The sequence below is a fragment of the Anolis sagrei genome, chromosome 1 (assembly GCF_037176765.1).
Source record: "Anolis sagrei isolate rAnoSag1 chromosome 1, rAnoSag1.mat, whole genome shotgun sequence".
Lineage (NCBI taxonomy): Eukaryota > Metazoa > Chordata > Lepidosauria > Squamata > Dactyloidae > Anolis > Anolis sagrei.
Genome location: NC_090021.1, coordinates 145,170,877 through 145,242,965, shown reverse-complemented (window position 1 = coordinate 145,242,965; position 72,089 = coordinate 145,170,877). Strand labels below are relative to the sequence as shown.

The following is a 72,089-nucleotide window of genomic DNA, read 5'->3' as shown; positions in this document are numbered from 1 at the left end:
TTATTTCACCCTGGTAGAAAGGCAAGATATAAATAAAATAATATATAAAATAAAGAAATAGATCTGCAACCCATGTGTACACAAATTGCCTCTTTTTTGCAGGCTTCCAGTGCTTCGGGGTTATAGCAATCAGGGGTGGGAGATAAATTAAAGCATCACACAATAAGAATTCTACCCCCTTGGCCTTTCCCCCCCCCCTTTCAATCTCCAGGTATTTAGCACAGTAGCAATCAAGATACTGAAAAGTGTTCACACTTTGCTGTATTTGATTCCCTTGGGAGCATTGCTTGTACCTTTTCTTTGAATGTCTAAACTGTATTTGAAAACGCACAACTGAAATTTTGAGTTTCTGCCATGCTACAAATGTGGAGGCTGAAGGAAACATTCATGGAAAGGGGGGAGAATTATTATTAGAGCTCAAATTCAGCATTTTGCCCTTGCATAGCTCTCTCCTTGTCCCCTGCAGGCATGTAGCCGGGGGGGGGGGGGGGGGCTTGGGGAGCTTCAGCTCCCCCCCCCCCCCCAAATTCTCATGGTGGTCCGTGAGAAGGCCTTACTGGTACATTATTTAAACTGTTATGTTTATTCATATCATGATCTGATCACCATGCTCAATATATCCCATATGCATGGGGGTATTGGGGTAACAATACAAAAGGTTTGCTAGGGTAGACCCTCTTTCACTCAGACTCAGCCCCCCCCCCCGAAACAAAGTCACCCCCCCCCCCCAAATCGAAATCCTGGCTACGGGCCTGTCCCTTGCTGTTTTTTGTCATAACAGTTTCCTGTTGAAATTCAGTGACAAATCATGAAATACACTAGAATCAGTATCAATGTCAAGTATGGTTCTATTAGCTTAATGTCAGTAGTTAATATCCCAGTCCACATCATATTAATTAGCCAATTTAAGTGCCTTTTAGATTGATTGTAAGTAAATGCATGCGGGGAACTTTATTTTTGAAAATCAATGAAGCTTGTGAACGAGTTCAGGAATGCTGATTCAAAATGGATTTTTATTTAATTTCAGGTAGTAGTAATCTATTTTAGATATTATCTAATTTTAATATACGATTAATGTGAAACAGTTTTAAAATGTTTAAAACTGGTATTTGAAAAGTCAGGAAAAATATTGAAAATTGTTTTTCCTAAAGTATGATTTGTTGATGCCTTATATAGTGTATTTCTGGTACATGTTGTCACACAATACCTTTTTTAATCCATTATATCAAAGCAAGAAACTGGGGCCTTGACCAATATCTCATCCAGAGGCAGAGTGGATATCTGAGTGCATTTGCACTGCAGAATTGAATGTAGTTTGATCCATGACTTTAAAAAAACAAAAAAGTGCCCCACAGTTTCCAATGCCTCAGCCTCATAGGGACGTTTGTTCATTTTTGGTGCTGATCATCAACCTTTGTGTGTGTGTGTGCGCGCGCATGCGTGTGTATTCATGGCTTAGTGCTATGGCAATATGGAATTTGGAGTTGCAACATTAGCTGCAATGAATTGGCACCGGGATTGTGGCGCAGCTGGCTGAGTGTCAGCTGCATTAAGATCACTCTGACCAATAGGTCATGAGTTCGAAGCCAGCCCGGGTTGGAATGGGTTTCCAACCAATTGTGTAGCCTGTTGTCAACCTTTGCAACCTGAAAGACAGTTGCATCTGTCAAGTAGGAAAATTAGGTACCACCTTAAAGTGTGGGGAGGCTAAATTAACTAATTTATGAGGCCATAAAAAAGACTCCAGCAAGCACTCCAGCAAAAAGCATGCGGAAAATGCGGAAGTACTTCATCAGTGTTGCAGATGGACGATAAAAGTGACAGCTCCCCTGGTGGCCAGAAAAAGTTAAATATGTCTATGTCTGTATATGTTGTATGTCAAAATTGGCATTGAATGTTTGCCATATATGTGTACACTGTAATCCACCCTGAGTCCCCTGCGGGGTGAGAAGGGCAGAATATAAAAGCTGTAAAATAAATATAAATTGTAGTGGTGGAGGAAAAGGTTTTGAAATGAGTTATGCAATGAATTACTCTGACAAGAACTTTCTAAGACTTTTTGGAACCAGAAATGTGGCATACAAATAGAAAAATGTCAAGATGCCTGGATAGAAAAATCTGTGTTTCTGCAGGAGAGCCCTAGTTTCCACATCCCACTGCTGACCTATGTGTTGCATCCTACACACTCAGAAACACTAGTAACTGGGGGCTTTCATAATAGTGAGCTAGTAAAACTATTTGTGGGTTCATTTAAACTTAAAAAAAAGTTTGTCAACAGTGCTAAAATCTGCCCTGAGTCTACTTGTGGGAAGAAATGAAGGAAATAAATACCCCAAATAAGTTAGATTTTTAAAAAATGAGACTAAAACCCTGAGGTGAATCACCATCCCACTTAAATGGAAACTGCCAACTGCCAATGAGAAGAAATAAGCTAGCCATTATTTGGTAGAGGGAGCTTCTCTTGTGAGGAGCAATCACACAAATCCTAATGAGGCTCCTATTGTGCCCATTTGGTTCCATAGGGTTTATCATCTTGGATTAATCATCTAAGGATTTTATTAGACAGAGCTGGGGAAAATGGGGTAAATCATCTTCTTTGTGAATGGAATAATCTTCTATGTGATGATATTTTATGTTTAATAACGTATAATGTTTTATCAGAGGAGGGTCAATTTTGATGTTTTATACTGTTTTTTTATCAATGATATTGAATTGTTGTCAACACTGTGAACCGCTCTGAGTTCCCTTTGGGGTTCAGCACTATACAAATACCGCAAATAAATAATAAATAAATTCTTTGCATTAAGTTCTGTCTTTAAAGGAGACAGAGAATTTACTTATCTCCATCTCATGGAATCGCCTCCTCCCAGCTCAACCATCCATCTAGAGCAGTGGTTCTCAACCTGTGGGTTCCCAGGTGTTTTGGCCTAAAACTCTCAGAAATTCCAACCAGCTGTTAGGATTTCTGGGAGTTGAAGTCCTCCCTTATGTCCTTCCGTAAGAGCCTGAAGACATGGCTATTCGAGAAGGCATTTAACTGAGTGCTACAGTAACTGGAAATGACAACTGGAACGGAATATGGACTACGAGATTGGTTATGATTCTACGATAAGACGGAGCGGATTTTTTAGTGTAATTAGATGATTGTGTATTAGTGATATGTTGGTTTTTGTCGTCGTGGCTTATTGTAAATTGTCTTTTATATGTTGTACACCGCCGTGAGTCGCCCTAGGGCTGAGAACGGTGGTTAACAAATGCAGCAAATAAATAAATAAATAAATAAATAAATAAGTCCAAAATATCTGGAGACTCACAGGCTGAGAACCACTGACTTAGAGGAGACTAAAGGCATTGTTCTTAAGACAAAACCAATTCTCTCCATCGGTTCTTTTGTTTTTCCTCCCAATTCCCATACTCTCAAAGAGACAGGAGACATTATTCTTAAGATGGGCACCATTTCTCTCCATGGGCTCCTCTGCTTTCCACCCCAATCCCCTTTTTTCTCAAAGTGACAGGAGATACCATTTCTTTCCATGGACTCTTTTGCTTTTCCCTCTCAATCCCCTTACTCTCAAGGAGACAAGAGGCATTGTTCTTAAACATACACCATTTCTCTCCATGGGCTTTTTGGCTTTTTTTACCTCCCAAAAATGCAATGAGAAGTTGCTATGATGTCAGTTACAGAATTAAACCATTAAATTGCATGGACTAAATTGCATCATTCACTTGCCCTAAATTCCTGGATCAAAGGTCTTGTTTTGTAAGGTATTCTTCAGTAAAGTAAATAAATAACTATTGATCTTAAGCTTGCTTTGCAAGCTGATTTTATAATTTTAGAACAGCTCAGTATAATTTATTTAGCAGAGGTCTTTACTAAAAACCCTTTGAAAGCTTCTGAACAGCTTGTTGTCTGATAGGCTCTTAAGTGAACACTTAGGGCTGCAATCACATGAGAACATACCTGGACGTAAGCCCTAACAAACACAATAGGTTTTTGTATTGAGTTCATACATCCATACCGATAGTCTAGCAGTAAGTCGCTATGAGGGTTTTTTTCCATCCAGCCTTAAACAGAAGCATAGTGAATAATCACCTGAACTACAAACAAAATGAATAATAAAAAACAAACATTGCTAATCCTGTTCAATTGTTGTGTCTCTTCCATAAGTAAACATGAGTGCTTGTAGATACAGATGAGCATGAAATTCACTTTCCTGTAAGAGATAAAAGATTTCCTTTTATTTCCATTTCATTGTGGCTTTTGATGGGGTTCACATAAGTATTCCTTCATGTATGGAGAGAAGGAAAGTACTATACTTAGAACTGTTGTTGTTGTTGTTGTTGTTTGTCTTCAAGCCATTTCCAACTTAGACCAACTCTGAGGTGAATCTATCAGAGGGTTTTCTGAGGATGAGGCTGTCTGACTTGCCTAAAGTCACCTAATTGGTTTCTATAGCTGAGCAGGGATTTGTTTCCTGGTCTTCAGTCATACCCCAAGACTAACATCAGCAAAGACACCTGAGTGGCCAGGGAGAAGTGGGAATCACAGCAGCAAACTAGTTTCAGTTCAGCTGGGCTATGAGAACTCTACCCAATTACCATTGTGGAGTTAACATGGAATATGTAGCTGCTTCTGTCACCAGTACAGAGAATTGCTACTCTGACCCGGTAGGTGTAGATGAATCCCTGTACTGGGCTTCACCACTGAAGCATAAGTCTAACACCTTGTTGAAGGGCATCTTCACTAAGAGCTCTTGCATGTGTAAGAACATGTTTTAATGCTAAAGTGTAATATGGCTGGCATTTTCTGTTTGAATTAACACCGAAGCCAAGATCCTGAAGTGGGAGATATATCTCTAGCATTTATCGTGATACTTCTCCTGGTGCAACCCCTCCTCCTAACCCAATCTGGCTACTCAAGGTGTGCATTTCTTTAGTTAGTCCTTGTAAGTCAGATCAAATTTGTTAAATCCATACTAATGAGGCAATATCCAATATGTGGGTGTAGCCTGCACCAAAAACTTAAGAATAGAAAATACCCAATGCTTTTTCTTTTGGATTTTGTAAATCTCAGAATGCTCCCAAAGTCAGTTTCATTTTCAGCGCAAGGAAGCAAAGCTAAAAAGGCTGCTTTTTCACTTTAAATTAATGGCCTCTCACCATTAGGAGAGGGAAGCAGCAGGGAGAAAGCAGCGTTTGCTGGGAAAGAAAGCACAGGCTTTCTGATGCTGTGCAGAATTCTGGGAAATGTAGTTTGGGAAGGCAAAGAGCACTATGCTACATAATTCAAAAGGCCCTAAACTACATTTCCCAGAATTCTGCTCAGCATCAGAAAGCCTCAATCAGAAGTGGGGGAAAGATTTTTCCCTCTGTAGCAGCAGCTAGCTAGAGTTCCTGTAAATTGTTGAATCTACAAAGAGAAGGACTGACTGATACTGACAGATACTTCTAGTAAGTAAATCTCTGTGCTGGGCTAGGAAGAAATCCCTAATTGAAGTTCTATTGGTTAATATGAGAGATATTTAATGAGATGGCTGTTGTGGCTTTTTTTAAAAAAAGAACTTTAAAAATTCCTAAAATCAGTAGATGTATGGATATTTATGAAACTTGTGGGGAATGATCCCCTTTTATCATGTGTCATTCTATACATGATACAATATAAGGAGATAGTTCTTGTAGTTTTTTAAACTACAAACTGAAAATTCCCCCAAAATATGTAGATAAGTCAAACATCCTGAAAACTGATGGGCTAACAGTGGTAAATGTGTTCTACCATTGTAGCAAGTTTCAACCCAATAGCTGTAAAGATGAGGGAGAAAGGAGCGTGTGAAGTTTCCCCACTTGCACAATTACTATAACTAAAAAGTAACTGAATATCATTACTCTCATTATAGCAATGATGTTTTCACTAACTATACTTTAGAAATGAAATGCCAGCACCCTCTAATTTTGTAAAAAAAATGAAGCATTTTAATTGATTACACGTGCCTGCTGGCAACCTTGTACGTGTGCCTACCATGCTGTAAAACTAGAGGGAGCATTTTGATGGTTGCCTAGTCAATACAGAATTTAGATCTCTGTCAACTAGAGTCTGTCTTGAATTTGTGAGTAAAAATGCTTTTGAGTATTTCCATGTTTGATGAATGTATTGCTTTGCAAAGAAAACTTTCACAGTTCCAAAACTGATGGATAAAGGCATATATTATGTGCTGTTTGTGGAATATATGTGGCATAAATTCAGTTTCAAACTAATATTTGAAGCATGTGTTCAGAAACAATGGAAGCTAATATTGCTATAAATTAAGTGCTCCCTAATTAATAACATTGTCAATTTGATAGGAGTCTCTGACCTGACGAAGAAACCTTCAGTCATCATAACGGAAAAGGAGACAAAGACTCCAAATGAATATGAAACAAAATATATGACTCATAAACAGAAGAATGGCTTCCGGTTTCTGAGTAGGTAAAAGTGAAATGCTAATATTTAGTCATTCATATGACAACATGTAGTGGAATATGAAGGCCTCTTTTTAGTATTGCACTTGTAAAGCTATATTTCAAAATAAATAGAGTTTGAGTAGAGATCCCCCAAGCAGTTAGCTATTTTTATAGTTACAACTGTAAATCCAAGATGTACAATAGGAGGGTCTGGTGGTCAGGAGATGAACTGAAATTTGCTTTCTTTCTGTCACCAGGCAGGGAAGCATTTGGTTCTTTTTAAAGACACTTAGCTCATCCCATGCCCACATGCCTGACAGTATTTAGTATTTGGCAACTACCTGGATTCCCAGTAATTAACATGGATTGCTGAGAGCAAGACTTTAGAACAGTCACTATTTTTTTTAAAAAAAAATAATCCACAATTATTTTACAGCGCTCTTCATGGCCCTTCTCTGGGCTCCAGTTGAAATAATGTGCCCATGTCTGAAGAAGAGAATGTATCGTTTTCTGGCTACTCTGCAGAAATCTGAAGATTGACAGGTGAGAAGGTTCAGAAGTATGTCTAATGCTAATTCACTAGGTCTTTTCTGTGTCCAAAGAGTAATGCTGACAGATGGAGCATAGAGGAACATGTAAAAAATTGCTCACAAGAACACCCATATGTTCCCATCCCACCTTAAAATTCTCAGTTTTAGCCATTTATATAGAATCATAGAATCATAGAATCAAAGAGTTGGAAGAGACCTCATGGGCCATCCAGTCCAACCCCCTGCCAAGAAGCAGGAATATTGCATTCAAATCACCCCTTACAGATGGCCATCCAGCCTCTGCTTAAAAGCTTCCAAAGAAGGAGCCTCCACCACACTCCGGGGCAGAGAGTTCCACTGCTGAACGGCTCTCACAGTCAGGAAGTTCTTCCTCATGTTCAGATGGAATCGCCTCTCTTGTAGTTTGAAGCCATTGTTCCGCGTCCTAGTCTCCAAGGAAGCAGAAAACAAGCTTGCTCCCTCCTCCCTGTGGCTTCCTCTCACATATTTATACATGGCTATCATATCTCCTCTCAGCCTTCTCTTCTTCAGGCTAAACATGCCCAGTTCCCTAAGCCGCACCTCATAGGGCTTGTTCTCCAGACCCTTGATCATTTTAGTCGCCCTCCTCTGGACACATTCCAGCTTGTCAATATCTGTGCCGGTGGAGTAGAGAAATACTACAGGCAACCCATGGAACAACTCTTGTGTCATTCATTGGGCTCTGTGGGACTCAGTGTATAGAAAAGGAGGGAAATCTGGGTCTGATGAGGTCCTAAGATTGTGCTCAAGAAAAATTGGTGTAAATAAGAGTTAAATTAAAATATACTACATTTTAGAAACATTACAAACTTTTTTGAACAAGTAAGGGATTAGCAATTAAATAATTAATAAAATATTAACCAGTTGGTAAATTAAAAACAAAAGAGGACCAGAAATAGGGTTGTAGGATCAATGCTATCTGAAGCCTTGAGATTTCGGTGCTAAAACCTGGGACATAAAAGATACTCCCTTGTAGGAAGCAAGACCTGGTAATGTCATTATGCATGAAGCATTAAGACTCAATAACAGCAGCATAGAAAACACAATTGAAATAAAAACACTGACCAAGAAATGAGGAAAATACCGCATTTCATCGCAAAATAGTCACTACTGCATAATAGTCACACTTGGCTTTTGGGGAAGGCAAAATGGGTCTTTTGGCTTCCCTATATAATAATTGCACCCTAAGTTCACTTGCCTGGGTGATTGAACTAAGGGTGTGACTACCCTATTTGATGTGGGACTTCAGCTCCCAGTTGAATCAATCCCCACAACACCTGAGAAAGAGTTCACAACACCTGAGTAAAGCGTCACTCACCTGCATGGGTACTTCCTTTGAGAGCTCAGCCATGCGGGTTGGTGAACTATCCACCCACATGACTGCGCCCTCACAGAAACTTTTATGCAGTGAAAGAAGCCCCTGAAATGGGGGGCTTTTTTCACTGTGTAATAGTCACTATCACATAGTAGTCACACAGTGTAGCTATTATGCTGTGAAATATGGTATATACATATACATTTTTGTCAAATGAGTGCATATCTCTTGTCCTGCAATCTGGGAAAAAGAATGTAATCCCTAAAATTTGGCTATCCTAGCTACAAATATGGGAGAAAAATATACTGATCCCCATTTTATAAATTACAGGTTTAGGCCTCTGCCTAAGATGGTAAGATGATCCCCTGATTGCACAAAGAGCCTATAATGCAGTTTTCCACTCGAGTTGATATGAAGAGATGTCAAAATGTTGTCTGCAGGTATAGGTGATCTAAGATGAAAGGAAGTCATGAAGAAAAGCCTTCTGAAAGGTAACTAGAGATTAATCTTTCAGCACCCATGGAGCTTTGGATGAACTGAAGAATGGTTTCTCTGCTCTCACACCAAAATGTAGAATTTCTCAATGACTTCTTCTCCCAGTGAAGATGCAGATCAATTCACCAGAGCATCCATTCCTTGAGAAGGAAGGCCTTCTCAGAAGTAATTCCTTTCTGCCCCTACAGGCAGACAACACCTGATTATATGCAGGATGTAAGTAATGCTAGTGATCATGGAAACTTCTTGTCACATGATTTGCCCATGGAATCCATGATGACATGGCTACAAGCAGAAGAAAACTGAAAAAGAAACCCAACTCAGTTCCTAAGGACAAGTTCCTATTAGACTTTTGCCTATGGACATTCTGTGTTCAGAACGGAACACTTTGAAAAATCATCTCAGCAGGTTTTTGTAAAAATCTGAATAGCTTTAAATGGAATGCACAATTGTATCCTTGTGGTTTTATGTTTGTATTTATACTAACAAATGCCTCATTGTATTCTGACATATTTGCAATGTCCTATGGATGAAAGCAATAAAACAATTTCAGGTATAAATTTTCTGTTTGTAGTGTTCAGGAACATCAACAGAATGGATTTACTAGGGATTATGAACACTTTGTACAATATCATGTTATGTCTTGCATGGCTTTTTAAAAGTTCACACACAAATACAACTTCTTCCTACAAGTATTCTGATTTCCATAGGGAAATTGAAGTATTTTCAGATGTCTAAATGCAAAACTGTTATTGTTTCCTCCTGCTCCTCCACCACCTCCTCCTCCTCCTCCTCCTCCTCTTCTTCCTCTTCAATCCTATAACAATTAGGAAAACATTGTGTTCAATTGGACTTTTTCTTTTCTAAGCGGGTTGCTTAGACTATTCTTAGAAACACTGTAACAAATGCACAAAATTATTCTCAAGGATGTGTAAAAACAATGAAGATGTTATCTATGTTTCCTTTACACCGTCTCTCACAAGTGTTAAAAATATTAAGTTGAGTTTGACTTTTTTTTTTTAAAAAAAAGGTTACTTCTTTTGAATTCTTAAAAGCTTCAATTTCTTGCACATACTACAGTTGTGCCAGCAAAGTCTGAATAGAGCTTAACTAAGAGAAGACAGAAGGCAGTTCTATATAGCCATTTAAATCATGTCATGATGTGGATTAAAGTGATTTGGTTCCCTGCAGAGCACCTACACAGGCACCCCAGGAACCAGCTGGAGACTGGGACAGTGGACACAAGGACCTGCTGATTGTGAATCCACGTGAAAGCAGGAAAAAAAATTACCTTGTCCCACAGGATGAACTTATGGGCAACAGCACATGGGTGACACATGTTCCTCTGATCAGTCATTCACTCATTCCCTTGTTGTAAAAAAAACCCCAGACCCCCAATATGAAGCTCATATTCCTTGGCTCCATAGAGATGAATTACAGAGCCTGCATGGACTTCAATACTAGTTTCTGAGTTATTTTCATTAAGCCCCTGGAATAATACACATGCATACCTTGCACACCTCAGACCTTAGGGAATGATGACATCTTAGTTTGCATAATCCCTTAACAATGCCCAAGGAGGACACTGGAGATACACAATTGGCTTTTGCAAGAGCCTCTGGGTTGTTTTCTGTTTTTTTTTTTGTTTTTTTTTTTACTGATATGAACTTATTTATTCCTGAAAAGGTTTCCTCATCCCTACCACCAAATCAGACCCCTCTCAAAGATGGCCCAAACACTGAGGATTCTTTTGTTTACTGTACTGGTACCTATTGTATTAACTGGAGCTGAGATATCAAAACCCATTTCAACCCATTTTCACTTGCCCCACCACATTCCTTTTCAATCTCGGCCCTCTCCTAGGTGGATCAATAAATGGACTCAGATCTTCAAAATAATCAATTGACAGTTTATTAAAGTTTCCCAGTACAGCTGGAACCAACCAGCGATGACATCGGATGGAGACCCAGACATACAGATTTATTTATTGTACTTTTGACAGTTATTCAAAACTACCAAGTTGGTTTCTGATTAGTTTGAAAAGGGGCTGGCTAGGATCTGCTCCCTGGTTATCCGATGTCATTGCTGTCTTTGAACTCTGTCTCTACTGACACTCATTTTAGCCACTGAGAATAAAGTCTTTGATTTTGGCTTCAACCCATGTGTGTCTCATCTGGCCTTCTGGAGGCTTGCCATGCCAAGCTCTGAACCCACAGTTCCTGCAGAAGCTGGAATAGCACAATATCTTCATACACTTGGATTGGAGATGGTAAGGGATTTGAACTGGGGGAGGGGAGGGGGTCAGCTGGTATATATAGCCACAATTAGTCACTCACACAGACTGGAGATGGGGAAAATTAGGAAAGTGCTGACAAACCCCTTCTTCCTGCCCTGCACACTACATACTCTCCATCTCAGGTGTCTATGCAAATGAGAAAAAGGTGCTATCTTTTTCCAGTGATTCTCAATCTGGGGTCTCCAGATGTTTTTGGCATTCAATTCCCAGAAATCCTAACAACTGGTAAACTGGCTGGGATTTCTGGGAGTTGTAGGCCAAAAACATCTGGGGACCCCAGGTTGAGAACCACTGCTTTAGACAATCACTCAACCACTCCAGAAGGAGAGAGAGAAGGAAGTGAGACAGGGCAGACATTAAATGCAAATGCAGGAGGGTGGTACGTTTGACAGGAAGACATATGAATATGCCAGAAATGCCCCCCCCCCCCTTTTACAGAGGTAACTTCAGGGAGTGAGACTCTGGTTTTCAAGACAAATTTGACTTTGGATAAAAAAAACAGGTGAGTGTGACCTTAACTGGGGTAGGATACTATGGAATGGAGCTAGGATATGACCCTTATGTGGATTCAGCTATCAGTAGAAAGCAGCCATATAGTAGATGACTTTGTACTAGTCACTATACTTCAGCAGAATTTCAGTCACTTGTTAAGCCGTAGTAGAAAAAAGTGCGACACCCACCGTATTCCTTTTGCCAAAAAAATATATGCATGTATGTCCTGCTAATGTTGAGGAAAAGTAGTTTACTTCCTTTGTTTGGAAAGCTAAAAGACAAAATGTCGATAGAGTGGACATGTGCTGGGGAAGTGCTAATTATAGCTTTTCAGTTAGATATATTATGCATGCAAAGTGGAAAGTTCAAATGCTACAATATTGTTCATGCTGAGCAATAAACAATCTTGTAGCACTCTCTGAGAGAAAATAAGTAAAGTGATTGAAACATTTTAGTGCTACGTACATTTGCTAAGTGGAAAAATTTATTGCCATTACTTTTGCTGCGTGCCATGTAGCTAAGATAACAGCAATAGCACAAATCAAACCTACTCATCTTACTGTTCAGAGATCACAAATTGGACATTCTACTTCAATCTCTCTCTTTTTCTCTCTTTCATGCACACAAATATGCCTTACCTTCTGGTTCTGGGCATTCAAGGTCATGTGATACAAAATCACATTGGTTTTGCATCTGTAGAGGTAAGCCCTTCACTTTATATGGGAATATCAGAAGTTCTCACTTTTCATTCATGTCTGAAATAAGTGTGGTTATCAAAGTCTAAATATCCAAAAAATACAAGATTTTATCAGATCTTTGAAGTTAAACAGGCTCATCTCTGGTTAGTATTAGGACTAAGAAATAGCAAGTGGTGTGGCCTATATTTCAGAGGTAGGAACCAACAAAGCTATCTCTACGCATTCCTTGCCTAAGAAAACCCTATGAAATGTATGGTCTTGCCATAAGTCAGTATGTGACAAGGCAGGCACACATACATGCACAGTCGTGATGGTCTGTTAATGTTCCCCATAGATTAATTCAATTCATTTACCTATCTGAAACCAAACATAAGTATGTATGTTGCATGGGATCTAGGATTCTTATTTATAGCCCACACAGGCACCTAATTTTTTCTTACAAATATTTTGGCTCTCAAATGTGGCCATGGAGTGGGACCACATGGCCATTGTGTCATGTTTTTGACCCCTCCATTCCTGGCTTTTGGCTTCCTACCAAACCAGTTTGAGGCTTGGCCAAGGATTAGTTTAATCCTTACATGAATGTTTGGGGCTGGACCAGAGCTTGAGACCCAACCAAGCTTTAAAAATATGTTATAAATTTATAGTTATTATTATTAGAGGAAGGGGGTCATTTTTTTTTTGATAACAGGTGTTGGTTCCTATATTTTCATATAGAAAAATGAAATAAGTTGCAAGGTTTTCTGATAATCCTCCGCTGGTTCTTTACAAATCTTGTTTATTGGGAATATAAAATACATAAAATACATATACCATACCCAAATCATTTTCATATACCTTTCTTCAATAATCAGCAATGCAGCTGGCATTACTGTTGTGTATTTATAAAGAAAAAAACCAAACAAAACAGAAAACATACCATGGTTCATTTGTTCCCTCCATCCATTCTCCCTCTTTCAGGTTTTCCATGAACATACTGATATTTTTCCTGCTCCATTTTGATTTTCAGCCACATTTTGATCATAATTCTATTAGCACTCACAAATCGAGATCATTGTCAGTGAGTTTAAATTGCATCATAGGAAATCTCTGGATAAAGGGATTAAAAAACAATTTCATAGCTGACTTCCAATTCTGTGACTGCCTGTGTTTGGCCAGTATTGCTTGAATTCAGTTCCATATAGATGTTGCTCCTATAACTGAGGCCCCATCTACATTGACCATATAAGGGAATTTCAAAGTGGTATTGAAGAAAGTGGTTTCACTGTGCAGATGATTCCGTAGGAAATCCTGGAACCAGTTTGAGGCCCAAATGAAGATTGCTAGGCCTGTGTGATTAATGAAAAAATTGTTTAAAAACTCATAACTAAATTAGGGGGGCATGGAGAATAATTTTTAAATTGTTTCTAAAATATTGTTAGGGGTCTGTATTGTAACTATAATGATATAATTAATTCTTTGTTACTTTTCATTAAGGAGGGGGGGTCTCACCCCCTTTATTCTGCCAGGCAGGAAAAGCACAAAGGGACAGCCCTCCTCACCACCACCTTTGGGGAAAAAGCAGAGCTTCTTCTTCCACTCCAGCCTCACCATCCTCATCAGGGCCCTTTGGGGGAACCAAACCCAGCCCTTTTAGGGGAGAATTGGTGCCTATGATGGAGACATGGAGCCATTTATGAGACTTACATAACTCATTCAAAAGTCATCAGACAGTGTTTTCAATCTTAAGTTTTTTGTGTCACTACCCCTTGTGTGTTTTATTATCACTTTGTACATACAAATCTAATGAATTATATTTGAAAAATGAATTAAAAATGAGGTATTGCACACCCCTAATGATTACACAAACCACAGAGTACCACTGCTGACCTTGCTTAGCTTTCATGATCAGGCAGAGTCTGATGCCTTTAAGGTATTTTAGGTTTCACATAAATCAATTTCAGTCCATATCAATTGTGTGGAGAGTGCAAATTTCTGATATCCACTTTTAAAGTCAAAATCTTATCTGCATGGTTGCAAAACCACTGTTGACAATGTGATTTTGTGTCATGTGACATTATAGTCTGAGAATCAGAAAGTAAAGCAAGTGTGGGCGGGGGGGGGGGTCTTGAAGTAAAATTTGTGATTTCTGAAATGTGGGGTGGATAGGTTTGGTAATCTGAATCATCACAACCACCTTAGGTGTGAGGGATGCAATAGAGAGTAGAAACAATAAAGTGTTTTATTTAGCAACTTTATAGAACACTATAAAAATTCTAATAACATTGCATATTTTCAATCTCTGCATAGGACTGAAGGTCTTCTGAAATTGTTATCAAGAAATCTGATGCCCAAATGATGAACCATACAAAAATATGAAATGGTAGCTAATGTTCCTCAAGGTCCGGAGAGGACTGGGTCTTTTCTTTTCCTTAATCTTTGCTACGAAATCCCCCTTGGAATGTTGTCCAGTCACACCAAGGACCCCTGCTTCTATTTTCATAATCCCCTTACAATGGACCAGGAAATAGAGAGGAAATCACCCAATGAATGTACATCTGAGTGTTTCCTGCTTCCATTGATATATCTTTTGCTTTCATTGATAAACCCCTCGTCTCTGTTGACAGGTTTCCTACTTTCATTGATAGAATCGGAATTATTTCTGGTTTTTTTTAAACCTGAAACATTTTGGGGGGTCGAACCCTTAACATCTCTTCCCCCCCCCCCCCACCCAGCTACCGGCCTGCTCCCACAAGTATCCATTGTGTACACTGGACTCACCCTATTGTGCTCACTAGAACTAAACCATTAATCCCATCACAAACTCTTTTACATATTGCCACACCACATTCCTTTCTCAAAGCATGTCTCCCATCCACAACTGACAATTTATTGAATTTCCCACCACCATTAGGAGCCAATCCACAGAGCCACTCCATAGAACCCTTAACTAACCAGAAAGTGGATCCAAGAAGAAGAAGGAGAAGGAGAAGAGGAGAAAGAAGAATTTTATTTTTCTACCCCGCCTTCATCTCCCCGAAGGGACTCAGGGCAGAATACAATTAAAACAAAGCAATAACAATTAAGACAGCATAAAACAACATAGCAATAATAGCTAGCAACAACAATAACAGCAGATTAATTTTGGAGGGGGGAGGAAAATCACTACATGAACTAGTTAAGGATAAGGTGGTTTAGTAAGGTGGATAACAATGGGCCATTGTGGGCATGGGTCTTCTGCATAGCTGTCAAATGAAATAAAAATGCTGTATCTTTTCCATTCCGTTATGTCAGTGCTCAGGAGTGTTTTTCCTCTGCTGACATCCTTTCTGGTCAGGAAGAATAAGAACTTCTGTTTTTGTCTTCTACCCATCTGTATCCTGATTTGGTCTTCTGGAATAGAAAGATATGACAGGAATTTCACAATTACTGAATCCACATAACAAAATTAAGGTGTTGGTTCAGGTATTCAAATATGCAAAAATCTTGATACATGCACACACTGAAGAGAAAGAAAAGCTGGATGCTAAGGTAAACGCATTTGGAATTCTTCCTGTCATGAATTTAATCCATCTTTCTCCCCAGATCTTGCATACATTGAATGTTTCAGGTATCCTGCTAGCCTTCAGTTATTCGATTATAAACTGGACATTAAAAAAAGGACCTACACACACATCACTCCCCAATTCCACTCTTATTCAATTTGAGGCACAGGACACACACTAAAGAAAAAAAGAACAGGTTTAAAACAGTGTCTTGAAAACTGCATTGAAACCTAAATAAATGCTTTCATGTGAAAAATGGAGGAAAATCATGTGTTTCAACAGCATAGAAATAGAGATAAGGATAAATTATTTTGCAGGAGTCAGGCATGTAGCCGGGGGGGGGGGGCTCGGGGGGCTTCAGCCCCCCCCCCCCCCCGAAATTCTCATGGTGGTTCGCGAAAAGGCCTTACTGGTGCATTATTTAAACTGTTATGTTTATTCATATCATGATCCCCGGATTTGAACTGCCAACCTTTTGGTCAACAAGTTCAGCAGCTCAGTGGTTTAATCTGCTGTGCCACCAGGGGGTCCTTTGCAGGAGTAGAGTCAACCAATGTCTCATCTTGTCAGTTGAGTTGGGTTCAAGCTTTATGTTAGCATAGCTTTTTATTTTGTTTTGTTTCCAAGGATTGGGCACTTCCTCTTCTCACCCCTTCCCTTTATCTATCTGTTTACATAGTACAATATGTGCAAAATAATGAAGTTTGCAAGAGTTCAGAAGTATCTTTAAAAAAAAGCAGCATAAGGCAAGCTCCCCTTAATCTTGTTGCGTTAGCACATCAGTGGCATTGCAAAACAAATAAGTAAATGGCAACTCCTTTGCTTCTACACAGCCATGAAGAACTTTGCACATTTTTCATTTCAACAATAATTTTGAGCATTGGAGCATATCTCAGGAAACTCAACCTGCAAGGACCTACGGGACTTTTTTACTTTCTCCTAGAGTTTGCAGGTCTGTTAGCGCTCTGACATCCTTATTCCCAATACTAAAAACAACCAAATATATATTTAAAATAAAACAATGAAATCCTCTCAATCTAGCTTGTTTCAAACCATAAAATAGATTTTTTTTAAAAAAGAAAAAACAAGAAATAGGTTGAGGCAACTTACATATGACTCGTGGGAAAGCGAGTCCTCATTTCGACGAAACAACAACTCATTAAAGGAAGAAACCTTTCTGCTTCAGATGAGAAATGGTGAGAAAGAAAAAGAGGTCCACCGATTGAATCAATGGGAGAAAAAAGGAATTTAAGGAACCCTCTTTAAAAATACTTTACAAAGAAAAAGGCCCACTTGACACAATGTTTACTTAATTCTGAGTAAACGTGGATAAGGTTGGACACAAAAAAACAAACAAACATATTTTTTGCATTTAGCCTTATGAAAAGGTTTGTATTTTGTAAGGTATTGGTAAAATAAAATAAAAATTCCAGAGCAGAACCTCCCTATGGAAGTCAAAGTATTTGTAGGAAAAAAGAAGAAAGTTGCTTTTCATTTGCAAAACACAGACATTATATTTTATAAAGTATAGCATTTATATTTACTAGTAAATCAGATTAGGAATTCTATTCAGTTCTATTGATTCAATGAAAGACTGATAGAGGTATGTGCTTTTGAATAATACCACCAGAAACGTTGAATCTGAAATTGTTTTATTGCTCTTTGTTATAGGCTATTGTAAAATGTCAGAATACAATCGAGCATTTGTTGGCATAAGTAGAAACATAAAACCCAAGGAAATAATTGTACTTTCCATTGAAAACTATCCATATTTTTGAAAAATATACCTGAAAACTTGTTAAATTGACTTTTCAAAGTGTCCCTTTTTGATCATGGAATTTGCCCTTAGGGCGGCCCTGGGTTGCATTTCCCAGTTTTCCTCTGTCTGTAGCCATGTTATCATGGACTCTGTGACAAGTCAAGTGTGTGAGAGAGTTTCCAGTGTCATTAGCATCACTTGCACCCTGCTTGTCTTCAAGTGTTGTCTGCCTGAAGGGGCAGAAAACAAATCCCTCCCAGATGGCCTTCCTTCTAGAGGAATGAACTCTTTGGTGTATTGATCTTATTTTCTGCCAGAAGGAAACATCATTGAGATAATTCTGAGAAAGAGCTGAAAGGCCATCCTTAGCTCACTCAATGCTTGATGTGAGCCAAAGGCTTAATCTCCACTTGCCTTTCAGTGGGTTTTTCTTCATGGCTTCCTTTCACCTTAGATCACCTATCTTTGTGGGCAACATTTTGACATCTCAGGACCTCAAGATAGTCCTGACTGGGCAAAATTGTGGCCCTCATATTTTTAATTTACCAAATAACTACTATCTCTTTTATTTAATCGATAAGAAACTGCTACATTCTCTTCTTTAGACAAGGGGACATCATTTCAACTTGAGCCCAAAGAAAGGTATAGCAAACTGCCACCAATTATCACAAATATGGAGGGATGGAAGGCAGAATCTGCAACAGGCACACCACACACAAAATGGAGGACAAAGGACAAATGACAAGATCTGGACTAAGATGAGGCCATGAGGAGATCAGAGCACACACACCCACGCACACACACAAGGCCAGTCAGTGGGAAGCTACTACTGTATTTTAATATTTTGCCTTTGCTGCCTCCTATTATTTATTAAAGGTTTCTATTGCTGTCACCAATTGATTATATCATAGGTCACCTCCTTCAATTTAATGTTTTAAAAAACCAAGACTTCAGTTGGAATAAAACAGAAAAAATGTTGTTTTTATTTTGAACAGTCAATATGCATAATGGTTTCAAATAACTTGTCAAGCATTACTTCTTTCAGAGGATGGTACTTTTATCATGAGTTTCTTAAAACAAAGTTCCATATACAGATATCCAAACAGGATCTTTAAAACCCTTTGACTCTCCTTTCCTCCCACAGCACTCTAATCACTATAGAGGCCTATTAACTATTATTTTCAAAGAGGTATCTTTAAACCACAAACAGTTCCAAAACTCTTCCTTCCTTCCTAACCCCTTCAAAACTTCTGACTGTCTTCTTCCCCACCAAACTTCTAACTGACTTAAAATGGCTGTCTTGCTCCTTCTCTTTACCTCTGGCTCTGCCCATCTTCAGTTATTGAGCTTTTCCCTCCAATTTCATCAGCCACTGCACTCCTGGCTGTGCGTCTGCCTGTTTGCTCCTCTCCTCAGCTCTCCTTAGCTTTAGCAAGCCGGGCCTGGTTTCTATGTTTTACACCAACCCTTTAGGGTAGGCCAATCCATTACAAAGGGCAATGAAGAATGCTGTAATATATATATATATATATATATATATAGAGAGAGAGAGAGAGAGAGAGAGAGAGCATTCTCTATCTAAAGTTTGGCTACTATTCAGTATTTTCTATACATTAATCTCTACTTAGGCTTTGTAAGTTTTGAAAAAGTATGTGGCCAATATGTCTTGGAGCAAGTAGTGAAAATTTCTCCTACAGCTATACCACCAGCAGAATAAAGTTTTGAGTATGTGCCTCATTCCAATACATTTGGCCTTAATTTTAAGCGGAACACCTGTGACATTGAGTTCAAAATGGAGTGGGGTCCAGTGATATCCCACCTTTTTATAAATGAAATTGTTTCATGTCATTTTGAATCCCAAACAAAATAATTCCACTTCTTCCTTTCACTGACATAGAACCTGAAAAAGTCAATTTTGAGGTTACAGCTGCCAGAATCACTCAGCCCACAAGGCCAGGATAGCGACATTTGCAAATTCCATATTTCTAGCACATTGATGTGATCAGCTACAGCAAAAACCTGTCAAACTCTATCAAAAAGATGTGGCTGTCACAATCTCTATGTAACAATTTCTTTCTCTGAGGTTCCCATAAATATCTTGTACTACAGCACTCCAGTTTTGGACAAAGAGAATGAGAAAGAGGACACCTGGCAAATATGAACACATTGTTAAAACTCCTAAAATTATATAAACTGGAAACTCAATTTCTTTGCTCCCAATTCTGAAAGGTCCCGGGAGTTGATGTCAATGCCTGGCAGTCCACAGAATAATATGTAGTTTATGTTACCTTTGGATCATTCTGGATAATGACCTTATTAGAAAGGCCAGGCAATGTGTCCCACTTTGCCTGGCTTCTGTCAAGGAAAGAAGGAGCAGCAGGGAAAATCCATTCACCGATTACACCATGGTCCCGGGTTCTGCCAGGAAACAGCTTCTAGTGGGTCTGTCTGATATATGGGCACTGGGTCAGGCTTAATCCAGCTGTCCACATCTCAAAAACACAGGGATCAACCCAGATCTTCATGGAAGCTCCAGAGTAAATTATTGCTCCCTTTGTTCCAGATTCATGGTTGGAAGGAGCACTTCTGTTGCAAAACGAGCTGTATGTCATGTGGACTCCTCATAGCAGTTGCAAGGTGAATCTGGGTTATTTGGCCCATGTAAGCATGGCCCAGGACTATAGGAAAGGGACTAGGGCCAGTATTTATTTATTTATTTATTTATTTATTATTTCAAACATTTGTACCCCACCCTTCTCAACCACCTGGGGGGACTTAGGGTGGCTTACATCTGGCACAATTTGATGCTATTACATATAAATAATACATACTGTAATACATATAAAAACACAGTAAATTGATTTCAAAATTAGTTTTAAAATAAAAAAGTACAGTAATGAAAAGTGCAATAATACTGCCTGTCTGGCCTTATGTACAAATAAATTCAGCGAGCACAACACAATTGGAAGCCTGTCCATAGTCCATTTTCCATAACATTATCATTATTTCCATTGTCAATTTTCTGCCAGCTACCCAAAGGCCTGGTCCCATAACCACGTTTTCAATTTCCTCCTAAATGTGAGGAGGGATGTCGTTAACATTATTTTGTTGGGGAGCGAATTTCACAGGCGGGGGGGGGGGGCACCACCGAGAAGGCCCTGTCCCTCGTCCCCACCAAGCGTGTTTGCGCCAAAGGAGGGACAAGAGCAGGGCCTCTCCAGAAGATCTTAAATTATGAGGCGGAACATAGAGGGAGTAAATATCCTAGCTGGAGAACCCTGTTTTTTGGTCCTGGGGTTTCTCCTTCCCTTGGCCATATTGGCCACATACTTTTTAATGAGTAAGTGAACACTTCCTGGACACCTGTCATGTGAATGATCACATGTCTCCTGGCATCAAGTCTCGCATGTCTGTGAATGGTCAGCATAATAAGACAGTGAGTGGTGTCTAATGTGTGTTTGTGTGTGAATGAGTCCTTCTAGTCAAGAAAGGAAGGGAATATGCAAAGACACATATTCTCAAAGTATGAGGTTCCATATGCCCTCTTGTAACAGTATGACGCTTACAGGCAGGGTGAAGAAAGGAATAAAAACATCCAAATTGGCACCCCATGAATCCACCTGCTGGGTATGCCCCCAGAAACTGCCTTAAGAAACCACTGTTATGGTTCTTAATTACTGGCCAGCTATGAAATGACCTCTTTCAGCAGACCTGCAGTGGGTAAGCATTAACGGATAGATCTGAACAAGACTTTGTCTTGTTCATGAAAACTTAATTAAAGTGCTCTTGGCTGCATGGCAGGATTTATACAAAGCACAATACATGGGAGTGCAGAGTCGGCAGTAAGGCCTTCGCTTGCTTCTGATCATATTCCTCATGAATGATTTAAGAAAACAATAATGGTAATGATGTGTCAAACAATTTTCATTAAGCAAGGTTACACAGTGCTAAAGATATTTTAGGGGCCACTTTGCTTTTGGATTTCAGATTTTTAGGTCTGTTTTTGCTTTTATTTTGGATTTAAAATTTTGTTGTTTTATTGCCCGTAACTGAGGGGCAGGCACCCTCAGATGTAGTGGCAATAAATAATGCAGCTGTATTGGCTAGCATTTTGGTTTTTAGATTAAGTTGGTCTGTTATATAAATGTGAAAGACTTGCTGAGAGCCAGCTGCGAAGTCTGGGGCTTCAGATCCATTTATTGACATTTCCCCACATGACTATTTGTAGTATTAGCATTTTATTAAATTTTAAAAAACGGGTTTGAAGAATTCTGTAAGTATACAGTAATCTAAAGATACATTATGTGTCCTGCTGTGGAGCTATCTGACCGTTCTAAATGGGAAATTCGTGTAGTCCGTAAGGAATGAGCAGAGAAACTGTTATTGTCCTGCTGTTATTGAGAATCTTCCATGAAAACCCATACAAAAAAACTCGAAAGGGCAACACTATAATGAGTGTTTACAACAATTTTGTGTAATGTTTCCGAACAAATTTATTATTGCTTATTAAAAACATCTCTGTAGAGATAACCATAAAATATATTTGTGGTTATCTCAGCAGAGATATTTTTAGCCACAAAGCTAAAACACTATGCTAATATAGTTTTTTAATCATCTTGGTCAGATATGCCATTTTCACCCAAATATTTCTGTCTGTTTACTTGTTTGTTTTTAATTCAAGATTTTAACATCAAAACACAAATATAGAAAACAATACTTACACTTATACTGTATACACAGACATAAATATTCTTAAAACAACAGCTACACAACTACTCAATTTCTCCTACAAACTTGCACTTCTATTTACATATAACTCAGAAATAGAAACATACATACATACATAAATTGGTTTTAAAAAAGGATTTCCTGCTTCCGTTTTGTCAGTTTTAGAGTTAGATTTTTTTCTCCATATATCCAGCAAATTATTTACGTCTGCTTTTTACATCAACAAATGAATATTCTGATAGCTTGTATCTTCAAACTTGTGCCGAAATGCAAGGAAGTAGTTGACTGATATTATTGTGGGTAGTCCATAATGGAAAATGACATTTTGTGGTGGTGTTGTCTGCCTTCAAGTCATTTTCAGTTTATAGTGATCCTAAGGCAAACCTATCACAAGGATTTCTTGGAAAGATTTCCCCAGAAAGGGGTTGCCTTTGCTTTTGTCTAAGGCTGAATTAATACTGTGCTCAAGGTCATTCAGTGTGTTTCCATGACTCAGTCAGAATTTGAACTCTGATCTCTAGATTCATGGACATCTTCCCACGAATTCTGGGCTCCGTTTCCATAGTAAAGGTAAAGGTTTTCTCCTGACATGAAGTCCAGTCGTGTCCGACTCTGGGGTGTGGTGTTCATCTCCATTTCTAAGCCGAAGAGCCGGCGTTGTCCGTAGACACCTCCAAGGTCATGTGGCCTGCGTTACTTTTCCTCCAGATCTACTATTGATCTACTCATATTTGCATGTTTTTGAATTGCTAGGTTGGCAGAAGCTGTGACTGACAGCGGAAGCTCACGCCACTCCCCGGATTCGAACCTGCGACCTTTCAGTCAACAAGCAGAGCAGCTCAGCGCTTTAACCCACTGTGCCACCGGGGGCTCCCCTCCATTTCCACACACTTTGGAAATGAAGTCCCATGGAGGCCATCACGTGACGTAATGGCTCTTCCAGTGGGACTGTGTTTCTGCAGCATATAGAAACATAGCTCAGAATGCTTTGTTAAGTGTCAAGTATTACCCAACTCCAAAGGGGGCAGGGAGAGAAAGTGGGGGAATGACAGACCACATTGGGAAAAGGATGTGGGATGGCTGGCCATCCCAGGAGATGGATCATGGTAGGAAGGAACAGATTAAGATGGTTCCCTCTGCTTTCTCTCTATAGTATGACGTCCCTAGTCCAATGCTCAAGCCGTTATATCACACTGGCTTGTTATATTTTGTACGGAAGATCAATCACACTGCATTTCAAAATTCAAAGGTGGAAAGAAATGTACAGACTTTCTATTAGAAATTCCTGTATTGTTTTGGTAATAAAATAGTTGGGTACATTTTGCCATGTACCAGCCCTCTGGCATAAGTGACTGATTCCCTATTTCTTTCCTGAACAAAATCACTGCATTGCTGCAGTCCCTTTTTTCCCTCTAGTATTGCAGCAGAAACACGCTTCAGCTCAGAACTATCCAATTTAAGCCCATACATTGGTATAAAACCAGGGCTTGGAAAAATCCATTGAACCTCCCAATCAGCATAGCTTCTTGCCATGTTGGCTGGGCAATTCTGGAAGGTGCAGTCAAAAATAAATTGCAGCTTCATGGTTTACATAAGTCAGTCTTCAACATTCATGTTATATGGTGTCAAAAATGGCATTCTTTAAAAATCTAACTGTTCTTTTGTACTTATGAGAGAAAGTCATAAGTAACATACAAAAGAAGACAATCAACAGCCAATATGTGAGTAGGTCGTAAATCAAACTAACCCAAAAGATTCAGCAAACAAGAAGGTTTTTCACTGAGGGCCCTTCTACACCAGGAAGTAACCAGGATTAAAGGGGGGGGGGGGTGACAAAACAAAAATGTGGGCACAATCAGGTTAACAGCTGAAAAGCACGTGTTTAAAAGGTGCACTTAAAAACCGATTCCACCACAAAATGTGCACCTTTGCATGACTGTATATCCCTGCAGTCATGGAAAACTTCCTCCCTGTGTGGACAGCTACAGCACACACACCCATTCTAAAAGCCTGAAACAGCTGATCAGGCTGTCAAAAAAATGGAGCCATGGACACACAGGTGGCTAAAGGGAAGAACAACTGGAAAGCAATTAGAACTCTCTACAACTATTCCTTTATTTCTTATAATATTAAACAGCTTGAATTAAGAGTTGGGTGAAGAGAAAGATAAAAAAATCTACTTGTGTGTATACTGGGATTTCCGCATGTGCGCATATGAGGTCTAGCACATCTCAGATATAATTTTTTTAATAATTCAGCTGAGTGTCCCCCATCTGCCCTCCATCTTGATCCACTTAATAGCCTGATGCTTTGGTGACATTTTGGTTATCCCTGGTAAAGGTACAGGCCAAAGGCAGGGTTTGCGTGTATAAGATTTGTTTACATTGATATACTTTCAGCCAAGTCACTCCAGCCAGTTTTAAAATGCAGTTGTCCCTGTACATTCACAGGTTTGCCTTTTGCAGATTTGATTATTTGATTGAAATTATCTTGCAATGATCTTTAGGTCCTCCAGCATAATTCAATGAAAGTTGAGTTTAGAATTGTGCTGGAGAACCGAGAAATTCCTAGAGAGGTGTCCTTTCAGGTATATAAAAAGGAGCATTTTTTTTTCAAATTCAACCTTTTCCCACTTTTGTAGGGGTCTTATGTCCCTAACCTCAGTTAATGTGGGAGACTGGCTATACCGCCATGATCAGAGAGAGAGTTGTATCTTGAGTCTCTTCAGAAGTGAGTCACCTCATATCTCCTGTACCATAGACCACACTTGTCTAAAGTAGTTGCAAATAAGGTCAGCACATGAAGCTGTCATAACAGGATGGGGAGCACATGTATCATTTTTTCATTTGTACATAACAATACTGTTCCTTTGTCCTCCTTGAGCCATTTGTTTGCCTGTGGTCTGAGCAGGTGTGTGTATATTTCCCATTTCAGAGATCAAACCCTCCCGTCTACTGTTCCATTGGGAGCCGGGGCAGCCACACCTTGAACTTTCCTTTGCTTTTTTATTTCCTAACAAGCTGCAGAATTCAGACTCTCACCTGACTTAATGTTATTTCCCAATTGTCCTCCTCTCTGCTGGGGAGCAGGGATGAAAATAAATCACTCTCCTTTGTTTGCTGCTTCTCCAGGATGGTGTGTAGATAAATTATTCACCAGCCTTGTACATAAGAAAAAGGAGCTGGGCTGCTCACATCTGAGGCAATTGTTTCTCATCGGTCTTAAAAGCTTAAGTAAAGCCTTGCAATGCCTATTGACACATGAGAAAGATAAATGTACCTCAGCGGGGGAATGCGTTGTATTGAACAGGAGTGAATGCAAGGTCAGGTGAACCCTGCTGAGCTAGCCAGCCAATATTGAATGAACAATTGCTGCCCACATTTACAAAGGTTGTGCTATTACTATTATTAGTTAACTCTATTTACACTCTAACTTTTCTCCAGAACTGGAACTCAAGGACTTAATTGCATGAATGTGTTGTTTCAGTACAGCGGCACTATCATTAATACTAACTTAAGCACCTTTGATATCAAACCTATCTTCAACTATGCAATTGTGCCAATTTGCCAGTTCATGGTCCTCTGATCGTGCTTTATGCGTATCTTCAAAGCCCCATCTTTCCACCCTACTGCTGTTCCTTAATTTTTGATTCTTAGAGCAATTTTACAATTCTGGCTTTGAAAAACAAACAGTTAAGCAAACATAATTATAAAATATTTTTGCCTGTTAGTAGTTAGGCATGGGATGAATGGATGGATGAATTGCTTATTGTACCACCCATTGGCCATGACATCACATAATATACAACCTTTAAAAGAACAATACAATAAGTACAATAAGCTCTTTCCAATATACATATTCCAATGTAAATATTAAAACTTATTCCATATAATGGCTTTTAAAAAAATATAGTAGCAGTGACATAACAATAACACATTTCTGATTGGCATCACACCAAACTATCTCAGTAGTTAAGCATGGGAGAATCACTGGCAGCAGACTTTGAAAATCAGGGTGTGAATCCCCCACTAAACCATCAAAACCCACTTGCATAAGTCATACTCTCTCAGCCTCTGAGGAAGGCAAAGGAAGCCCCCCTCTGAACTTCCCCTCTGGACTACAAGAGAGGAGATTCCATCTGAACATGAGGAAGAGCTTCCTGACTATGAGAGCCATTCAGCAGTGGAACTCTCTGCCCCGGAGTGTGGTGGAGGCTCCTTCTTTGGAAGCTTTTAAACAGAGGCTGGATGGCCATCTGTCAGGGGTGATTTGAATGCAATATCCCTGCTTCTTGGCAGGGGGTTGGACTGGATGGCCCATGAGGTCTCTTCCAACTCTTTGATTCTATGATTCTATATCTTGCCAATAAAACCTCTCCTTAGATGCAGCCCCTCCTCCCGGAAGTGTTTCAGGTTATCTTTTTAAAAACTGATGTACTCATGAATTGGTTAACTAGTTAAAATTCATGAGGAAACCAGCCAAGAAGGCCCTCTCTCTCATCCCTGCGCATCTGTGCCGTTGATGGGAGTGAGAGCAAGGCCTCCCCGGATTATCTAAGATTACGAGGTGGGACGTAGGGGTGGATGCGTTCAGACAATTAAGGTTTCTGTCACCATTAAGGTAAAGGTTTTCCCCTGACATTAAGTCCAGTTGTGTCCGACTCTGGAGTGTGGTGATCATCTCCATTTCTAAGCTGAAGAGCCAGTGTTGTCTGTAGACACCTCCAAGGTCATGTGGCCAGCATGAATGCATGGAGGGCCGTTATCTTCCCACCAGAGCGGTACCTATTGATCTACTCACATTTGCATGTCACCATTAGTTCAAAGCTATTCCACACAGGAAAGTTTTCAAGTTTTCCCTCAAGGCCAAGAGGATGGTCCACTCCCATGATTCCATAGCATCCAATTATGGCAGTGAAGGTGGTGCCAAACTGCATTCATTCCAGCAAGGGCCAAATATTGCAATTTGACCTGCATGATCTGGTGAGTGTACAGTGCAGGTCCTTGGTTTCTGTCACCATTAAGGTAAAGGTAAAGGTTTTCCCCTGACATTAAGACCAGTTGTGTCCGACTCTGGGGTGTGGTGCTCATCTCCATTTCTAAACCGAAGAGCCAGCATTGTCCGTAGACACCTCCAAGGTCAGGTGGCTGGCATGACTACATTGAGTGCTGTTACCTTCCCACCAGAGCGGTACCTATTGATCTACTCACATTTGCATGTCACCATTTGTTCAAAGCTATTTCACACAGGAAAGTTGTCAAATTTTCCCTCAAGAGGGTGGTCCACTCCCATTATTACATAGCATCCAACTATGGCAGTGAAGTTGGTGTCCAACTGCATTCATTCCAACAAGGGCCAAATATTGCAGTTTGACCTGCATGATCTGGTGAGTGTACAGTGGTTCTCAGCCTGTGTTTTGGCTTACAACTCCCATAAATCCCAGCCAGTTTACCAGCTGTAAGTATTTCTGGGAGAGAAAGGCAAAACATAAAAAATAAGTGGGGACCCACAGGTTGAGAACCACTGGATTGACCGAAATCCTGCATATCCTGTATTATTTGGCAGTGCAGAATCAGCCCGAGAGCTGCTTCCTGCCTGCCTGCTTTCCAGTGAGCCTCCAAAGCAGGAAGAGCATGGATTGATTGGTCTTTTGCTAAAGGCGGCGGCAGCAAGGATGCCTCTCTCCAGCCTTCCCTTTGCGCCTCGGGCCGCGACAGCTCCGGAGGCGGCGCCTGCTACTATTGCTGCTACTGCTTCCATTGTTACGCAGAGTCCTCCCCAGCCTCTCCCTCACTTCCGTTGCCATAGAGTCCTGGGCTAACACTGGCCTCCTCCTGGCCCTCCTAGCCCGGCTCCCCCTCCCCTCCAGAGCCAGCCATGCCGCCTGGGCGAAGGCGCCGCCGGAGCAGGTGAGCCAAGGAGGGGAAAGGCAAGCACCTCCAGCCTTGAGTTCAATGGCCATGCCTTGGACTCAACCCTTTGTCTTTGCTTTGGTCCATTACTCTTGCCAGCTAAAGCCCTTCATCACACTAGAGATGGAAGAGCAAAGAATGTGCAGCATCCCAATTAAAACACTGGAGCTGTCTCCTGCAGGATAGGGTTGTTGTAGGTTTCTCGGGCTATATAGCCATGTTCTAGAAGCATTCTCCCCTGATGTTTTGCCTGCATCTATGGCAAGCATCCTCAGAGGTTGTGAAGCAGACAGTGTTTGAAGACCGGGACACCAAGGTGCTTGTTTATAAAGCTATTGTCTTCCCAACCCTGCTATATGCCTATAAGTATTATTTGCTACGGATGTGAGAGCTGGACCTTAGGGAAGGCTGAGCGAAGGAAGATAGATGCTTTTGAACTGTGGTGTTGGAGGAAAGTTCTGAGAGTGCCTTGGTCTGCGAGAAGATCCAACCAGTCCATCCTCCAGGAAATAAAGCCCGGCTGCTCACTGGAGGGAAGGATACTAGAGACAAAGTTGAAGTACTTTGGCCACATCATGAGGAGACAGAAAAACCTAGAGAAGACAATTATGCTGGGGAAAGTAGAAGGTAAAAGGAAGAGGGGCCAACCAAGGGCAAGATGGATGGATGGCATCCTTGAAGTGACTGGACTGATCTTGAAGGAACTGGGGGTGGTGACAGCCGACAGGGAGCTCTGGCGTGGGCTGGTCCATGAGGTCACAAAGAGTCAGAGACGACTGAACGAATGAACAACAACAATTATTTGCTTATCATCCATTGGGCTCCAAATACATATTTAACAACTGCCTGTGTGACAATGAAGATGACTGCCACTTCCCATTGGTGAAATTGTGTGCATGGATCACATGATATGGACCGTCTACAGATGTCACATGCAACTTGTAGAACGATTCCATCAGCGCTGCCTCTGGAAAACCCTGCAAATCTCTTGGGAAGACAGGCGGACAAACATCAGCGTCCTGGAAGAAGCAAAGAACACCAGCATTGAAGCGATGGTCCTTCGCCATCAATTCCGCTGGATCGGCCATGTTGTCCGGATGCCCAACCACCATCTCCCAAAGCAGTTGCTCTACTCCGAACTCAAGAACGGAAAACAGAATGTTGGCGGGCAGAAAAAGAGATTTAAAGATGGGCTCAAAGCCAACCTTAAAAACTCTGGCATAGACACTGAGAACTGGGAAGCCCTGGCCCTTGAACACACCACCTGGAGGTCAGCTGTGACCAGCAGTGCTGTAGATTTTGAAGAGGCATAAATGGAGAGTGAAAGAGCAATGTGCTAAGAGGAAAGCGTGTCAAGCCAACCCCGATCGGGACAGCCTTCCACCTGGAAACCGATGCCCTCACTGCAGGAGAAGATGCGGTCAAGAATAGGGTTCCACAGTCACCTACGGACCCACTGCCAATACACCGATCATGGAAGACAATCCTACTTAGACAACGAGGGATCACCTAAGTAAGTAGGTGTGTTTGTTGGTCCCTATGTTGATCAAGAATAGGGCTCAATAGTCACCTACAGACCCACCCTGGAGGATTATCCTACTTGGACAATGAGGGATCGCCTAAGTAAGTAAGTAAGCTTGCCACAGATGCAGGCTAAATGTCAGGAGAGAATACTTCTAGAATATGGCCATATAGCCTCTACAACAACCCAGTGATTCCAGCCATGAAAGCCTTGGACAATACTCCTGCAGAATTCTTTGCTTGGTCACTGAATGAGAATCAGGATCTCTCTGGCTGAGCCTCCCTCCGCTAAACTGCAAAGCCCAGGCTCCTGCAGGAGGAAGCAGACATAGGATTTCACTCTTTACCTCCCCTTTCAGCTCTAGTCTGATGTGATTAATGCAAATGACCCCTCTTTAATGAGCATGGCTCAATGTTATGGAAAGCTAAGGTTTTTAGTCAGCTACATGCTTTGGCAGAGATGGCAGCTAGACCTTCTGCTTCTTCTCACTAGAGAATGAATTCACTTAAAAATCCGATTTCTGCCTCCTGCAGAATTCTGGGGTTTGTATTTTAGTAAGGTTGTTAAAGGGTCCTCCCTAAACTACAAACCCTAGAATTCTGCAGGAGGCAGAAACTGGATTTTAAATGGATTCAGTCTCTAGTGTGATGAGGTACAAGGGTTGAATGAAAAGTAATGCCTCCACCTTGGTTACTTGGGTTTGGATGGGAATATTTTAATAAGGCAGAAATTTATTGCACATCAACGCAATTCTCTGATGAATCTCCTTTGGGTGACACCTTTTGCTCTCAAGAATTCAGTGACTGCACATTGCTTAAGTCGCATTGACCGACCATCTGCGCAGGGTTCCATACTTTGCACTTTAACAACACAACCACTCAATGATAAGGCTTCCCACCAAAATGGAACTGTAGAGGAGAGTCTACTGAACAAGCCAGTACCTGTCGCATACTAGTACTACCATCTGTTGAGGAGTTACAAAGATGGGGGCATTACTTTTCATTCAACCCTCATAGCTTGTAAAATGGCAAAACACCCTTGACTCCATACATACCTCTGAGCCATGGTGATTAAAGATTACATTGAATTCAACAGTGTAGATCAGGCATGGGCAAACTTTGGCCCTCCAGGTGCTTTGGACTTCAACTCCCACAATTCCTAACAGCCTACATTACACAAGTCAACAAGTATTTTTCATCAGATGTGATTTTAGGAGTTTTTTTGCACTGAATTCAGATCTGTGTTTTTTTTTTCTATCGTGTGTAGTTTTTGCAATGAGGCTAATCAAATAATTAATGCATTTACGGACTGATATAAATTAGATTGTATTGATAGTAAACGTAAAGGTTTAACCCTGACGTTAAGTCTAGTCAAGTCTGACTCTGGGGGGGGGGGGGGGGTGTTTATCTCTATTTCTAAGCCGAAGAGCCGGCGTTGTCCATAGACACCTCCAAGGTCATGTGGCCAGCATGATTGCATGGAGCGCTGTTACCTTCCCGCTGGAGCGGTACCTATTGATTTACTCACATTTGCATGTCACCATTAGTTCAAAGCTGCTGGAGTGGAACCTATCTCACATTTGCATTTTTTTTGAACTGCTAGGTTGACAGAAACTAGGGCTAACAGCAGGAGCTCACACTGCTCCCCAGATTCAAACCTGTGAGCTTTCGGTAAGCAAGTTCATCAGCTCAGAGGTTTAACCCACTGTATTGATATCAGTGTGTAAATGCATTAATTATTTGATTAGCCTCATCGCAAAAACTACACGTGACAGAGAAAAAATATATACACAGATTTGAATTCAGTGCCAAAAAAAACTATATAAGAATGACTTAAAATTGTATCTGATGAAAAATACTTGTTGGTTTGTGTTACACATATGATGAGAAATGTGCAAACTTTACAGTAGTCTACTGTAATGTGCCATTCATCATATTTTTAAAAGTTGATGTGATGGGAAAAAATAAAGACCTATTTAAAATCAGCATAAAAATTATTTAAACTTTGCTACACTCATTTCCGAAGATTATAAAAAGTTTGATTTTGTTGGCTTGTGTTATCTGCTTTTAACTGGATTGTTTGAGTCTACACTGCCACAGAATCTAGTTCAAAGCAGATGATCTGGATTTTCTATGGCAGTGTAGAAGGGGCCTATGTAACTGTTCCATTATCCAGGTGGACGCCACCGGGAGGCACTAGACAGAGATGGATAGCCCATTTGGGAGAGATTGAAGGAGTAAAACCATTGTCCCCTGTTATCATGTTATTCACCCCACCCATGTTCCTGTCCTGGAAACAACCCTCTTTTATGATATGGGAAGTGGGAAGGGGGAATAACTAGCAACAGTGAGGAAAATACGTTTCCTCCTTCAACTCCCCCCGCCCCCCCAATAAAATGGACTATCTTTCTCTCTTTTGTGCCTCCTAGTGGCTTCCCCCTGGATAATGGAACAGTACTGATTTTTGTTCATGGCTTTTAAATATTTCTTTGTGCTGAATATTTTTTTTAATATTTCCATTTTTTCCACACAAGGGGTGTGTGTGTGTGTGTGTGTGTGTGTGAGTGTGTGTGTGTGTGTGTGAGAGAGAGAGAGTCAGGGAGAAAAGAAAAAAGAAAGTGGGAGAAGTAGAGTTATTGTTAGTAAATTGTGTTGGAAAGGATAATCTTTTTCAAACCTTCTCTAGTAATGTTTATCTATGATCCTGTTGCTGCTTACTGTTTCCTGTTTGTATGTTCTGGTATGCAGCTTCCTTTTCTCTGTGGTTCCTAAGAAGTTACAAAAGGGGCTGCAAACCACACGCTCTCTGTCTCTCTATCCTTTTGACTATGTGACCTGCTGATAGCATCAGCAGGTCACATAGTCAAAAGGATAGAGAGTTGTTTTGTTGTAAGAGATGCCCTGACTGGATGGCACAGATAATTTTCTCAAATATATCTGAAACTGGACTGATAAGTTTTGTACCTGTGTATGCTGAATACATGCAGGTTGTGAGTAAACCCAGGGGCGGCTCAACCCATTACGCAAAGTAAGCATTTGCAGTATAATTGATTTTGCCAAGGGGCACTCTTGAGGCGTTCTTGGAGGAAAATAGACCTTGACATATGCGAGTTGTAGTTACTGGGATGCTGGGATATATAGTTCACCTAAAATCAAAGAGCATTCTGAACTCCACCAATGATGAAATTGAACTTAATATGGCACACAGAACTCCCATGACGAACAGAAAATATATATCAATGATTGGTTGGGGGGGGGGCGGCGGCGCCAAAATACTGTTTGCTTACCGTTGAAAATTACCTAGGGCCGCCTCTGAGTAAACCATTGTTGTCTCTTGAGTGCATGATATAAAACAAGTTGTTTTATGAGAGAGTATATATTTTTGGGCATTGAAAAACACTTCTGAAGCACTGCTGTTTTTTATGCACTGGCAAATCTCTGTTTTCCTAACAGATCAGAGATAACAAGTTATTCAGTCTAACAACTGAAACCATTGTCTATCTGGTTATATACCACAAGAGAAGATTCTACTCTAAAGGGTTGTTGGCTCTTCTCTGAAAAGTCATGCTTTTCTAAAAGTTATGATCTCCAAAAGGTGTTTTCCTGAAAGGTTATGAATGCCATCCCCCTGCCAAGAGTCTTTACAAAGATCTAGGCTGTTACCGAAAGAGAGAGGGAGAGAGAGAGACAGGAACATAGTACACATTTATAATTGAAACATCTATTTCTTCAATTCAATTACAATTTTATCCATAAATTATTTAAAAGTTTATGTATCCTCTATATTATATCCTCTATATCAGTGGTCCCCAACCTAAAAGTTATGATCTCCATTACTGCACTGTTGCAATGATAGTGACTGGTCTCATGAAACGCTCTTATAGTGCTGAGGCTTATTAAATATGGTTTTCTTTGTGCAAGCAGATGGCAGCTCAATGGTATATGTTCTGTATCAGAAACTAGAGCTGATGTGGTCTATCCAGTGCAATTCTCTGAATCAGCATCCCAAATTACCAAACCGAATCTAAAGTTGACCAAAAACATATTCGTAACACTATTATTATTATTATTATTATTATTATTATTATTATTATTTACAGCTTTTATATTCCGCTCTTCTCACCCTGCAGGGGACTCAGGGCGGATTACAGTGTACACATACATGGCAAACATTCAATGCCAATTTTGACATACAAACATATACAGGCATACACAGAGGCTATATTTAACTTTTTTCTGGCCGCCAGGGGAGCTGTCGCTTTCATCGTCCATCTGCGACACTGATGAAGCACTTCCGCATTCCCCGCATGCTTCTCCACTGGAATGCTTTGCTGGAGTCTTTTTTATGGCCTCATAAATCAGTTAATTTAGCCTCCCCACACTTTAAGGTGGTACCTTATTTTCCTACTTGACAGATGCAACTGTCTTTCGGGTTGCAAAGGTCAACAACAGGCTACACACAATTGGTTGGAAACCCACTCCAACCCGGGCTGGCTTCGAACTCATGACCTTTTGGTCAGAGTGATCTTAATGCAGCTGACACTCAGCCAGCTGCGCCACAATCCCGGTACTTTTAGTACTTATGTTGGAGAGTGGTCCCTGGTTAAAAAAAAAGGTTGAGAACCTCTGCTCTATATTATAACAAAGAGAGGAGAAATGTTGTCTTGCAACTTTAAATCTGGTAGTTGTATCTTCTTTTCCTATCCTATCTGATTTGTCGTCAATCCACTCCTTTGGGCTTCACGCAAATCTACCATTTGCCAAAATATATGATCCTGTGCTTTTCTTTTCCATTTCTGGTCAAATAGCTTAACCATTGGTTCATCCCATCGAATACGAGATTTGCCCAAGAGTCTCTTGGTATCCAGTTCTTGTATTAACCTATAAAAATACATAAATTATATGTAATGTTTAAAAAGGGGAAGAAAGGATGATAGTGAAATGCAGCAAATGTTTGTTTACACAATATTAATTTACTAGCAGATGAAATTATATTCTTAGATTTATTAGGTAATAATTAAAAGTAGACAAAAGGTTTAAAACAAGTTGATAAAAATAATGAAGATGAACTTTTAATGGTGAAGAGCTGGGGGAGAAAACAGAAAGAAGATCGGATAAATGTCATTTCTTAATTGCTTCTGTCAAAAAAACCCATGGTAAAAGTTTATTAAACTGCAAAAACTTCATTGTTGTGGGCATCCTGCAGCACATTTTGCTATAGTTTTCAATTACTATCTCATCGAGTCTCAACTGATTCAACATAGTTTGTTGCAACCACAAAAATGAAGTGTCTGGAGTATAACAACTACTTTCAAAGTAAGGAGTGTGCAATTAAATAGGAAATTATACTTTCAAACCAGGAACAGAAAACGTTTCCATTTGTGTAACATAGTGTAATCACATGGGTGTGGAATATCCATGGATCTTGTTGGTAGCACAAGCTTGTTGGTAGCACAAGCTAATGCCGCCAATTTACCTGCTTTGAGTCTGTTTTGGGAGAGAGGAAGCAGGATATAAATACTTAAAGCAGGGGTCCTCAAACTAAGGCCCGAGGGCTAGATACGGCCCTCCAAGGTCATTTACCGGCTCTTGCTCAGGGTCAACCTAAGTATGAAACTACTTGAAAGCACACAACAACTATCCTATCTCATCAACGAAAAGCAGGCCCACACTTCCCATTGAAATACTAATAAGTTTATATTTGTTAAAATAGTTCTTCATTTAATTATTGTATTGTTTTTAAGTGTTTTTGCACTACAAATAAGATATGTGCAGTGTGCATAGGAATTCATTCATGCTTTTTTCAATTTATAATCTGGCCCTCCAACATTTTGAGGGACTGTGACCTGGCCCTCTGTTTAAAACGTTTGAGGACCCCTGACTAAACAGTATTAATAACTACTTTCTCTCTAATTAGCTCCAAGATGCTACAAGATCATGCATGTAAACGTGGAGACTAGGTGCTCTTGGGAATTCCAAGAGCTGGGCAGGAATATATTGGCCTGTGTTACCAAATCCTTTGTCTGGGATAATCAATTTTGCATGGCTCTTTCAAACCATTCCACTATGTAATATGTATATTCCTGAACCTGCTCCCTTTCTTGTTTGGTGGCATGCATTTCCCACTGGGGAGTTTTAGAGAGGATTCGGGTCTCTTAGTCTATAATCTTGTAAAGCAATTACTCAGAAGTAAATTTTCTTGAAAGGAAGTGGGTTGATCCTGAAGTATCTGAAAACATGTAATTGTAGCTGTACTCTGCATTTGCATTGTGCCTTCAAGTTATAAGTCAAGTTATTGACTTATGGTGAATTTAATGGGAGTTTCTTAGGCAAAATACTCAGAGACGGCTTTGCTGGTTTGTTTCTCTATAGCTTACAAGCCCTGGCACTCATTGAGAGCTTCTTATTATAGTACTAAGCGGACTGACTTCTTAGCTGTCAAGGTGAGATGGGATGTAGTATCTGATATCTACCCATTCCTTTTCTAACACTAGCCAACACACATTTTGTTGCCTCATATGTTAGTATATTTGACTTGACGATTCCAAAAATCGCACCAGATTTCCTCTATCAGTTTTAGTTTTTGAGCTACAAAACATGTCATCTATTGGTTGCCATCTTCTTGCCCATAGAAAATCATGATAGCTATATCTAAGAAACTAGAGCTAATGTGCTCTATCCAACACAGTTTTCTGAATCTGCACTCCCAATTAGCCCCAAGAACAGACCTAAAAAATCAAGACATGGATAATTTTATTTGGCATGCGTGTGTGTGTGTAATCATTGTTGTTAACTGCTGTGAAATTGGATTCAATTTTGGTGACCCTATGCACGAGAGACCTCCAAGTCATCAATAGTCTTCTTCTCAGACCCTGTCATCTCAGAGTCATGGCTTCTTTGATTGAATCCATCCATATAGATGCAGTCTTCTTATTTTCCTACTGCTTTTTAACTTTCCAAGTATTGCCTTTTCTAGTGAGTAAGGTCTTTTCATGCTATGTGCAGAGCATTACAGTCTCAGTGTAGTCATCTACATTATACGTATTCACATGGTCCCATTGAGTTCCTTCATAGTTGTCCTTCCAAATGTTAACCTTCTTCTGATTTCTTGACCACAGCCTCCATTCTGATTAACGTCTGAGTCAAAACATGGAAAATCATGAATTATTTAAACATCTACATTTTCTCTTCTAAAGTTATGTAAATAATCTATGGTGATTGTGTTAGTTTTCTTCAGCTGTAAACCACTTGTCTGCACTTTCTTTCTTGAGTTTCTTCAGCAATTGTTCCAAGCCATTGCTACTAGTATCATGGTAAAGTAAGGCCTGCACATCTTACATTGTTCATGTTTCTGCCTCCAACTGTCACACCCCTCCCTCCAGATTTAATCCTGCTTCAAGTATGATATGTTCAGCAACAAATTAAACAGATTGGATGATTAGCTCCTTTCTCAATTGGAAACCATTCAATTTCTCCATATTCTGCCCTGATGGAACCCTCTTGTCCTAATGAAAGCCTTTTCTTTAAGAGTGATCCATAGTTTTTTGGGGTTTTTTGTGATCTACACAATGTGCATGATTCTTCTGAATTTCCATGGGCTGCTCCATGGAAATTTGTTTTCCATTACATTTGCAATATGATCCCTAGTGCCTCTTCATTTCCTGAACCCAGCTTGGATGTTTTGCATTATTCACTCCATATATAGTTAAAGCTTTTGTTGTAGAACTTTGAGCGTTGTTTGGCTTCTTTGTGATTATTAAAATTCATTGGTGTCCTTCTTCTTGGAATTTATATCGAGTGTTTCCAATCTGTATGGCATTAATTTTTTCTATAGATTTTTATTAGAATTGGAGTAGATTCTGTATCTATAGCTGAACCCATTCTATTGTCATCTATTCCTGGCCATTTTTAATTATTCTCTTCTATTTTTCTCAATTGATTATTATCGTAATTATAGTAATATTCTTTGTCCCTGTAGATATGTAGGTTGAAAATAATGTGCCAGTATCTATATTTATATTTTGTCTTATGGCAGTTGAGACATGTTGTCATGATGCACTGTTGCATCATTAGTAATATCTATGATCTGCCAACAATGTCCTTACTGCAGTTATACATGTAGTATCATAGCAGGAGCTAACTGGGTAACTGAGGCATGAGTTTCAGCACCTGAGTGCTCGTCTGATGTGCCCAACTTCTCTAGTGTGAACAAAGGAGCATTCACCATAATCTTTGGGATAACTTTTGAAGTGTCTGGACACCTAATGTAAGTGCAGTTCTTATTTATTGCAATTGTTGGGATCAGCTAAAGGAGTTGTGTTAGTTTTGCTTACATGTTGCAAACCTGAACTACCAACATTTCTGAGTCATAGATTTTTGCCCTCACATATGATTTATTTGTCATTTATTTGAGAAATATGGAGGGAATTTCCTTTTCTGATTCCTAAGAGAATTCACTCCAAAGAGAATTCTGCATGGACTGAAATGTATAGAAATTCATTTTCTCCAAAGGGGTATCTGAATGTATAAATTAAGTGTGTTCTATTTGAACATACAGACCCAGAAAAATCCAAGGTAAAATAAAAGTAATATAAAATCACAAATAATATAAAATCCACATGTTTTCTATGGCAGAATGTTTATTTCCTGGCCCTAAGGAATCTGAATAGCTCTTTAAGGGGGGAATAGTTCCATCAAAGTGAGACTACCCTGGTGACCACCAAGTCCACTTTGCTGTATTTTGACTCTGTAAAAAAGCGATATAGGTTTTTCTGGGGTCTAAAAATATTACATTATCTGAAACAGTGGCAAGACACCTTGCTTTGATGTTACCCTGCTTTTCCCAATCTGCATCATCATCCTTATGTGTCACGAGGTGGATGGAGATGCTGAATCCACATTTGCACATTGATTTGAAGTTAGTTCCCTATCCTTCCCTTGGTGTATTCAGAGAACTGGCATTTGCATGCAGCAAGGAACACTGTTGCTATCTTAGTTTTATAAATATGATGGAAATGTAACATCTACAAACAAAAAGCTTAGAATATATCCAGAGCTCAATCCCCTGAAACAGTTCTCTGTTTGGAAAGTGTTCAGTTCTATGAAAGCAGTTATTGGCCTTTAAATATGCTCTTATTTCTTGTCATTGCTTTGAAATAAGAGTAAAGAAACCAAAAAAGAAAATAGGGAACCCAACAACGTTGAAGGTTCCCCACTCTTGGCTTAGTGTCCAGGCCACTGATGGATCAACTAGAGCTCCAGAGCTTCTTTGGCTGAATATCACTGTGAAGAAAACTTGACTCTGTTTTTTTCCTACCTTTTTTATTCAGAATCCATCTTTATGGGAAGACCCTTTTTTGATTTGACTGAGAATGTCTTTGGCTGACAAGAGACTTGAGAACCTCCAGATCTATAAAGTTCTACAATGTGTTCGTCAAAAGGATACAAAGCAGATTGAGAAGCTCACTAAACTGGGATATCCTGAGCTCATTAATTTCACCGAGCCCATCAATGGAGACAGTGCCCTTCACTTGGCCTGTGTTGCAAACGACATTGACATGTGTAACTTCCTCTTAGAGCTCGGAGCACACCCTGATGTCCAGGATAGAATGGGTCGCACACCAGTGATGAAAGCTGCTGAGCTTGGCCATGACTTGGCCTTGGATGTATTAGTCCAGGCAGAGGCAGACATGACAATTGTCGATGCAGAAGGAAAAGGTATTCATTCTTTAACTTTGGTGCATTGTACTTGTAGCCTAGAAATGTTAGATTTTACTGGATCCTTCCTCATTCTGCTTAATACTCCAGATCTTCGCTTGTTCAACTGTTCTGTCCCTATTCCTCAACAGGTGTGTTGTTCTATTGCATTCTGCCTACCAAACGACACAATCGTTGTGTTCAGATGGCCTTAGAATATGGAGCAGATGTTAACAACTGTACTATTGAAGGGAAGCCTGTTTTTGTACAAGCCTGTGAGCAAGCACATGAAATCAAAGAGATGTGTATGCAATTTTTGGAAAGAGGAGCAAACCCAAATTCAACAAATCCAGTAAGCACATTCTTAACATTTGAAAGGAGGGGGAGTTAGAGTGTTGAAAGTAGAGACATAATAATTAGTGCTTAAACAAGTTCCCCAATTCAATTCATTTTTAAAAAATGGATTGACCAATAGAGTTTATTGATGGCACCAGATTAGCCTTTAGAAATAGGTTTTTAAAACAAGAACAGGTTGAGCTTCCCTTATCTGAAATTCCAAAATCTGAAAGACTTCAGAATCCAAATTTGTCCACTTAAATGGCTAGTGACACCTTTGCTTTCAATGCCACAAACATTGTTGCATGCATGTTTTTTTTTAAAAAAATACTTTGTCAATTATTTTAAATAATTATATATATTTCCTTCAAGGTTATATATACAAGGTATGTGTGTAATATAAATGAATCTCATGTTGAGACTTGGTCCCATTTTAAGATATCTCTATATGGGATATGGAAATACAGATATTCTACAATCCAAACATAATTCCAAATCATAAATGTTTCTGGGCATTTTGGAAGAGCAAAGGTGGCAAAAGATCAACTTCTTCTTTTGCCTGTTCAGGACACATTTCTAAGAACCAAGAAATAATCCTTTTTTACTTTAGGAAAACTGATTGATTGATTGTCATATTAATAATCTGTAGTCAAAAAATTCAAGTCATCCATTCCACGGGACAGTGTGACATTGTCCGTGGTTGGTGGAATAGTTAGATTGGTAGAAATCCCCTATTTGATTTCATTCTGAGTTTTAAAAAAGCTGTTCAAGGTGCTGAAGCTATTCTTAAAGATTGATCAAAAACCCAGGGTGAATTCACCACCCAGCTGACAATGAAGACAACAAATGTCACTTGTACAGGCTCATAATTGAAATAGATTTCACCTCATCAGGTAGGAGAAACAGACATACATACAAATTGAGGATGACCAAAGGAGACAGTTTATTTTGGGCTCTGGACCTCCTGTTTTGTGTCTTGGAAAACAATGCCACTAAGTAAAGAAAGAACCACTTTTTATAGATCAAGGGGTAAAGCATCTAAGAAGTTTATTTAACAGCCTGGAACCCTGCAATGGCTTTAGTTATTTAATAGAAAAAAAATCAAAATTGATTTACTTAATTAAGGAAATCACACTCCTTATTTTGCAAGACCTGAGGAGGGCTATTAAAAAGAGAGTATTTTGGATGTATCTCAACTGTAAGGTCACCATAAGTCAAAGCTGGATTGATAGAAATTAACAACCTCGTTGTGTGTGTCATATAATAAATACAAAGCAATGCGGACTAGTAACACCAAATGGAAGGGATATAGAGAAGAGACAAAGTATCAAGGTATTGTTAAAAAAAAAAGAATGAATAGTGACAATACATAAATGCCACAAATTAGAATAAGGTACAAGTTACAATTTGCTGCATTGGATACAAAATGTTTTAAAATAGAGACATTTCATATGCCGTTTGATGTAAGATGTATGTGCATGTACCTAATGTAGCAAATATTATTTATTTATGCATTGTCTCTTTTCTTTTATCTTATATCAGCCCATGAAGACGGCCATTTGGAAAAATAAAAACATCTTTTTCAACACCCTGAGATCTTGTTTTTGCTCTGCATTCCTTCCAATATGGTAACTAAACATATCTAGATATCCATCAGATCCACGAAGGGCCCTTCCAGACAGACTCTATATCCCAGGATCTGATCCCAGGTTTTCTGCTTTAAACTGAATTATATGAATCCCCACTGCCAAATAATCTGGGTAAACAAAAAACCTGGGATCAGATCCTGGGATATAGGGTCTGTCTGGAAGGGCCCTAAGTCATCATGGTGTAGCTGCTATGGTGCCAGACTAGGAGACTTAGTTTGAAATACCTAGAAATCAGACACTACCATTTTGCCAGAGTTGGTTGTTGTGAGGATAAAAATGGAAAAGGATACCTTGTACACCTCCTCACATTTCTTTTAGGAAATATATGATGTATATGTAATAATGACACAAAGTCAGTTTAACAAGACTCCGTTTGATTTGTAGGCAACAGGCCGGACTGCCCTAATGGAGGCCGCAAGAGAAGGAGTTTTGGAGCTTGTCCGTGGTATCCTGGAGCGAGGTGGAGAAGTTAATGTTTTTGATCATGAAAGACACCATGCTGCCCATTTTGCCGCCAAAGGAGGGTTCTTTGAGGTATTCTTTGTTGGTGGTATCAGAAGCAAAGGTATCCAGCCAAGGACGTTTCTTGGTCAATTTCTATTAATCAGCCTTTGCTTGGGTAGGGATTCCAGAATTGATTTGCTTATGCTTGTACAAGGAATCTTTCCATTTATATTGATTCTGGCTGTTACAAGAAGGCATGTCTTGCCAAAATTAAGTATACATTGATGGTGTGTCAAGAGCTTGGAAGGGGGAGAGAACTGGGTATCATTTCTGAAGATACACTCATAACTGTGTGCAACCTAGGTCCTTCCTCATGTTTTCTGGACTCCCACTCTCAATAGCCCTCTCTAGCAAAGTCAGCAATAGATTGGATTTGGAGCTTGAGTTCTGCAATACCTGGGGAGCTACACATTGTTCACCTCACTTGGGAGTTTGACTTATGGACTGAACTAGACAAGACGGTGAACATGATGGTGTTGCTCTCAAAAAATGGCAAAGCTCCTTTTCCATATATAGATTAAATATCACTTATCTGAAATTCCAGAATCCAAAATTGTCCGTATTAGAGGCTGAGATAGTGACTTCTTTTCTTTCTAATGGTTCAGTGTACACAAATTCCATTTTGTATACTGAATTATTTACCTTCAGGCTATGAGTGTAAGGTATATATGAAATATAAATGAATTTTGGGATTAGTCTTGGGTCTCATCTCTAACAGATCTCATTATTTATGTATACGCAAATACAGGGTTTTCCTAAATCAGAAAAAAAAAACAGAAATCCAAAGCATTTTTGGTCTAAAGTATTTTAGATACATTGCAGTTTGTTTTGGCACCAGAACTATTTGCATAGAAGGCTAAAGACATTCTAAGATGCCATAGCACTGGCTTGTCATTCGCTCTCTCTCTAGCTGACCAACCTCACCAAGTTGTAATGAGGTTAAAGGTGGAGTGGAAGTAAAGTCTGAACAGCACCTTAACCTCATTAGAAGAAAAGTTAACATAAATATAAATAATAATATGTTAAAGGTGCGTACAATGTCAGTTTCCAAGATTTCCTTTCTTTTTGGCCAGATTTGCAATCATTGCCTTGATGGCAGGCTACAAGGGAACGGGCAGTAAAGGAGGTGAAAGAAAATCAGAGAAAGATTTCAGGAAAGTTAAACAAAGTGCAGATTATATTGTCGAAGGCTTTCATGGCTGGAATCACTGGATTGTTGTAGGTTTTTTCGGGCAATATGACCATGGTCTAGAGGCATTTTCTCCTGACATTTCGCCTGCATCTATGGCAAGCATCCTCAGAGGTAGTGAGGTCTGTTGGAACTAGGAAAATAGCCCGAAAAAAACCTACAACAACCCAGTGATTCCGGCCATGAAAGCCTTCGACAATACATTGAACATCTCTATGGGGAGAAACTGTTCCAAGACACACAAAAATTGGAAAAACTAAGGACCAGGAAAGCACATCTAATGTATTCCCTGACTTTCCTTCTATGCTGCAGAGACACAGATACCATCCCACAATTTCTCGCAGCCAAAAGGACTTTCAAAACACCACACATATATAAACCCTTTTTCCTAGTTCCAACAGACCTCACTACCTCTGAGGATGCTTGCCATAGATGCAGGCGAAACGTCAGGAGAAAGTGCCTCTAGACCATGGCCATATAGCCCGTAAAAACCTACAACAACCCAAAGTGCAGATTGGGGAAAATTGGGGGAAAAGAAGACAAAAACACAGATTTAAGGAAAGAAGATTAAATAATTTGTACTTCTTTTTTGGATGAACATCCAGTTTCTTTGCTCTGCTTTATCACCTTTGAAGATTTCCTCATGTAGATGATGGGGAAGACAATGAAGGCTCTTGACATTTTGAAACGTACTGAGGAGTCCATTCAAATGACAACTTGATACTGAAAAATTCTGTGGAAGAAGCCCTAAGAGAACAATCTCTTAAAGTTAAAATTGGGAGATTGTGCAATTCCCACTCCAGTTGGAATGCTATGTCCTCATATGAAGAAAATGTTCTCTTAAATGTATGCTACTTTGGAGCTGCAAGGTGTGCTGGGTCCCTGTGCCCACCATGCTGCCCAAGGTGGTAGGATTATGAAGCCCAACAAACCTGGAGGGCGATACTTTGGAGAAATTGACAAGAAATGGTATTGTATTGTTGAAAGCTTTCATGGCCGGAATCACTGGGTTGTTGTAGGTTTTTTCGGGCTATATGGCCATGCTCTAGAGGCATTCTCTCCTGACGTTTCGCCTGCATCTATGGCAAGCATCCTCAGAGATGCTTGAGGATGCTCAGAGGATCCTCATTACCTCTGAGGATGCTTGCCATAGATGCAGGCGAAACATCAGGAGAGAATGCCTCTAGACCATGGCCATATAGCCCGAAAAAAACCTACAACAACCCAAGAAATGATATTTCTTGTCAATTTTGCCATTACATTGCTAGGTGTTACTGTTCATTTCTCTGACATTCGTAGCATGTGACATAGAAAGCATTGAGATAACATCAGTTAGCTACTGCTCTTTTGCGGGGGGAAGGGGGCTGGTGCAGTGCAAGGCCAGTGGTGTGGGGGGAGTAAAATAAATTGGTTTGAAAGCATATGTGTGAGCATCCAGAGGTTTATCTTTCTAATGCTATTGATGTTTCTTTCTTAGATCCTGAAGATTATTTCTGCCTACAATGGAGATGTGGGCCTGATTGCCATGAATGGAAACACGCCACTTCACTATGCTGCTTCTGGAGGTTTTACAGAGTGTTGCAAGTTTATAGGTCAAAGAGGTAAAGTAGTATTTTACCTCCTTACATGAGTCATTATTTGGTTTAAGTTAACTGGCTCACTAAACAAGAATACATTGCATGCAAAGACTAGGAACCTACCTACCTGATTTATGAGATGCTCAATCAGGAAGCTTTTCCTGCCAGTTAGAATTGTTCAATTGTACAACTTTGCAATGTTGTATGGACTCATTTGTTATGCATGGCAACCAGGCCTGTAGTGAAGGGGGGGGGGGGATTTAGGGGTTCAAACCCCCCCCCCAAAATGTTTCAGATTTTTTTTAAAAAAAACTTGTTTACTCATGAATTTTAACTGGTTGACCAAATCCCCATGCTAAGTCTATGAGATGCAAGAACTGTAAGCACTATCTCAAGGACTGTAAGCACTATCTCAAGCAAATATTGACATTTATTCACACTGTCATTACTTGCAGCAATAGCCAATGTAGTGAAGCAACCAAGTTGGGTGTGTGTGTGTTGAATGTTGAATGCTCTCATTAAGGAGGCCAGACTTGGTGGAGGTGGTTGACAAGGGCGGAGCTGCAGGCTATTGAAGGCTGATCTGCCCACTGCTATGCTCTTTGCTTCAGCGTGAGCTATGAGGCAGGTTTCAACCCCCCCCCCGCGAAATTTTCACACCCCCCCCCCCCCCGAAAATTTCAACCCTTCCCGAAATTTTTTTCTGGCTATGGCCCTGATGGCAACCACTTAAGGTGGTTTTATCTATGGACTACTGTACTTGATAGGCTTCCATTAGGTTGCTCTTGGAGGACTCCACAGCTCAATCGTCCTGTTTTTCTAAATTACTTTAGGCAGCTGTGACTTATTACCTGCCATACAGTCCTTATCTAATAATAACAATAATAATAATAATAATAATAATAATAATAATAATAATACATTTTATTTATAACCTGCCACCATCTCCCCAAAGAGGACTCGGGGCTGCTGATATGAGGCCAAGCCCAAAAAAATACATTATAACAAAATATGAAATAACAAAACAGCATAGTAAAACTAGATACAGAGGATGGGCCAGATGTATAAGGTAAAATGTTAAAAGGTTAAAACCCTGGGTGAGATAGGGATAAAAGTGCATTTGTAGGAGAGGAGCCCAACAGTGATGAACTATGGGATTTAGCCATTTTAGGGGCGGGAATATGCTTTATTCTGAGGGCAGCTATAGGCTAAGACAGCCCGATGTGTTGAGTGGTCATTCTTCCTTGTATGCAGGAAGGAACTGTTGCCTGCTAACCATAATGACTTTTGGTAATGGAGGATTTTAAATAAATAAATACATACATACATTTCAGGGTGTTTCCAGGTCAATAATGCTGGCTGTAGCTATGATGCTAGATCAGTGGTTCTCTCCCTGTGGGTCTCCAGGTGTTTTGACTTACAACTCTAAGAAATCTCAGCCAGCTTGCCAGCTGTTAGGATTTCTGGGAGTTGAAAGCCAAAACATCTGGGGACCCACAAGTTGAGAACCACTGTGCTAGAGGGACAGTACTCATTTATTTACGACCTTTAAAGCCAACCTTTCTCAACCATATTGCGACTCAAGGTGGGTTACAGATTGGCATGATTCAATGCCGTGCATTCATAAAAGTGCGATTAAAAACAGTCAACAGAACAATATAAAAACATATATAAAAAACCATTAAAACATGTAGTCACCGATGTCATCTTGTTAAAATCGTTTTTCAGTAATATCATCTGGCCGTTCCATGTTCATCATTCATAGTTTCATTTTATCTATTCCACTGCATTCTCAAAAGCTTGCTCAATGAGCCAAGTTTTTACCTTTTTTCAGAATGTCAGGAGGGGGGGGGGTGATATAATATCCCTGGGGAAGGAGTTCTATAGCTGGGGGGCTACCACTGAGAAGGCCCTGTCCCTCATCCCTGCCAATTGCGCTTGTGATGCAGGTGGGATCGAGAGCAGGGCCTCCCCAGACTATCTTAAGCTCCTAGATGGTTCATAAGGAGAGATACATTTGGACAAGTAAGCTGGGCCGGAACCATACTTCCACTATGGATTGTTCTCTGAACATTAAAGGAGCTATATAAGGTTTTTTAAAAGTCTATTTTGAAAATATCATTCAGCACTTTGGATAGTTCCATCCCCACCTTACTCCCATCCCTTTGTAAACTGTCACGTCTCCAACAAAATCTATTTTTCTTCCTATTAGGTTGTGATCCTATGTGGCGGAACCTTGAAAAGAAGACACCAAGACAAGTTGCTAAAGATGCTGGTTTCAAAGCAACAGTAAAGGTGATCCGTAAAATTGAGCGTCGCTTTGCCAGATATTCTAAACCCAAGCCAGGGGTGAAGAACCCCAACCCACCTTGGGCAGTTCGGCTGCATGACTGGTCCATGGAAAATCAAGCAAGTCTTCGTGAAGCATTTGAGGCAGTGGACCGAGGTGATGGGACTGTAAGTAAAGAAGACTTTGTGTCCATCATTGAAGAGAGGTGTCCATTTGTGACTGTTGAGCAAATAACAACAATTGCTCAAGCTCATGAGAAAACCCGTGCTGGAGGGATTAAACCCGAAGAATTTTTCACCGCGAAGCGGTTTTTGCAGAAGGCCTTCCTCCTTTCATCCTATGGTCCCAAGAAGAAAAAGGCTAAAAAGCCAAAAGCCAGGAAAGGAAAATTTGTTATCCCTATGCCAATCTGTGTCATCCCAGACAGCTCGCGCCCCCGTCGGCCAGATGGCGGGCCACCAGAGTTCATGATTGAAACTTACCAGAATGTCACTGATAGCATCCGGTTCAATCGTGATCACCCCCCTGATCATCCCATCCAAGATGATTCTTGGTGGTACATTGATGAACCATTAAAGAACTTTTCCAACATCAACTACCTCACAAAAGATGGAGACCTCTCATCGCTGAAAAAAGCCTTTGAGTCAGGTGTGCCGGTAGATGTGAGAGACCATTTTTACAAAACTCCCTTGATGGCTGCCTGTGCAAGTGGCAATTTGGAGGCAGTGCAGTTCCTTATCGAGAAAGGGTAAGTTGGCCTCTTATAATGGATTATGTCAGGATGAGCATACTTCAAACTTCAGATTTTTAACCAAACCCTTGTGATCCACCCAATAGAAAAATGTGAAAAATGGGACTAAAGGGTTGGTGCCCTGGAATCAGATATGAACAAAGCTCACAATCCTTATCCACTTTTTGCTCTCAAGTGTGTTCAGAATCATATTTATTTAGTTATTTATTTACCCTGTTTATGCCCTGCCTTTCTCTACCCCAAAGGGGACTCAAGGCGACTTACATATAGGCAATTATTCAATGCCTTAAAACATACACAATTCTAATAACATTAAGATAAAATTAGATTAAATTAAAATTAATACATATTAAGCATTTAAAAACATTTCATTCTTTACTAAAACCATGCTGTCCATAATCTTAGACCAAGCCATTCCATGGTCATTGCACATATTCCAAATTTCTTATTGCACTGCATTATTCTCTGAAAGACCGATCCCAGAGCCAAGTTTTTACTTTCCTTCTGAAGGCTAGGAAGAAGGGGGCTGATCTACTATTGCTGGGGAGGGAGTTTCATAGCTGAGGAATGTTTTGATGGCTGATGAATAAATGCTGACCCAAAACTCTTGATCTTTCACTTTAAATTAACCTACTTCACAGAGTGGTTGGAAGGATACACAAGAGAATAATAAAATCATATAATTAAAAGAGACCACATGTGCCATCCTGTCCAATCCCTGGCTATGTAGGAACACACAATCAAAGCACTCCCACCATGATACATGCCTCCTACATCATCCAGATTTGCTCAATACTCTACATGGGCATTTCTTGAAAGAGCACTCTCATCATGCTCCAGTGGAGCATATTCCATTGCTGAACAGCTCTTACCATCAAGGAGTTCTTCCCAGTGTTTAGGTGAAATCTCTTTTCCCGAAATTTGAACTCCTTTGCACCATGCCCTAGCCTCTAGAGCAATGGTTCTCAATCTGTGGGTCCCCAGATGTTTTGGCCTTTAACTCTCAGAAATCCTAACAGCTGGTAAACTGGTTGGCATATCTGTGAGTTGTAGGCCAAAACACCTGGGGACCCACAAGTTGAGAACAATGGCTCTAGAGCCCCAGAAAAAAAGTGTACTCCCTCATTATAACATCCTTTTGAATTCCAAATCATGGCTATCATGTCCCCTTCTCATCACCAAGCTAAACATATGTAATGTATTGTCGAAGGCTTTCATGTCTGGAATCACTCAGTTCTTGTGGGTTTTTTCGGGCTATATGGCCATGTTCTAGAGGCATTTCTCCAGGAGAAATGCCTCTAGAACATGGCCATATAGCCCAAAAAAACCCACAAGAACTAAACATATGTAGTTCCGTAAGCTCGACTTCCAGAACTTTTACCATTTTGGTCACCCTTCTCTCGTCATGTTCTACCTTCTTGAATTGTGGTGCCCAGAACTGGACACGAATCCAGGTGAGATCTGACCAAAGCAAGATAGAGTGGAACTTTGACTTTCCTTGATTCTAGATCAAGCCTGTACAACATTTGGCCCTCCGGTTTTTTTTGGCTTCCAACTCCCAGAAGCCCTAACTAACTTGTCCAATGGCCAGTAATTCTAGGAGTTGGGGGCCAAAACAGCTGGAGGGCCACAATTGTTCAGGCCTGACCTAGTAGACACTATTTTCTTCTTGGTTCAGTTTAGAACCACAGGCCACAGTTGTGCAGGCCTGATCTAGACACTATTTTCCTCTTGGTGCAGACTAGAGACCACGAGTGCCATCCTACTTTTTAAGCTACATATTCACACTGTTGATTCATGTTCAACTTGTAATCTATTAAGACTCCTAGATTCCTTTCAGCTGTGCTGTTTTCAAGCCAAGTGTCATCCATCTTATATCTGAGCATTTCATTTTTATTACCTAAGTGTTAGCACTGTACATTTTTCCTGTTGAAATTCATAAGTTTTGGACCATTTTTATTTATTTATGACATTTATATGCTGCTCTTCTCACCCTGAAAGGGACTCAGAGTGGCTTACAAGATATATATACATACAATATATTAAATTAGCATAGTACAGTATTGGTATTATATATTATGATATTGTACTACACCATTATATTGTAATATTATTAGTAATATTACATGCAATATAAAATATATTATTATAATATTGTATTATTTGTATTAGTATTAGTATTATATTGCATTATATTATATTATATTATTCTCATTTTGGATCCTGATCCTCTCCTTTGGAGTATTAGCTATCCCTCCCAATTTGGTGTTCTCTGCAAATCTGATAAGCATGACTTCTGTTTTGTTGTCCAAGTCATTGTTAGATATTGAATAGCACAGGGCCCAAGACAGGACCTTGTGGCACCACACTAGTCACTCTTCTCCAGGATGAAAAGAAGTCATTGGGAAGCACCCTTTGGGTTTGGACAGTTAACCAGCTCCCAATCCACCTAACAGTAGTACTGTCTAGCCTACATTTTACTAACTACTTTGTGAAAATACAATGGGGACCTTACAGATAATGCTACACCCACAGAAGAAGTGTAAAGTGATGTACACAAATGAGCAAATTAGATGTAATATGGCCAATGTGTAACTGTCTCCCAGGGCAAATTATTATTTCAGATCACATGGTGAGCCTCCATGAATTGAATAGACTTTCCTCTTCAGACCATCATTCTTCACATGAGGAAAGCAACAGTGGGAGGGAGGTCAAAGTCTGTGTGCTCAACACCTCATGTTATTGTTTAGGCTTAGAAAACACCTGAATGTCTATTCAACCCAAAAGTAAATCTGTGCTGGAGAGAGAAATAAATTGTTAAACTTTGCATCACTAGCTTCTGAAGAAAAGCAAACGGAAAAAGGCACTATAAATAACAAGAAGTAAAGACCGGGGGAGCAATGAAAATGTTTTGACATTTGCATTCATTGAAATCACACTTCTAACTGTATGATTATTTTTAAAATCATATTTAAAGAATTATGTATTCTCAGGCTTTAAGTGCCAACATAGGGAGATTGAAATTCTTTATGAAGCCTGTAGACTAAAATCCTCATGTGGTGATATTTTTAATATATGATGCTATCTTGGGTAGCAGTCACCATATAAGATTCATCCACTATGAATGTGGTTGTTGTTTGTATATTTTCCTTGTTTCTATCCTATTCTTGCTAGTTTTTCACAGAAGAGTTATCCTTAATGGGAGGAGAGGCTGAATGAAGTGTAGCATCAAAGTGTTAGAGATAAACTCAAACTACGTAAGATGTTGATATAAAATCAACAGGCAAAGAATTGATAATAAATGAAGTGGTATTAAGTCATTTGACTAAAAAGATCCCTTTCAAATTGCTGATATCACATAATCTATGTTCAGAACAAGAAAGATAAGATTTTTATGTCAGAGCTATTAATATTTTTATATAAAATGAAAATATTGATGTCACCACATAGAGGACTTCCATATAAATACAATCAGTCTTCCATATCTGTGAGTTACCTTTCGCATTTCTTTTGCAGATTTGATTAATATGGTCTCTCAAGGATTCACTTGATTCTCCAGCACGACAGTGGAAGTTGAGCATAGAGTCGCACTAGAGAATTTAGACATTCCTAGGAAAATGTTCTCTCTGGTTAAAAAAATAGCTTTTTTGTTTACAGTTTTTTAAAAATGTTGATAGGGGTCTTGTGCCCCTAACTCAAATAGAATTAGAAGACCATCTGTAAGAAACCCCAAAAGAGCCTAGCAAAGACCATGCATGTTCATGCATGTTGTGGTGAAAACATGGAATAGAAAAGTAAAGGGATTGAGTATCATGGACAAGGTTGCCTGGCGTCAACTTTGAAAATACGGGACAGCCTGCAAGGGGGGGGGGGGCTTCCAGATTTGGGGGGGGGGGATTCCAGGCCCTTAGCCAATGAGAGTGTGCACAGCCCAAAATATGGGACATGAAGAAGAAGACAATGGGGTGTGGGGCATTTGTTTGAAATAAGGGCTGTCCCTTAAAATATGGGACGCCTGGCAATGCTGATCAGAGGTGAAGATGTGGGTTGGATTACAGGAACATAGGACATCATCACTTTCCACTGTAACATGTTTTTACAATTCCTACATGTCATGGCAAGTACTATCCCGTCCAGACATGCGTCCAATCCATTGTGAAAGCTGTCAAAGCTTAATGACTTAGATGAAGGGCTAGAAGGCATGATCATCAAGTTTGCAGATGACACCAAATTGGGAGGGATAGCCAATAGTCCAGAGGACAGGAGCAGAATTCAAAACGATCTTGACAGATTAGAGAGATGGGCCAAAACTAACAAAATGAAGTTCAACAGTGACAAATGCAAGATACTCCACTTTGGCAGAAAAAATGAAATGCAAAGATACAGAATGGGTGACGCCTGGCTCGAAAGCAGTACGTGTAAAAAAGATCTTGGAGTTCTCGTGGACAACAAGTTAAACATGAGCCAACAATGTGATGTGGCGGCAAAAAAAGCCAATGGGATTTTGGCCTGCATCAATAGGAGCATAGTGTCTAGATCTAAGGAAGTAATGCTACCCCTCTGTTCCGCTTTGGTTAGACCACATCTGGAATATTGTGTCCAATTCTGGGCACCACAATTCAAGAGAGATATTGACAAGCTGGAATGTGTCCAGAGGAGGGCGACTAAAATGATCAAGGGTCTGGAGAACAAGCCCTATGAGGAGCGGCTTAAGGAACTGGGCATGTTTAGCCTGAAGAAGAGAAGGCTGAGAGGAGATATGATAGCCATGTATAAATATGTGAGAGGAAGCCACAGGGAGGAGGGAGCAAGCTTGTTTTCTGCTTCCTTGGAGACTAGGACGCGGAACAATGGCTTCAAACTACAAGAGAGGAGATTCCATCTGAACATGAGGAAGAACTTCCTGACTGTGAGAGCCATTCAGCAGTGGAACTCTCTGCCCCGGAGTGTGGTGGAGGCTCCTTCTTTGGAAGCTTTTAAGCAGAGGCTGGATGGCCATTTGTCAGGGGTGATTTGAATGCAATATTCCTGCTTCTTGGCAGGGGATTGGACTGGATGGCCCATGAGGTCTCTTCCAACTCTTTGATTCTATGATTCTATGATTCTAAAGCTAGTTGCCATCCCCACAAATTGTGGTAGCAGATTTTATAAATGAATTACATACAGTGTATGTGAATACATCCTTTCCTCCCCCGTTTCCACTCTCCCCTCTACTATTTCCTCTCTGTTCTGTCCTGAATGCACTGCCATTCAGTTTAAATGATCCCAAGTTCTGTTCTTTTGAGAAGCAGAGAGAAAAATATCAGTCTGACCATTTTGCAATGATTGTGATCCACTGCTATAAGGAATACCTGGCTTTCGTGGTATTTCAGGATATCTAGAAAATATATTAGAAACAATTCCTTTCCCCCCCTTAATTCACCAACCTCTATATTTTGAACCAGTCTTTAAACATTCAGAAATAGGAAGCCAAAGAGTATGTTTCTTATGGTACTGTTTTTTCTTTCACAGGGCAAATGTGAATGCAACAGATAATTTCATGTGGACTCCTCTCCACCATGCCTGCCATGCTGGTCAGCAAGATATTGCTGAACTACTTGTTAAATGTGGAGCAACCATAGATGGTGTTTCAATCAATGATGGAACCCCATTAATGAGGGGAATTGAGAGTTGCCGGTTGGACACTGTGAAATATTTGGTCGACTCAGGTGCTAAAGTTCAGATGACGAACAGAAGAGGTAAGTGAACCTTTCGACTCCTGTTAATTGAGATACTGCTGTTTGATGTTAAATGAGTCTGTTAATGAACTCTTGTGTTGAAGATGAGTCTTTTTTAAATATTATTTATGGTTCTTATTATCTAAACTGTCAGACTTTGGAGATTTATCTGATTTTCTACTAAGGTCTCTGGAATGGTAGATAATTTATTTCCTCTTTATTATTATCATCACCAGCACGGTCAACTTAGCTTTGCTATTTATTTATATTTAGGGATGAACAAACCCCAACGAGTTTCTGTCATCAGTCTGTTCTGTCCTTTCTACATTTTTGCATACATAGATTTGACATATTTTCATATCGTTTTCCCTCTAAGAAACATGTTTTATGGGCACTCTTTGACCAGAAGATTGTATTTTAAAATCTGGAGAAGTGCGCAGCAGAATAAAAATGTTCTGATATGTGTATAGACCAGGGAAGTGTAAAGTGAGTCGCCCCTGGGCTGAGAACAGCGGTCTATAAGCACAGTAAATAAATAAATAAATAATAAATAAGTACATGATTTAACTTAAAATATGTTCCAAATGAAAATTTCTCCTATCATTGGGTTGTTGTAGGTTTTTTTGGGCTCTATGGCCATGGTCTAGAGGCATCCTCTCCTGACGTTTTGCCTGCATCTATGGCAAGCATCCTCAGAGGTAGTGAGGTCTGTTGGAACTAGGAAAAAGGGGTTTATATATCTGTGGAATGACCAGGGTGAGACAAAGAATTCTTGTCTGCTGGAGCTAGGTGTGAATGTTTCAACTGACCACCATGGTTAGCATATAATGGCCTGACAGTGCCTGGAGCAAACTTTTGTTGAGAGGTGATTAATGTCCTTGTTTGTTTCCTCTCTGTTGTTGTGCTGTTGTAATTTCAGAGTTTTTTAATACTGGTAGCCAAATTTTGTTCATTTTCATGGTTTCCTCATTTTTGTTGAAATTGTCCACATGCTTGTGTGTTTCAATAGCTTCTCTGTGTAGTTTGACATGGTGGTTGTGAGAGTGGTCCAGCATTTCCGTGTTCTCAAATAAAATGCTGTGTCCAGGTTGATTCATTGCTGTGTCCAGATTGTTTCATTCTCCTATCATTGCTGCAGTTGTTGCTGATGTTGTTTGCTTTCATGTCATTTCTTCCTTATGGAAACCCTAAAGTAAACCAACCATAGAATTTTAACTAGTGGAGTGTGTGCACAGGATCATCTGGTGGGTTTTCATGGCCAAGTGAAGATTTGAATCTTGGTATCCAGAGTCATAGTTCAACACTCAAAAAGATTACGCCATACCAGCCCTTCTCCAATCCTTCCTTCCTTAACATTTAATCAATTTTATCAGCTCAGTCACTGAAATCCATGGGATCTCTTTCAAGAAAGCATTGTTTCAAAAGCAGCTTTCTTTCCTGCTTTCATTCCACTCTGGCTTTGCTCTCAATACAGTAGAATAATCACTTTTCAGGAAAAGAAATCCTGGCGAGACCAGAATGCAGTGTTAAATATGCAATACCTAATTTAACATGGTTGACTTTTATGCTTTTCTGTCTTCACTGAGGGTGGCCTAGCCTTCACTAATCAACATGTGTCAGGGCTATTGTACTAGAAAGAATTGTGAGGGGAAAAATCCTGAAAGTTCATCTACACTAGGTTTCTTCAATCTGTGGTCCTCCAGGTATTTTGGACTTCAGCTCCCAGAATTCTTGGCCATTGTTCAAGCTGACTAGGGCTTCTGGGAGTTGGAGGCCCAAACACCTGAAAGGGTGCTGGTTGAAGAGACCTATCAATACAAACAACCAGATTGAAAGGTAAGTAAGTTCTAGATCAGTGGTTCTCAACCTGGGGTCTCCAGATGTTTTTAGCCTTCAACTCCCAGAAATCCTAACAGCTGGTAAACTGGTTGGGATTTCTGGGAGTTGTAGGCCAAAAACATCTGGGGACCCCAGGTTGAGAACCACTGTTCTAGATTCTCCTTCTTCCTGACTGGCAGCTTTCTGTATGCAAATAATAGCTCAGTACTGAAAGATACTGCATATTTGAATTGTACATCATCCTGTCACAATTGTACACAACCCAACCACTATGATTTTGTGAATCCAGCTTTTGTCGACCCCCCCATCCCCAACATCCTAACGGAACATACTGTACATTAGACATTAGGAAGACTTGGGATCTGACTGCCCTAGTGTGGGCTATCCAGCTTTCGTCAATCTCTCCCCCCCCCCCCCATCCCCAACGTGCTAACAGAACATACATTAGACATTAGGAAGACCTGGATCTGACTGCCCTGGTGTGGACTATTAAAATCTGCCTCATAAATCTGATCAGCCATATAAGTAGCATCATGATGTAGGTTATAGATGAGTGTAAAGACTCCTGTTAATATAGAAACACTCTTTCTTTCTTACATTTATAAATCACATCCCTCTGCCTGCCTTGTGCTTGGCAGATAATGTGGAATAAACTGGCCATTAAAATGTCGCACAGAACCAAGGAATACAGGCACAAAAACATCATAAACTCATGCAATAAAATTTGAGCTCAGCCTTGAAATTAAAGAGCAGCAGAACATTATACAACATTAAAAGCTTGACAGAATAGAGGACTTTATCCCCCCCCCCCCCCCAAAAGAGCCAGTTTCTCCTCCTTAGTGAGTTATTAAGGCTGATGACTCTGGTGCTTTTTGGGCAATGAATCAGTTTCATATTAAAATTTAAATTTGCTAACCAAGGTGATGTACTGAAGTTTGTAATCAGGTTTGGCACCATGGCTGATGATGATCATGATGATGATCATGATGATGGGGTCATAACATACAGGTCATAACCAGCACTTTGAATTGTGCCCAGAAACAGTCTGGCAGCCAGTGGAGCTGCAACAGCAGGGGGTTGTCCACTCCCTGTAGCCAGCCCCAATGAGCAACCTTGCTGCAGCTCTTTGAACCAGCTGAAGTTTCCGAGCACTCTTCAGAGGCAGCCTAACATAGAGCACATTACAGTACTCCAGGTGGGATGTAACTAAGGCATGTACTGCCGTGACCAGACCTGGATTCTCAAGGAATGAGTGCAGTTGGCACACAAGTTTTATTGTATTGTGCAAAGGCCCCCCTGGCCACTACTGATACCTGGACTTCCAGGAGGAGTGTGACCCCATCCAACATAGGCTCTGTTTTAACTGGATTAAATTTCAATCTGGATTAAGTTTCAATCTGGATTAAGTTTCAATCTATTTGCCCTCACCCAATCCATTACTGGTGACAAGCACTGGTTTAGAGACAAGACAGCTTCTTTGGCATTAGGTGGGAAGTAGTAGTAGAGTTGGGTATCATCCCAGTGGTTTCATGTATGTGTTAAACAGCATGGGAGACAAAATGGAACCACAGGTCAAAGTCAAGGGTTTCAAACAGGAGTCCCCCAGCACCACCTTCTGGGTACGGTCCTCCAAGAAGGATCGTAGCCACTAGAATCATAAAATCAAAGAGTTGGAAGAGACCTTATGGGCCATCCAGTCCAACCCCCTGCCAAGAAGCAGGAATATTGCATTCAAATCACCCCTGACAGATGGCCATCCAGCCTCTGTTTAAAAGCTTCCAAAGAAGGAGCCTCCACCACACTCTGGGGCAGAGAGTTCCACTGCTGAACAGCTCTCACAGTCAGGAAGTTCTTCCTCATGTTCAGATGGAATCTCCTCTCTTGTAGTTTGAAGCCATTGTTCTGCGTCCTAGTCTCCAGGGAAGCAGAAAACAAGCTTGCTCCCTCCTCCCTGTGGCTTCCTCTCACATATTTATACATGGCTATCATATCCCCTTTCAGCCTTCTCTTCTTCAGGCTACACATGCCCAGCTCCTTAAGCCGCTCCTCATAGGGCTTGTTCTCCAGACCCTTGATCATTTTAGTTGCCCTCCTCTGGACACATTCCAGCTTGTCAATATCTCTCTTCAATTGTGGTGCCCAGAATTTGACACAATATTCCAGATGTGGTCTAACCTGTAAGACAGTTCCTCTCAGTCCCATCCCAGCAACATGACCCAGAAGGATACCATGGTCAATGGTATCATAAGCCGCTGAGAGATCCAGGAGAACTAACAGTGACACACTCGCCCTGTCTAGCTGTTTGTGGAGGTCATCCACCAAGGTGACCAAAGCTGTCTCTGTATTGTCGAAGGCTTTCATGGCCGGAATCACTCAGTTCTTGTGGGTTTTTTCGGGCTATATGGCCATGTTCTAGAGGCATTTCTCCTGACGTTTCGCCTGCATCTATGGCAAGCATCTTGCTTGCCATAGATGCAGGCGAAACGTCAGGAGAAATGCCTCTAGAACATGGCCATATAGCCCGAAAAAACCCACAAGAACTGAAAGCTGTCTCTGTTCCATAGCCAGACCTGAAACCAGATTAATATGGATCTAGGTAATATGTTTCATACCAAAAATACCTGGAGTTGGGAGGCCACCTCACACTCCAAAATCTTGCTAAGAAAGGAAAGGTAGAACACTGGTCAATAGTTGTCCATTAAAGAGGAGGTTAGGAATGGCTTTTTAAATATATGTCTCACAACTGCCTTCTTTATGCAAGCTGGAACTTTGCTTTGTTCCAAGGGGGCATTGACCATCCCTTTCACCCACTCTGCCAGTTCCCTTCTGGCCTGTTTGATCAGCCAGGAAGGGCAAGGATCTAGAATACATGTGGTAGCTCTGATCTCTCCAAGGCTCCTGTCCACATCCTCAGGCAGCACAAATTGAAAGGTATCCATCAAAACTGAACAAGCAGGATAGCTCAGATCAGACTGAATCCCCAAATTTATTCATGTACACATTTATATGGAAGCTGCCAATCATCACTGCCGGAAAGTGCCTTCAAAATCTAAAAATGCCTAATCTTAGGTTGACAGCAATCTAATCTTTTTGGCTGGTACATGTACCAGTACATGGAATTCAGTCAATCATTGCCCTAGTAACCAGCTTTGGTCTCCTGTGTTTTTGATTGCGTACATAGTGCTTTAATGTGCCTGGTACTTCATAGACTATCATGGGTTTTCATTGGGGATGAAGATTAAGGGCTCAAAAAGCTTCATGGAAAAGTTAAGTTTTGAGGGCAGTTTGAAGAGAAAGGGAGGGGTAGTCTCACAGTGGTGTATTCAGGAAAGTGTCCAAGTGTTAAGATAGAACAGGGGGAAACAAGCAAAGCAAATGATGGGAGCAGGATAGTATGGTTGGGTTGCAGGAGTGAAAATCAAGGTCTATCCAGGCAGTAACATAATGTCAGGAGACATGAACTAGATCTAGAAGTGTAGGAAAAAGTTAGGCCATCCTGTGGTACAGGAGGATAGGACAACTTACAGAACAATACGTTGGTCATACATACATGCACATACAAACCAGTTCAATTTTATATTGGCAAGCACTGATAAGAAGCATGGAGGGATTTTTGCCATGCTTTGGGGACCACCAAAACATGTTGGAGAGCCAGAGTAGTGTGTGGTTTGAGTGTAGAATTAGATGGGAGATCACCAATAAATCTCAGGTGGTGTGGGCTATATGAAGGAAACAGCCTCTCCAAATTCCTTGCCTGAGTAAATTTGATGAAATTCATGGCTTGCCATAAGTTAACTTGAATATGCACAAACACAATGTATATATTTGGTATATATGTATGTATTTATGTACTACATAGTGGTTTGAATGTTGGACTACAATTCTGAAGGCCAGGATCTGGACCCCTGCTCAACTTGAAATCCACTGTGTAAACTTGGGTAAATCATATTCTCTCAGCCTCATAGGAAGGCAATGGCAAGACTCTTCTAAGAAAATCCTATGATATGTTCAATATCATATTTTTGCAATAGTTTTAAATGACTTTAAATTACAAGGAGGAGGAGGAGGAGGCTGTGTTAGGTTCAGGAGAGGCCTTTTAAATAATAATAATAATAATAATAATAATAATAATAATAATAATAGGGTTGTTGTAGGTTTTTTCAGGCTATATGGCCATGGTCTAGAGGCATTCTCTCCTGCCATAATAATTGATCTAGAAGTTGCTTTCTATTTTTTAAAAGGCTTCTTTTGCATCTAAAACATCCCAAGGGAGCTGAGAAATGCAGCAAAAAATGTCCCCAGCTCCCCCAAAAACATTTAGAAACAAGAAAAAACCAGAGGTTGGGAATTGACCACACTAATATCCCTGAGGCTGCATATAGTTTGTAGGCTGCACTTTGCCCACCCCTCCTGTAGTCAAAGCTCTGAGCAAAGCTTGGAAAAGCTAAATAGGTGGATTCTATCTCCTAGAATTTGAATTACGTTTCCAATACTTGCTCAGGGGTTGTGGGTGGGCATTGTGATACTCCCAGAAAATGTTTCCATATTCAGCAAATGAGCAGCAAAAGAGATGAACAGTTTTGTGCTTTACTTCTGGACAGATGGGAAAAACTCAATGTGTGACATCAAAAGGCCACAAAAGATATGATTGTGGCAATAAAGGCAGCCGACTAGAAGATTCCACCCAAGGGTGCTATGTTCTAGCAGAGCTATCAGAAAGAAACTGTTCAAACCTTATCCATGTGTTCTCTCTTACAAACAGGACAAAATGCCCTGGATATTTCAAAGGCTTACGCTGACAATCGGCTGATCCACTTCATTCAAGACACAATGGACCGCTTGCCCAAGCCACCTGATGGCAAAGGGGGGGATAAGAAGAAGGGAAAGAAAGCCAAGCCAAAAGCACCTGCTGCAGCTCCAGCTCCAGCTCCAGCCCCTGCGCCCACCCCTGCACCCACCCCTGCAACTGCACCTACACCAGCTTCTCCCAAACCAAAGCCTGCATCGAAAGAATCAGTGAAAGAAGAGGTATTGTGACAATGCTCTACAATCTGTTAGAATCAAGGTGCTTCCAGACAAGTCAGAAATGTGCTTTGGTGTGCATTTCTGTCCCCACAAGCCCGAAATGCACTTCGATGCCAATTTCTGTCCTCACAAGACCCCCAAAACTCAAGCTTTCCCAAAGAAGCCCCCCCCCCCCAAAAGAACCCCTAAAAAGGAAATAAAACTTACCCAACCTTCATTATGGTCCTCCTTGCACCTTCCTTGCAAGAGGAAATAATGAGGCAGGAGACTGAGGAGGAGGAGAGGCTCCTCCACTGTGGTCTCCTGGCACATTATTTCCTCACGCTAGGAGGACTATAATGGTGCCTGAGTAAGTTACTTTTTAGAGGGAAATGGGAGGTTGGGGAGAGGGAGTGGGCACCATCCTGGACCTTTGGGCTCAGGTTCAGAATGGCAAAAGGGGAGTCGCCCCCAAGTAGTCCTGGGACTCCCGGAAGAGAGCCTCCATGGGCCCAATACCCCATTAGACCAGGGTCTTTCAGAAAAAGTCCAGATCTAATGGGGTATTTAAGTAAATTGGAATAACTGTTATGCTGAATTCGTTTTTACCAGGGGCATCATTTGGATGCTCCCAGTAAAAATCCAGACTGTTCCCACATTTTGGACCCTTCTGGATGGGTCCATGAGTGAAAATGTATCAGCTCATCATTTTAGCGCCTACATGGTTATGCTGTGGTCATAAAAGGTGGTGAAATTATAAGAGGATTGCAAGAGCAGGAGAAGCACGATCCATTAGGCCAGTCCTGCCACTTCTCTTTTATTTGTGTATTATATGTGAGTAATTCCCATGAGGTGTCCAAATGATGCTTTAGGAGAAAAGGAAACCCTTTGGGACAAAAGCAGGAATTAATTGGACACAGGCCTGTAGCGAGGGGGGGGGGGGTTAGGGGTTCAACCCCCCCCCCCCCGAAATGTTTCAGAATTTTTTTAAAAAACCTGGTTTACTCATGAATTTTAACTGGTTAACCAAATCCCCATGCTAAGTCTATGAGATGCAAAAAATTAAGAGTCCCTCCAGAACTGCAAACACTATCTCAAGCAAATATTGACAATTTATTCCTGGTGTCATTACTGGCAGCAATAGCCGATGTAGTGAAGCAACCAAGTTGGGGGGGGGGGGGGGTTGAATGTTCTCATTTTTTTTTGTCATGTCAGGAGAATCCTGTTGTGAGAGAATTGGCCGTCTGCAAGGACGTTGCCCAGGGGATGCCCGGATAATTTTTTTTGATGTTTTATCATCCTTGTGGGAGGCTTCTTTCATGTCCCCGCATGAGGAGCTGGAGCTGATAGAGGGAGCTCATCCGCCTCTCCCCGGATTCAGACCTGTCGGTCTTCAGTCCTGCTGGCACAGGGCTTTAACCCACTGTGCCACCGGGGGCTCCAATGTTCTCATTATGGAGGGCATGGGAAGCTGCCTTATGCTACATTGATTAGGCATGACAGAACTGTCTGTAGCTCTCTGGAGTTTCAGACAGAGATGTTACCCAGTTCTACTTAGAGATGCCGGGAACCTTTAACTGACAAAATATGCACTGTACTATCTGTACATATACTACATTGAAGTTGTGTCATTTTGATGCTTAATTAATCATGTGCATTGCAAAAGGATCCATTCAAGATAATCGAATGAGACATCCAAGTGATGAATGTCATACTTTTCAGATTTCACAGTTACCTGAACCAATTGTTGAGAAATCGCTCTTTGATGACAAAAAGGAATCAATCAGAGATAATGTCGTCCATCTGAATTCATTGATTACCAAAGGAGCTACAAGGAAGGTCAACATAACTTTCACACCACAGAGAGTAAGTGCGGCTGTGAAATAAGCCAAACACAATTCATTTCAGGTGTTGTTTTAGGAGTTCACTATAATCACAAAAATACCAACCTTCTCTTGAAATGAACACCATGAGAATTCCCATTGTCCAAAATGCTGCCATTTTGAACATATAGTCCTGAGAATTCCCTGTAGCCGTTTGCAGTGTCATGTCAGCATTCCTTCTTGCATGCAGGCCATTTTCTATTTATTCCATTTTGCAATGATCACAACTTTCTGAGAAATAGTCAGCTGTCAATATGGAGAAGAATACTTTTCTATTCATTTTTACAAATATAAGGAAAATACTAATTGAATCACAGATTTGGGAGAGACCACGAAGGCCATCCAGTCCTGTACCATTTTGCTATTCAAGAATATACAGTCAATGCATTCTTGGCAGATGTCAATTCGGCATCTATTTAAAAACCTCCAGAGAAGGAGATTCCATCATATTCCAAGGAAAGAGAGGAATTAATACACTACCTGTTACAATCTTCTGGGAGCCCTTTTGGAAGAAAGGGCAGCATGGCAATGGTCAGCAGTTATCTTTAACTTGTTAGCGGATTATTCCAAAAATATAATATTAAAGGTTGCCACATTTGCAGTCACAGCCCAAAAAATCTGAGCTAAATTAATAAAGTCCACAGCAGAAGTTAGAAATGGAAATGGAGATAGTTTGGGATGATACAAATCAGACATGTTATTGTTATCATGTTACTGCTACTATAATTTTAAAGAGCCAGTATATGGAATACTTTTAATGTTTATATTGGAAAGTGGTTATTATACTTTTAAAGGTTGTATATTATTTGATGTCATGGCCTATGGCTGGCACAATAAACAATTCATTCATATTCCAAGACAGCTGTTGAACAGCTGTTATCACAAATATTCTTAATATTCAGGTGGTATCTCTTTTCCTGTACTTTGAATGTATTGCTCCATGTCCTAGTTTCTGGAACATCAGAAAACAAGCCTACCATGCCTCTAAAATATTTACAATAAATTTTGCACTTGGCTGTCTTTGACGGACCTCAGGAATTTGGGAACAAACCAAAGTGGATCCTTGAGAAACCTGACATCTATCCATCCTTGCTCTAAAAGAATTACAGTTCCAATATATATTTTTTTCACCCTTTCTTCTGTAAGAAATGTAACTATATCTAATCCTTCACATTTCTGGATTCAACTTTTTTTATTTGCTTATTTGAAGATTTGATTAATGAGATCTCTTCAGGAATTGCTAGGTGCTCCAACATGACTCTGGTCAGCTTCTACCAATGGCCAACTACGGGCTATTCCACACAGCCCTATATCCCAGAATATCAAGGCAGAAAATCCCACATTATCAGAGGGCCCTTCCACACAGCCCTCTATCCTAGAATATCAAGGCAGAAAATCCCACATTATCTGAGTGTGGACTCAGATAATCCAGTTCAAAGCAGATATGGTGGGATTTTCTGCCTTGATATCTCTAAAGAACCCAGAGATTTCTGGAAAGGTGTTCTGTGGTGTAAAAACAAATACATAGGGGTTTTTGTTAAAAAAAATTACTACTCCCCCCCCCCCCCACATACACGCACACACTTTCATAGAGGTCCTGTGCCCTAACCTCTGTGCAAATGGAGTGTTTACTCTATAGCTTATTCAAGAAAGCCTATTGAATAATAAAGATGAATTGCTCTTTTTTTTCTTCTAGATTTGGAGTCCAGAGGCAACCACCCAAGACCTTCTCCGAAAGAGAGAGTTACGTCGGCAACGTTTTACCTATGAAGTGGATTTTGAGGACTTCATGATGCCGTTTAAGAGGAATTTTATGGAGAAAGTCCGAGCACTGGACCAATTAGCTGCCTTGCATTAATCACTGTGCAATTTCTGCATGGACTTTCAGGAAGGAAAAGAACCCAATTTCAGAAGAAATGTCTTTAAGAGGCCATAATCATGTTCCCCTTAATGATGATAAAAGTTTTCCTTCATTCTTCAGTTGCATTACTTCAGCATAGGTACCTTTGATCATGGGAGCATGTTCTTTTATGTTTGGCATCAGATCTATTTAGATTCCTTTGAGCAGCAAAGTTAACTTATGTTGCATGATATTTGCAAAGTAGGTGCCTTACTATGTAGCAATTGACATATTGTAACCCTTTACAATTCTAATAGATCTTTTACTCCATAATCATTGCTTAGGAAAACACATTACAGAAACTTGAAGCCAATTATTTCCAGGTGCTATAAATGTCCATTGCACTCAGTAATGTGAATGATTCTTAAATCTAGAGAAGTTCTGTAAGATCTGTCCAAGTGCATAAAGTTTTCCCTTGAGAAAATTGTCCTGGTGCTCATGATGACACAGAGGTCTTTTGTTATGCGTGTATAGTGTAAAAAAAAAAGAAGCTTGGCTTAAACGTAATTGCAAGTGTAATGAAGAGAAGTGTGGGCTTCTAAGGCCTCTTCCACAAATCCCATATTATCTGGTTTGAATTGGAATATATGGCAGTGTGGACTCAGCCTAGTTCAAAGCAGATATTGTGGGATTTTTCTGCCTTGATATTTTGGGTTATATGGCTGTGTGGACAGGCTCTTACTTTGAGCTCTGATTCTATTCCTCCATCCAGATATTTCTTTAATAAGGATACAGCAGGAAACCTTGATTAATACAAGGAGATAATATCTAATTCTGAAATGTTCTTATTTAATGTATTTACAAATCCCAAGCTATTAGGAGAGTATTAGAACTCGGAATTTTTTGGATCTACAAATACTGGGATTCCTTAGTGAAAGTGGCTATGCAGAGTGGAAATTCTTGGTGCTGTAGTCTCCCAAAAGTAACATCCCAACTCTAGCTAATGCTACATTTTCTATATAAATAAATACTCATCATATTGGCTTTTACTTATTCCAACATTTACTGACCTAGGTGAAAACTGAGTTTTGTTTCACCTGTGTTCCACTACTTTTTGCTTTAATTTTTCATTGCTTTATTGTGTATATAAGAAATATACACAATAAAACTGCTTCTTTTGACTGTTTTGAGATTGCTGCTACATAGGGCCTGTCCAGACAGTACCTTTATCCCAAGAGCTTCTGCAGCAAACAAGAGGTTGGCCAGATGTCATTCCCTGTAAACGTGGAAGCAATTGCTACAAAAGGAAAAAACCATGAGGTTTCAAGGTTCGGGAATATTGCAGTTTTGAGCCAAATATGTAGATCTTCGTATGTCTGTATATCCCTGCACTCGGAAATCATGGGATTTTTTATCTGTGTTTGTTCCCGGGTTTTAGATGTTTGTTCCTGACTGATTGGTTTCTAAAAAGAAGGTGACACTTGTGTAGAAGTCAAAAACTTCTCTGGCCAGGACAAAGAACTGAACTTTTGCAGTGATTTGCTGCAGTGATTTGCTTCAGTGTTTCTCCACATATCCACCTATCCTCATCTTGAGGTTTTGAAGTCCTATAGCAGCCATCTTGGGAGGCTCTAAATCTCACAACAAAGCATCAAGTCTGGACAACAGAAGCAGAAACCCCGTGGGCAACAGATCTGTATGTGGACCTCTTCTGAAGTCCCAGGATTTTTTGCCTCTGTTTAAAATCCGTTATTTAGTGCTATCTAGTAGCACCTACAGAAGAAAATAGTTTATCAATCTACCTATTTCTCACATTGATCCCAGAGTACAGTTTATGTAGACTGAAGTTGAAGAGCTGCATTACCATGACTTTCACATGTTTTCCTTTGCTATAGGTCAGGGGGGTAGCCAAGTTCTGGCATCGAATTGTTGCCTATTGTTAACCGCTCCGAGTCGCCCCTGGGCTGAGAGGGGCGGTATACAAATGCAATAAATAAATAATGTCCCACAGCCAAATGCCTAGGTATTTTACTAGACCCCCTAACTTTTCACTTAAGTTTGCCCCATGTCTGAAACAACTTAAAGGAACACAACAAAAAAATAATCCTAATTAACTTGACTATTTCATCAGCCAAAAACAGGCCCACACTTCCCACTGAAATACTGCAAAGCTTATGTTGGTTGAAACTGTTCTTCTTTTATATATTATATTGTTTTTCCATTTTTTTTGCACTACAAATAAGATGTTCACTGTGCATAGGAATTTGTTCATGATTTTTCCAAACTTTAATCTGCCCCCCCCCCCCCCCAACAGTATGAGGGACCATGAATCAATCCTCTGCTTGAAAAGTTTGGGGACCCCTGCTGTAATAGCATGTGATGTTAAAGCTGTTTTTGTAGATATGCACACATGCTAGCATACTTTCTCTTGCCTAGAGGAAAACTGGCTGTCCTGTCACTTTATGAATGTAAGGGGGGGGGGAGAAAATACTTGGGAGTGACCCTTTGAGGGAAACAATTCTGCAGAGAATTATGGGAGGAAAGATGAATACACATAAGCTAGTAAATATTAGCTGAATTTAATATTTTTAGTATTACGTCTCTTGTACTCTGTCTTCATCCTATTTGGTCTTGTCTTTGCATTGTCCAGATCCTGGAATTTGCGGTCTAGTGGGGCCCCATCTACACTGTAATATAATCCAGTTTCCGAATCCAGATTATCTGCTTTGAAATGGATTATATGGTGGTGTAGACTTATAAAATCTAGTTCAAAGCAGATGATCTGGATTCAGAAACTGGATTATATGTCAGTGTAGATTCACCTTGAGGAACCAGAACACTTTGGTAGACAAGGCTAATGATCTTGTAATGCTACAATTCCCGGGATTCCATAGCATTGAGTCATGGCAGTTAAAGTGGTGTCAAACTGCATTAATTCAACAGATGTCCAGAAATCTCGTTTGTGTATGTATGTGTGTATAGATATAGATATATAACTGAGTTGTTTAGATCGTTTCTTCTTTCCTGTTAAGTGGTTTGAATACCAGTGAGTATTTTCACCTTCCAAATCTAATTTAAACTCAAGGGTTCCTGTTGAGCTCTTTTCACATGTTACATTAATCTTTATTATTGAACCTAAGCCTTTTGTTTGTTCTTCACCAGCTAATTTTCTCTGGTAGTTATGTATTTTCGATTGAGATGGAAAGTCTGTCCTTGACTTTACTGAGATTATTCCTGGCTGTGAGTTTGAAGATGTCACTCACGATTTGTATAGGAGCAGGACAACTTCATACTTATTTTAAAAAGTACTGTATTACATAAAGCCACAGGGATCAAGAACATTGAATAGTCAATGCTTTCTGTGAAATTCATATCCTGAAATAATGCAGCTCAGTTCAAAAGAGTACATCAAAATATTGCAATAAAGAAATGAGAGGTAAAATAACTCTTTGTTCAATGGAGAGTTCATCTTCATAAATGCTGCGGGGTTTGTGTGTTGTCGAAGGCTTTCATGGCCAGAATCACTGGGTTGCTGTGAGTTTCCCAGGTTGTTTCCGGAAACATTCTCTTTACTGACATTTCTCCCACATCTATGGCAAGCATCCTCAGAGGTTGTGAGGCCTGTTAGAAAGTGGGGTTTATATATCTGTGGAATGTCCACGGTGGGAAAAAGAACTCTTGTCTGCTTGAGGCAAGTGTGAATGTTGCAATTGGCCACTTTGATTAGCATTGAATGGCCTTGCAGCTTCAAAGCCTGGCTGCTTCCTGCCTAGGGGAATCCTTTGTTGAGAGGTGTTAGTTGGCCACGTATGCCTTGCCCTCCAGTTCAGATTGTGATGCAAGAAGTGTGGGAAGAAAAATACAGATGCACATGGGTTATCTTTCTATCCTTTGTTCATCATTGTAAAACCAGTGATTTGGGTCTAGCGAAAATATGTGTTATAAATTGCTAATGCAATATGTGTACATGTTCCCTGGAACAGCCACTGAAAACACAACACTTCAAAATGTTTGGTCTTTGAAGGAACTGATGAAATGATATAGACACTAGCCATGACCACAAGTAGATCATTCCCTTGCCCATTTAGTGTCCCATACTACCTTTGATTGGAGCAGATTTCATTGAGCCCTTCCCTTTATCAGGATCATAAGATGTATTACTTTGTATCTCCATGGAAATAAATTATGTTTAAAGAGCTCATTTCACATCAGTTTTTTGTTGTTCTTGTTCTTGTGTGCATTCAAGTCATTTCCAATTTACCTAAAGCAGACCTATCATGGGGTTTTCTAGAGCTGAGAGAGCATTGACCAGAGCCACCCAGGGCACACCCCCACTGACCACTTGGGTTACTTTGAAATTAGTTTGGAACGAATGAGTATCACTGTGTGGATTGTTTGATTGGCATTACAGGAACAGGTTTGAGACTAGGTGAGTGATTACTTGAATAATGGAAAGTAGACACAGTAATTTTTTTCTCCCACTTTCTGGTGAGATGTGTGCCAGTAGGGAAGGAAATACCAATGAAGGGAATCAATCTCCTATCCCAGGGGATCACTTAGTACTCTGATGCCCAGTTATGCTCTTGGGGCATTTTTTGGCAACCGCCTGCCTTCTGAATTGTATATGCGTTCCAGCGCGGGCAGGGATCTACAGTGCATGTTGTATTCTGTGGAACCAATTTCTCTGTGTGCTGTGGTTGGCATTTTGGGTTCACTGATATAGAGGTTTAAAACAGGCTTTCCCTCAACTTGGCTTAATGCACTTTAAGGCCCCATAGGCCGGATCCAGACAGGCCCTTGATTGAGAAGCACCCACGTTAAAACAACCCAGATGTTTCTAGGGGCTTGTCCATACCTACCCCAGAAAGTGCGCACTTTCTGGGGTGGGTTGTCCACATGTTCTCTCAGGATTAGCCTTTCCTCCCCTTCCCCCAAGCCCCCAGACCCCTTAGAAAACTAAGGAAAACTTACGTGGTCTCCATTAGAAGCCCAGCGAGCTCTCTCGACGCGTAGAAATGATACACCAGGAGAGTGGGGGGAGCTATTTTCCTCCCCCCCCCCCCCCCCTTGGCACATCATTTCTACATGCCATGAGAGCTCTCCAGAGCTTCTAGTGGAGATCAGAGAAGTTTTCTAAGTTTTATAAGGGATCAAGGGACTTGGGGGAGGGGGCGGGATTCTGCAGTCCAGACCCGGAAATAGTGCATTTGTCCCACACCTTCCAAGAAGGCTCGAAATAAATGCACTATCAAATTAATTCACTACAAACCAGGGTTTTCCTGGTTTGTAGCAAATTAATGTGGGGCTGTCGAGAACATTGTCTGGACAGCCCCTCCTTTGTTGTGGGAATTCCCACAATAAAGGCCCTGTCTGAACAGGCCCTAAGTCGCACTGTTGCACATTTTAGCAGTTTGCATTTTCTAGCTGCCGCAGCTTGGATTCATAGAATCATAGAATCAAAGAGTTGGAAGAGACCTCATGGGCCATCCAGTCCAACCCCCTGCCAAGAAGCAGGAATATTGCATTCAAATCACCCCTGACAGATGGCCATCCAGCCTCTGTTTAAAAGCTTCCAAAGAAGGAGCCTCCACCATACTCCGGGGCAGAGAGTTCCACTGCTGAACGGCTCTCACAGTCAGGAAGTTCTTCCTCATGTTCAGATGGAATCTCCTTTCTTGTAGTTTGAAGCCATTGTTTCGCGTCCTGTCTCCAGGGAAGCAGAAAACAAGCTTGCTCCCTCGTCCCCATGGCTTCCTTTCACATATTTATACATGGCTATCATATCTTCTCTCATCCTTCTTTTCTTCAGGCTAAACAAGCCGCTCCTCATAGGGCTTGTTCTCCAGACCCTTGATCATTTTAGTCGCCCTCCTCTGGACACATTCCAGCTTGTCAATATCTCTCTTGAATTGTGGTGCCCAGAACTGGACACAATATTCCAGGTGGGGTCTAACCAAAGCAGAATAGAGGGGTAGCATTACTTCCCTAGATGTAGACACTATGCTCCTATTGATGCAGGCCAAAATCCCATTGGCTTTTTTTTTGTCGCCACATCACATTGTTGGCTCATGTTTAACTTGTTCACGAGGACTCCAAGATCTTTTTCACATGTACTGCTCTCGAGCCAGGCATTGTCCCCCATTCTGTATCTTTTCATTTCGTTTTTTCTGCCTCAGTAGAGTATCTTGCATTTGTCACTGTTGAACTTCATTTTGTTAGTTCATCTTGAAGTTGCATTCAATAGTCAGTGCAAATGTTACTCCAGTGGTTTTTCATGGCAGAATGGGGCTTTGAACTCCAGGTCTCCATACTCAAAAGTACCACACCCATTGATTAGTTACATTTTCCAGCCACTCTCAGATTTTGATACTGTTTTGAAATATCGATTTCATGTTTTGTTCCTTGAGGGGTGGGCTCTCCTGCTCCTAACACATTGTTTCTTTACACAACATTTTCAGTTTTTTGATTGACCTAATAAATGTCTTTTTATTTGGTCAAATAAAAGTAGTTATAAAACACAAAAATTCTTGAATTTTTTTGAGGAATGTTCACCTTCCTTTTCCAGTATTGAAATATGCTCTTGCCTCCATCTATTGACAGCTTCTTTCCATAACATGAAACTGTGAGCAATCTAGTCCCTCACTCCCCTGCTTTTTGCTTCAATTTATGCTTAATCTTTATTTATTGGCAGCTTAAATATATTCAACTTTATTGAGCAATGAAACTCAGTCTTTAATGCTCTGCAGTTCATTTTCTGCCTTTGTGGCCTTCTGTTATGATAGCTGAAATAGCTGAGAATGATTAAGTGCAATAAAATATCTTGGTGCATAATTTTCATTCAATATGCAATAAACCAATACTAACCCATTTTTCTGTTGAGCCGTATGGATTCTTTTGTGTATATAATTTTCATAGCCACTATTTCTTTGTAGGAAGGTATTTTCATGTAGTACTGGGCAAGCTTAGTTTTGGCTGTAAAAACGAAGTCCATAATTAACAACCACAACAAACAGAATGCCCTATGCCCTTAAAATAATGGTTAAAACAAGGAGATGCTTCATATATGTTGTAGGACTTCAGCACATCTCAACCCAAGCAGCCTGGCCAATAGTGATGGTAGTTACAGTCCAACAACACCTAGAAGCTCTCAGCTTTCCCATTCAAGTGTTAAAGCATACAATTTCAGCTGCATTGTGTCATATGAGGAAAATCTGCATTGGCATGGCTTTAACGTTTGAAAAGGATGGCCTTCACATAAAATATACTACAAGTATAAATGTGTAGATCTCCCAGAAATGCACCAAAAACAACATTGTGTGATTTGTCAAAATCCTCCTGGGCAGTTAATGTTTGGTATTAATGATCTCTCTATATATATATTCCTTAGTTTCCTTAGGAATATAGGAACTGCTCTACAATTCCCACCTACCAGGAAGCTGCTACTGTGACTGATGGGAGTTTGTTCCCCTATTAATCAGGGAGTGACTAATTGTAGTTTTCACATGCTCTCATACAAGCAAACTCTGGCATGGAGTTCTATAGGGATCCTGCTTCTGTCTGTTGCAGTGAGAAATCACTCATAGTCAGCAGTTTGGAAACACCAGCCAGCAGCTTCCTAATCAATACGGAAATGGACCTCCACTGATCACAATGACAACTTATGTAGTAATTGGGATGGGACATGTATTTCAGACTGGGAGTCACTGAGCAGCTATGTAACTGCAATGGTTGCATATTCCTTCTGTTACTATTACAGTAGAAAAACAAGAATAAAGCACAACAATAAATAAGAGCAAAAACACTAAAGCCTAATCTATTCCCAAATGCAAATAGATCAATGCATCATCAGTGGAACTTATAAAATATAGACTTACCATGATATCCACTGAATATTGTCTGTGAATATTGACTTAAACCAGCATTGGGAATCATGGCTGCTGATAAGTTTCCGAGCCAAATTCAAGGTGCAGGTCATGACCTATAAAGCCCTAAACGGTTTGGGCCCCGCCTATCTCCGTGATCGTATCTCCTTCTATGAACAGGTGTAAACTCTAAGATCTTCCG

The 72,089-nt window shown here is 40.3% G+C and overlaps 2 protein-coding genes across 2 annotated transcripts in view; both read left to right on the top strand.

Moving 5' to 3' along the window:
- LOC137095912 (uncharacterized) overlaps nt 1–9,388 on the top strand; it is a 19,240-nt gene extending 9,852 nt beyond the window's left edge. Inside the window, exons 2-4 of the mRNA XM_067463203.1 lie at nt 6,340–6,459; nt 6,875–6,981; nt 8,656–9,388. Of these exons, the coding sequence (XP_067319304.1) occupies nt 6,340–6,459; nt 6,875–6,978 (224 nt within the window). The 3' untranslated portion in view covers nt 6,979–6,981; nt 8,656–9,388. The remainder of the gene's footprint in view (nt 1–6,339; nt 6,460–6,874; nt 6,982–8,655) is intronic.
- An 18,569-nt stretch (nt 9,389–27,957) lies between these two features.
- On the top strand, nt 27,958–64,371 carry ANKEF1 (ankyrin repeat and EF-hand domain containing 1). The gene is made up of 10 exons (XM_060785789.2): nt 27,958–28,226; nt 39,080–39,467; nt 39,599–39,798; nt 41,816–41,965; nt 44,602–44,725; nt 46,914–47,739; nt 53,254–53,480; nt 60,061–60,326; nt 62,025–62,168; nt 63,882–64,371. The coding sequence occupies exons 2-10, from the start codon at nt 39,122–39,124 to the stop codon at nt 64,041–64,043; spliced, it is 2,445 nt and encodes an 814-aa protein (XP_060641772.2). The 5' UTR covers nt 27,958–28,226; nt 39,080–39,121; the 3' UTR covers nt 64,044–64,371.
- The last annotated feature ends 7,718 nt before the right edge of the window (nt 64,372–72,089 follow it).

Coding starts and splice junctions, on each gene's coding strand:
- ANKEF1 (XM_060785789.2), top strand. CDS start 39,122: ATGTCTTTGGCTGACAAGAGACTTGAGAACCTCCAGATCTATAAAGTT. Junction 39,468..39,598: donor TGTCGATGCAGAAGGAAAAG/GTATTCATTCTT, acceptor ATTCCTCAACAG/GTGTGTTGTTCTATTGCATT. Junction 41,966..44,601: donor CCAAAGGAGGGTTCTTTGAG/GTATTCTTTGTT, acceptor TTTCTTTCTTAG/ATCCTGAAGATTATTTCTGC.